At 45.1% G+C, this 72,089-nt stretch overlaps 1 protein-coding gene and 1 pseudogene across 2 annotated transcripts; both read left to right on the top strand.

Moving 5' to 3' along the window:
- The first annotated feature begins 46,381 nt into the window (after positions 1 to 46,381).
- Positions 46,382 to 53,099, top strand: LOC123169688 (U-box domain-containing protein 70-like; annotated as a pseudogene).
- A 6,381-nt stretch (positions 53,100 to 59,480) lies between these two features.
- Positions 59,481 to 63,172, top strand: LOC123165530 (sulfite exporter TauE/SafE family protein 3). 2 transcript variants are annotated; one of them, XM_044583195.1, is made up of 13 exons: positions 59,481 to 59,612; positions 59,719 to 59,933; positions 60,145 to 60,304; positions 60,789 to 60,989; positions 61,080 to 61,144; positions 61,241 to 61,268; positions 61,364 to 61,467; positions 61,559 to 61,645; positions 61,987 to 62,037; positions 62,132 to 62,353; positions 62,455 to 62,548; positions 62,637 to 62,777; positions 62,869 to 63,172. In XM_044583195.1, the coding sequence occupies exons 2-13, from the start codon at positions 59,748 to 59,750 to the stop codon at positions 62,952 to 62,954; spliced, it is 1,425 nt and encodes a 474-aa protein (XP_044439130.1). In that variant the 5' UTR covers positions 59,481 to 59,612; positions 59,719 to 59,747; the 3' UTR covers positions 62,955 to 63,172. The 2 variants fall into 2 exon arrangements, with proteins under 2 accessions (XP_044439130.1, XP_044439132.1); XM_044583197.1 differs by lacking the exon at positions 59,481 to 59,612 and having other exon boundaries at positions 59,709 to 59,933; positions 61,080 to 61,132.
- Positions 63,173 to 72,089: the final 8,917 nt, after the last annotated feature.

Here is a 72,089-nt window from a genome sequence, read left to right as displayed (position 1 = left end):
ACAACCACAGCCTGAATACGACTAGAAACCCATCCATGGGCCAGGATTCAGGCCCGCAGAAGGCCCAGTAGGCCCATCAGGCATAGCAGTGACAATTAGGCTCGTAAGCCTGCAATGGAGAGGAGCTCGAGAGGGGTGCGGCAGTGGGGCTTATAAACCACTGGGCGCCCCTCTCAGCTAGCGAGGTGGGACTAAAAATTTGGGTACGGGCAGCACGAGGCCTTTGGTCCCGGTTGGTGCCACCAACCGGGACTAAAGGGTGGCATTGGTACCGGTTCATAGAACCAACCGACACGAATGCCCCCCTTTGGTACCGGTTGGTGCCACCAACCGGAACCAAAGGCCGCCGCTTCCCGCCCTTTGGGCTGCCGAAAACTGACCTTTGGTTCCGGTTCGTGGCACCAACCGGGACTAAAGGTGGCATTGGTCCCGGTTGGTGCAACGAACCGGAACCAATGCTCTTGGTATATAAGCTGGACTTGTGAAAATTTCACACTTTCATCGTCAGTTGCCCCCCGCCCCCGAGCTCGACGCCGCCAGGCTGCCCCGCCGCCGTCGCCGTCGCCCGTGCCCCCGAGCCCACGCCGTCGCCCGTCGCCGTCGCCTTCCACCCTCCGCCGCCGTCGCCCTCCGCTACCCCCCGTCACCGTCGTCGTCGTCCCCTGCCGCCGTCACCCTCCGCTGCCCCCCATCACCGTCGTCGTCGTCCCCCGCCGCCGTCGCCGTCGCCCTCCGCTGCCCCCGCCGTCGCCCTCGCCGGCCGCCCCCGATGTGAGCCCCTTTTTTCATATATGTATTAATTTTTTATTTAGATTGTTAGTAGATATCGATTTTAGGTTAGTGCATTTTAGGTTAGTTTAGAGGAAAAAGTAAAATAAGGAAAAGGAAGAAAAGATGAAGAAGGAAAGAAGGAAGAAGAAGAAGAAAAGGAAGGAGAGGAAGAAGGAGAAGAAGAAGGAGAAGAAGTGGAGATGAAGAAGAGGAAAAAAGAGTATTCTATTTTTTCTTCTTCTCCTCTATTCCTTTCTTCTTCTCCTCTTTTTTTTCTTCGATCTTCTCCTCTATTAATCCTTTCTTCTTCTCCTCTTTTTTTTCTTCTCCCGGACACCGCGGAGGTGGTTAATTAGTAGTTGAACTAGTTAAACTAGTTTATTTATAGTAAATGCTTAATTAGTAGTTGAACTAGTTGATTTAATAAAACTACTTTATTTATAGTAAGTGCTTAATTAGTAGTTAAACTAGTTGATTTAATAAAACTACTTTATTTTACTATATATAGAAGTAGTTTATTTTTAGTAAGTACTACTTTATTCTATTTATAGTAACTGCTTAGTAGTTGAACTACTTGATTTAATAAAACTAGTTTATTTTACTATTGAAGTAGTTTATTTTTAGCAAGAAAATTAATAGAACTAGTTTATTTTTTTAGTTAAAGCAATTATTCCCGCATTGACGTCGACGATGCCTATTGATACGTCCATTTTGCATCATGCTTTTATATCGATATTTATCGCATTATGGGCTGTTATTACACGTTATGTCACAATACTTATGCCTATTCTCTCTTATTTTACAAGGTTTACATAAGGAGGGAGAATGCCGGCAGCTGGAATTCTGGGCTGGAAAAGGAGCAAATATTAGAGACCTATTCTGCACAACTCCAAAAGTCCTGAAACTCCACGAAAGTTATTTTTGGAAATAATAAAAAATACTGAGCGGAAGAAATACGTCAGGGGGGGGCACCACCTGTCCACGAGGGTGGCGCCCCCCTGCCTCGTGGGCCCTCTGTTGGCTCTCCGGTGGCCATCTTCTGCTATATGAAGTCTTTCGTCAAGGAAAAAATCATAAGCAACCTTTCGAGACGAGACTTCGCCGCCACGAGGCGGAACCAATCTAGGGCTCCGGCAGAGTTGTTCTGCCGGGGCCACTCCCCTCCGGGAGGGGGAAATCATCGCTATCGTGATCACCAACGCTCCTCTCATCGGGAGAGGGCAATCTCCATCAACATCTTCACCAGCACCATCTCCTCTCAAAACCCTAGTTCATGTCTTGTATCCAATTCTTGTCTACAAGTCCGGGATTGGTACTAGTAGGTTGCTAGTAGTGTTGATTACTCCTTGTAGTTGATGCTAGTTGGTTTATTTGGTGGAAGATCATATGTTCAGATCCTATATGTATATTAATACCCCTCTGATTATGAACATGAGTATGCTTTGTGAGTAGTCACGTTTGTTCCTGAGGACATGGGAGAAGTCTTGCTATTAGTAGTCATGTGAATTTGTTATTCGTTTGATATTTTGATGAGATGTATGTTGTCTAGCCTCTAGTGGTGTTATGTGAACGTCGACTACATAACACTTCACCATTATTTGGGATTAGAGGAAGGCATTGGGAAGTAATAAGTAGATGATGGGTTGCTAGAGTGACAGAAGCTTAAACCCTAGTTTATGCGTTGCTTCGTAAGGGGCTGATTTGGATCCATATGTTTCATGCTATGGTTAGGTTTACCTTAATACTTTTGTTGTAGTTGCGGATGCTTGCAATAGAGGTTAATCATAAGTGGGATTCTTGTTCAAGTAAGAACAGCACCCAAGCACTGGTCCACCCACATATGAAATTATCAAAGTACCGAACGCGAATCATATGAACGTGATGAAAACTAGCTTGACGATAATTCCCATGTGTCCTCGGGAGCGCTTTTCTCTATATAAGAGTTTGTCCAGGCTTGTCCTTTGCTACAAAAAGGATTGGGCCACCTTGCTGCACTTTATCTACTTTTGTTACTTGTTGCTCGTTACAAATTATCCTATCACAAAACTATCTGTTACCACTTATTTCAGTACTTGCAAAGAATACCTTGCTGAAAACCGCTTATCATTTCCTTCTGCTCCTCGTTGGGTTCGACACTCTTACTTATCGAAAGGACTATGATAGATCCCCTATACTTGTGGGTCATCAAGACTCTTTTCTGGCGCCGTTGCCGGGGAGTGAAGCGCCTTTGGTAGGTGGAATTTGGTAAGGAAAAATTTATATAGTGTGCTGAAATTTACTGTCGCTTGTTACTATGGAAAGTAATCCTCTGAGGGGCTTGTTTGGGGTATCTTCACCCCGACCAGTAGAGCAAAGAGTTGCTCCTCAACCTACTGAACCTACTGAAAATGAAAATGTTCCCTTTGAAGTTCCTTCGGGTATGTTAGAAAAACTGCTAGCTAATCCTTTTGCAGGAGATGGAATAAAGCATCCTGATGAGCACCTAATCTATGTAGATGAAGTTTGTGGATTATTTAAGCTTGCAGGTATACCCGGTGATGTTGTTAATAAGAAGGTCTTCCCTTTATCTTTGGAGGGAGATGCATCGACATGGTATAGGCTATGTGATGATACGGGGTCATGGAACTACAAACGATTGAAATTAGAATTTCATCAGAAATTTTATCCTATGCATCTTGTTCATCGTGATCACAATTATATATATAATTTTTGGTCTCGCGAAGGAGAAAGCATCGCTCAAGCTTGGGGGAGGCTTAAATCAATGTTATATTCATGCCCCAATCATGAGCTCCCAAGATAAATAATTATTCGGAGTTTTTATGCTCGGCTTTCTGATAACAATCGCACCATGCTCGATACTTCTTGTGCTGGCTCTTTTATGATGAAGACTATTGAATTCAAATGGAATTTATTGAATAGAATTAAACGCAACTCTGAAGATTGGGATCTCGACGAAGGTAAGGAGTCAGGTATGATACCTAAGTTTGATTGTGTTAAGTCCTTTATGGATACCGATGTTTTCCGTAAATTTAGCACTAAATATGGACTTGACTCTGAGATAGTAGCTTCTTTCTATTAATCTTTTGCTACGTATGTTGATCTCCCCAAGGAGAAGTGGTTTAAATATCATCCTCCCATAGAAGTAAAAGTAGCTGCACCCATTAAAGTTGAAGAAAAGACTATCACTTATAATGATCCTGTTGTTCCTACTTCTTATGTTGAGAAACCACATTTCCCTGTTAGGATAAAGGATCATGCTAAAGCTTCAACTGTGGTTCGTAAGACCAATATTAGAACTTATACACCTCCTGAGCAAATCAAAGTTGAACCTAATATTGCTATTGTTAAAGATCTCTTGGCTGATAATATTGATGGGCATGTTATTTATTTCTGCGGTGAAACTGCTAGAATTGCCAAACCTTGTGCTAAAGATAAACATAGATCTGTGGTAGGCATGCAGGTTATTTCTGTTAAAATAGGAGATCATTGTTATCATGGCTTATGTGATATGGGTGCTAGTGCTATACCTCATGACTTATACAAAGAAATTATGCATGAAATTGCACCTGCTGAGATAGAAGGTATTGATGTTACCATCAAACTTGCTAATAGAGATACAATATCACCCATTGGAATTGTTAGAGATGTTGAAGTCTTGTGTGGGAAAACTAAATATCCTGCTGATTTTCTTGTTCTTGGTTCCCCACAAGATAGCTTTTGTCCCATTATATTTGGTAGACCCTTCTTGAACACAGTTAATGCTAGGATAGACTGTGAAAAGAGTGTTGTTACTATTGGCTTGGGTGATATGTCTCATGAGTTTAATTTCTCCAAATTTAGTAGACAACACCGTGAAGAAGAATTACCTAGTAAGGATGAAATCATTGGTCTTGCTCCTATTGCCGTACCTCCTAGTGATCCTTTAGAACAATATTTGCTAGACCATGAAAATGATATGTTTATGAATGAAAGAAGGGAAATAGATGAAGTATTCTTTAAACAGGAACCTATCCTGAAACACAATTTGCCTGTTGAAATCCTAGGGGATCCTCCTCCACCCAAGGGTGATACCGTGTTTGAGCTTAAACAGTTGCCTGATACTCTTAAATATGCTTATCTTGATGAGAAAAAGATATATCCTGTTATTATTAGTGCTAAACTTTCAGAGCATGAAGAAGAGAGATTATTGAAAACTCTGAAGAAGCACCGTGCTGCTATTGGATATACTCTTGATGATCTTAAGGGCATTAGTCCCACTCTATGTCAACATAAAATAAATTTGGAAGAAGATGCCAAACCAGTTCGTGATCATCAACGAAGGCTGAATCCTAAGATGAAAGAAGTGGTAAGAAAGGAAATACTAAAGCTCCTTGAGGCAGGTATAACTTATCCCGTTGCTGATAGTCAGTGGGTAAGTCCTGTCCATTGTGTCCCTAAGAAGGGAGGTATTACTGTCGTTCCTAATGATAAAGATTAATTGATTCCGCAAAGAATTATTACAGGTTATAGGATGGTAATTGATTTCCGCAAATTAAATAAGGCTACTAAAAAGGATCATTACCCCTTACCTTTTATCGATCAAATGCTAGAAAGATTATGCAAACATACACACTTTTGCTTTCTAGATGGTTATTCTGGTTTCTCTCAAATACTTGTGTCAGCCAATGATCAATCAAAGACTACTTTTACTTGCCCTTTTGGTACCTTTGCCTATAGACATATGCCTTTTGGTTTATGTAATGCACCTGCTACCTTTCAAAGATGCATGATGGCTATATTCTCTGACTTTTGTGAAAAGATTTGTGAGGTTTTCATGGACGATTTTTCCGTCTATGGTTCCTCTTTTGATGATTGCTTGAGCAACCTTGATCGAGTTTTGTAGAGATGTAAAGAAACTAATCTTTTCTTGAATTGGGAAAAGTGCCACTTTATGGTTAATGAAGGTATTGTCTTGGGGCATAAAGTTTCTGAAAGAGGTATTGAAGTTGATAAAGCCAAAGTTGATGCTATTGAAAAGATGCCATGTCCCAAGGACATCAAATGTATAAGAAGTTTCCTTGGTCATGCCGGGTTTTATAGGAGGTTCATTAAGGACTTCTCAAAAATTTATCGGCCTCTGACTAATTTATTACAAAAAGATATACCATTTGTCTTTGATGATGATTGTGTAGAAGCATTTGAAATACTTAAGAAAGCATTGATCTCTGCACCTATTGCTCAGCCACCTGATTGGAATTTACCCTTTGAAATTATGTGTGATGCCAGTGATTATGCTGTAGGTGTTGTTCTAGGGCCAAGAGTTGATAAGAAATTAAATGTTATTCAATATGCTAGTAAAACTCTAGATAATGCTCAGAGAAATTATGCTACTACTGAAAAAGAATTCTTAGCAGTCTTATTTGCTTGTGATAAGTTCAGACCTTATATTGTTGATTCTAAAATAACTATTCACACTGATCATGCTGCTATTAAATATCTTATGGAAAAGAAAGATGCTAAACCTAGACTTATTAGATGGGTTCTCTTGCTACAAGAATTTGACTTGCATATTATTGATAGAAAGGGAGCTGAGAACCCCGTTGCAGACAACTTGTCTAGGTTAGAAAATGTTCTTGATGACCCACTACCTATTGATGATAGCTTTCCTGATGAGCAATTAAATGTCATAAATGCTTCTCGTACTACTCCGTGGTATGCTGATTATGCTAATTACATCGTTGCTAAATTCATACCACCTAGTTTCACATACCAGCAAAAGAAAAAGTTCTTCTATGATTTGAGACATTACTTTTGGGATGACCCACATCTTTATAAAGAAGGAGTAGATGGTGTTATTAGACGTTGTGTACCTGAGCATGAACAGGAAAAGATCCTACGCAAGTGTCACTCCGAAGCTTATGGAGGACATCACGCTGGAGATAGAACTACACATAAGGTATTGCAATCCGGTTTTTATTGGCCTACTCTCTTCAAGGATGCCGTAAGTTTGTCTTATCTTGTGATGAATGTCAAAGAATTGGTAATATTAGTAGACGTCAAGAAATGCCTATGAATTATTCACTTGTTATTGAACCATTTGATGTTTGGGGCTTTGATTATATGGGACCTTTTCCTGCCTCTAATGGTTATACACATATTTTAGTTGCTGTTGATTACGTTACTAAGTGGGTAGAAGCTATTCCAACTAGTAGTGCTGATCATAACACCTCTATTAAGATGCTTAAAGAAGTTATTTTTACGAGGTTTGGAGTCCCTAGATATTTAATGACTGATGGTGGTTCACATTTTATTCATGGTGCTTTCTGTAAAATGCTTGCTAAGTATGATGTTAATCATAGAATTGCATCTCCTTATCACCCACAGTCTAGCGGTCAAGTAGAATTGAGCAACAAAGAGCTCAAATTAATTTTGCAAAAGACTGTCAATAGATCTAGAAAGAATTGGTCCAAGAAACTTCATGATGCATTATGGGCCTATAGAACTGCATATAAAAATCCTATGGGTATGTCTCCGTATAAAATGGTTTATGGAAAAGCATGTCACTTACCTCTCGAACTAGAACATAAGTCTTATTGGGCTATTAAAGAGCTCAATTATGATTTCAAACTTGTCGGTGAGAAGAGGTTATTTGATATTAGCTCACTTGATGAATGGAGAACCCAAGCTTATGAAAATGCCAAGTTGTTTAAAGAAAAAGTTAAAAGATGGCATGACAAAAGAATACAAAAGCATGAGTTTAATGTAGGTGACTATGTATTGCTATACAACTCTCGTTTAAGATTTTTTGCATGAAAACTTCTCTCTAAATGGGAAGGCCCTTACGTTATCGAGGAGGTCTATCGTTCCGGTGCCATAAAAATCAACAACTTCAAAGGCACAAATCCGAAGGTGGTGAACAGTCAAAGGATGAAACATTATATCTCAGGTAATCCTATAAATGTTGAAACCAATGTTACTGAAACCGTAACCCCGGAGGAATACATAAGGGACACTTTCCGGAACGTTTCAGACTCTGAAAAGGAATAGGTATGTGGTACGGTAAGTAAACCGACTCCAAAATAGTTTTTAAGGCAATATTTCTCCGTTTTGGAATATTTAGAAAAATAGAAAAATAAGAAGCAGTCCGGGAAGGACACGAGGCCTCCACGAGGGTGGAGGGCGCGCCCCTACCTCGTGGGCACCTCGTGTGCTCTCCGGACTCCGTTTTCTTGCACAATACGTATTTTGGTCGGTAAAAATTCATTATATATTCTCCCGAAGGTTTTGACCCCTGTATCACGCAAATATCCTATGTTCTTGTTTTGAGCTGTTTTTCTGACAGATCTAGATTATCATTACGTCTCCAAGTGCCCCCAAGGACAAGTTCCTCGAGAAGGTCATCAACCCTTACCTCGCGGAGGTGCTGCGACACCCTCAAACCATTGAGATGCGTGATGGGTTGCTGCCATCCGCGATGTTGAGGGACCGAGGGGGACCGGAAGCGTGGAGACGAGGCTCGAAGCAGTGGAGCAACAAGTTTTCAAGTGCCAGGGGATGGTGGAACATGGACTCAACTCCAACCACATGATGATCGCGGAGTTCACCAACAACCACAAGCTGGATGCCGACAACATCGGGGAGACCATCTTCAAGCTTCACGAGAAGATCGAGCACCTTCAAGCCCAAATCTATGACCTGCAAAACCAAAACTGTGAGTATGAATATAGATTCAAAAGGATGAGTTTGGCTGCAGATTTGAGGATCCCGGAGACTCGATCATCCTTCTATGATGGTGAGCCTATGCCTTGGAAGATGGACGACAAGCCCGCATCATCAACAACACCGCCACCTTCTTCACCAACAAAGAAGGAGATATAATCACATGGGTATGGGCACTCCCCTTGGCAACTGCCAAGCTTGGGGGAGATGCCCCGGTATCGTATCACCATCACACTCCTATCTTTACTGTTTTTCTTAGTTCGATCCTATTAGTAGTATATTGATCTAGTAGAATAAAGTCTTGGCATGATCTAGTTTTGAGTTTTGCTTTATGATCTCTCTTTGTAATCGAGTCCGTGAGCTATATAGTAAAGATTAGTGTTGAGTCAAGGGCTTGATTATTTTGCCATGATCTTGAGTGAATAAAAGAAAAGAGAAAAAGAATAAAAAGAAATAAAGAGATCATATTGATCTTATTGAGAGTAATGACTTCACATAGAAAGAGTATGATGATTAAAAGTTGTTGAGAGTTGGCAAACATAGCTTTGGTCATCGTTGCAATTAATAGGAAGACATGCTAAAGAGTTGATGTTGGACAAGGAAGACAACGTAATGGGTTATGTTTTCTTATATCTGAGATAAAGTATATTGTCATGGATCATCCAACATGTTGAGCTTGCCTTTCCCCCTCATGCTAGCCAAATTCTTTGCACCAAGTAGAGATACTACTTGTGCTTCCAAAAACCCTTAAATCAGTTTTGCCATGAGAGTCCACCATATCTACCTATGGATTGAGTAAGATCCTTCAAGTAAGTTGTCATCGGTGCAAGTAATAAAAATTGCTCTCTAAATATGTATGATTGATTGGTGTGGAGGAAATAAGCTTTATATGATCTTGTGATGTGGAAGAAATAAAAGCGACGGACTGCATAATAAAGGTTCATATCACAAGTGGCAATATAAAGTGACGTTCTTTCGCATTAAGATTTTGTGCATCCAACCCTGAAAGCGCATGGCAACCTCTGCTTCCCTCTGCGAAGGGCCTATCTTTTATTATTATCTTCTACCTTATGCAAGAGTCATGGTGATCTTCACCTTTCCTTTTTACATTTTATCCTTTGGCAAGCACAGGGTGTTGGAAAGATCCTGATAGATATATCTAATTGGACGTAAGTCAGCATGAGTTATTATTGTTGACATTACCCTTGAGGTAAAAGGTTGGGAGGCGAAACTATAAGCCCCTATCTTTCTCTGTGTCCGATTAGAACTCCATAACCACAAGTATTGCGTGAGTGTTAGCAATTATGAAAGACTAAATGATAGTTGAGTATGTGGACTTGCTAGAAAGCTCTGACATAGACTCTTTCTGATGTTATGATAAATTGCAATTGCTTCAATGACTGAGATTATAGTTTGTTAGTTCTCAATAAAGTTTCTGATTCATACTTTTGCATTGTGAATGGATTATTACTTGAGCATAAGAAATCATATGACAATATCCATATATGTTGATGTTATGAAAATAATCATGATGCCCTCATGTCCGTGTTTTATTTGGTCGACACCTCTACCTCTAAACATGTGGACATATTTATCGTTATCGGCTTCCGCTTGAGGACAAGCGAGGTCTAAGCTTGGGGGAGTTGATACGTCCATTCTGCATCATGCTTTTATATCGATATTTATCGCATTATGGGTTGTTATTACACGTTATGTCACAATACTTATGCCTATTCTCTCTTATTTTACAAGGTTTACATAAGGAGGGAGAATGCCGGTAGCTGGAATTCTGGGCTAGAAAAGGAGCAAATATTAGAAACCTATTCTGCACAACTCCAAAAGTCCTGAAACTCCATGAAAGTTATTTTTGGAAATAATAAAAAATACTAAGCGGAAGAAATACGTCAGGGGGGCCACCACCTGTCCACGAGGGTGGAGGCGCGCCCCCTGCCTCGTGGGCCCCCTGTTGGCTCTCCGGTGGCCATCTTCTGCTATATGAAGTCTTTAGTCGAGGAAAAAATCATAAGCAACCTTTCGAGACGAGACTCCGCCGCCACGAGGCGGAACCTTGGCAGGACCAATCTAGGGCTCCGGCAGAGTTGTTCTGCCGGGGCCACTCCCCTCCGGGAGGGGGAAATCATCGCTATCGTGATCACCAACGCTCCTCTCATCGGGAGAGGGCAATCTCCATCAACATCTTCACCAGCACCATCTCCTCTCAAAACCCTAGTTCATGTCTTGTATCCAATTCTTGTCTCCAAGTCCGGGATTGGTACTAGTAGGTTGCTAGTAGTGTTGATTACTCCTTGTAGTTGATGCTAGTTGGTTTATTTGGTGGAAGATCATATGTTCAGATCCTATATGTATATTAATACCCCTCTGATTATGAACATGAGTATGCTTTGTGAGTAGTCACGTTTGTTCCTGAGGACATGGGAGAAGTCTTGCTATTAGTAGTCATGTGAATTTGTTATTCGTTTGATATTTTGATGAGATGTATGTTGTCTAGCCTCTAGTGGTGTTATGTGAACGTCGACTACATAACACTTCACCATTATTTGGGCTTAGAGGAAGGCATTGGGAAGTAATAAGTAGATGATGGGTTGCTAGAGTGACAGAAGCTTAAACTTCATGCTATGGTTAGGTTTACCTTAATACTTTTGTTGTAGTTGCGGATGCTTGCAATAGAGGTTAATCATAAGTGGGATTCTTGTTCAAGTAATAACAGCACCCAAGCACCGGTCCACCCACATATCAAATTATCAAAGTACCGAACGTGAATCATATGAACGTGATGAAAACTAGCTTGACGATAATTCCCATGTGTCCTCGGGAGCGCTTTTCTCTATATAAGAGTTTATCCAGGCTTGTCCTTTGCTACAAAAAGGATTGGGCCACCTTGCTGCACTTTATCTACTTTTGTTACTTGTTGCTCGTTACAAATTATCCTATCACAAAACTATCTGTTACCACTTATTTCAGTACTTGCAGAGAATACCTTGCTGAAAACCGCTTATCATTTCGTTCTGCTCCTCGTTGGGTTCGACACTCTTATCGAAAGGACTATGATAGATCCCCTATACTTGTGGGTCATCACCTATCCCGCATCCTCGTCGTTGACTCGGCGGACGAGGCAGGCTTGATCAGAGGGGCCATGTCCGGGACTGGGCTCCGCCGGGCTGGTTTTGGGAGGTGCTACCTTCCGGGGGGGCGTAGGTTGGTGAGGAGCCAGCCCGTCGTTGACACGATCCTTGTTTGGTGGCGGTCGCGTGGGCCATTGACGGTGGCGAGGCTTCCGGACACCACGAAGGTGGTACGTCACCGTGTCAGCGAGGAGGACGAGCACGTCTGTCGCTACATGGTTGCGTTGGAGGGCAGGTTCGACAATACCTGGCAGGTTCTTCAAGATGTCACTAGAGCTATGATCCTGTGATGGTTCCTTCTCTTTGGGTGTCCACCGCCCGTGCCGACACCTGTCGGGCGCTACGGTTCTAGTTGTACTAGAGATGTTATATGTATGATAGTATTCGAGGTGTATTAGTGATAATATTCGACGGTGTACGACGGACGCAAGAGATGATGTAGTTTTGCTTATAATTGAATGCATCCTTATTTGAATACTACTTTATTTTGCCATTTGATTTTGCTTATTGAATGCTCAAATTGGAAAACTACTACTACTTTTAATGCTAAAATTGGAGAGCACTATGCAAGGCGTATGCATATGATTAGTTGATAGCTTATAGGGTTTTTGTTTTCACAGAAATCTAGGAGCCCCCCTACATCATCCCCGCCGTCGTCCCCGTCACCGACCCCCTCCGACCTCGAGGTGAGACCAGCCAAATCCTTTTTTAGAAAGATAATTAAACGATATTTCGGGTTGACTTTAAGTCTGTCGAGTCTCCACCATATATGAGAGGACGAAGAAGCCCGACTGTTGTCGTGGGGGTCGTTTCTCCTTCTTCTCCGGGTGCTAGACCTTTGTTATGCACTAGGGGAAGAAGGAGTAATGACCATCACCGACGGTCGCAAATGTCAGAGAGGAATCGGTGAGGGAGAGTTCCACCATATATATATGAGAGGACGAAGAATCCCGACTGTTGTCGTGGGGGTTGCTTCTCCTTCGTTCCCGTGTGCTAGACATTTTGGTGTAATGCACTCGGGGACGAAGGGAGGAGCGACCATCACCGAGAGTCGAATATATACACCACGTGAGCTGAGAGTTTTCAATAAAAGACTCGACAGACCGATAGTCAACCCGTGTTGAATAATAATGATCTAATTTAGTTTTTGTAGTACATATATTTAATTGTACAAGTTTAATCTTTGAATTATGAACGTAGGAAATGTCGTCATCGGACGACGAAAGTCTCCCGGGGGAGTGCAGCTGGTGCCACGACGATCGAGGTTTGTGCGAACTTGTATATTGTTATCATAGTTATCTAAATACTAGTTTCAAACTTGTATATTGTTTTCATAGTCAAACTTGCGAATCAGTGTTGTTCTCTACTATTATTTAGAGGATGATTTGGCTGAGATGATTTATTTTATAATATGATGATTGAATTTATAATATGATTAGGCTGTCAAATACATTTTGTAGCAGTGGGATAGTCTAGTTGGTGCTGACATGCCATCAAGTCAGTGACATTGCTTCGTCACTGAATATGGTAGATTATGCCATACTTGATCCTAACATGTGACATTAATCGACCGTCACAGGAATAGCAAGTTGTTGACGTTCTACAAAACGTCACCGAAGGTCCCATTTTCAATGACATTCTTTTGTGCGGGCCGTCACTAGGAGTAATCCGTGATGGGGATTCCATGACGATGCTTGTGACGCCCATAAAACGTCATCAGGGGTAATTTGTGACGTTATTAGCTATTCGATGACATTTTTTGGCTCATCACAGTAGGCCTCATCTCTTGTAGTGGACGATCGAGGTCTGTGCGACAGGCCTCACCTGGACGATGATAGGCGCTTCAGCATTAAGCTCGAGGAGACCTTCGATGTTGAAACGGTACGCAACGACGATAAGTGTTTTTTCGTAATTAAGCATGACTTCAACTATTTCAACGTGTAATTTTCATCTTTTACAATTCGAGTAACTTATCCCATGCCATGCAATACGCTATGTCTTGGAGAGGATGGATTTTGAAGACCATGAAAATTATGAAACAAAGAAAATTCACCTAAGGACTCATCATGATGTGGATTTTGAAGTAAATCTGTATAATTCTGAGAGCGTAACCCATTTTGGTTGCAAAAATTGGGAAGCACTTTGCAAGATGTATGGTTTTCATGAGGGTATGCTTATCACCATGGATCTTGGTGATCCTGACATCGACCAAGACAATATGGACATTTGGGTCCTTGTTGATACGCTTCCAGTTCTACCGCTATGTGAGTTTCTCAAACATAGTTATTAACTAATTTATATTGTTTATTTCAAAATAGTTGACAGCTTATTTCCACTGACAGCTTATTTCATTCTTCAAAGAATGTGCGGAAGATGGTAGACAAAACCCACTACACCGATGCCTCCGAATTAACTTATCAGGAGAAAAATCATCTGGTCGAATTTTGTACTGATATTGAGAATTACAATATCTACAATCAAACTCCTCAACATTATGGTCAATACGTGCCACTAGTGCACGTGTTGAACTACAGTAACTACCATGGAGATACCCTGGTAAGATTTTGTACTATAACGACATCCGTACATCTTTTGCATACTTCTAAAACTAGTACATCATTGCTAACTATGAAGTTATTACTATGTTTTTCAACAGAGAATCCCGACAGATTGTGTGCCTCATTTGATGTATCAGAATGCCAGCCTTCGTGTTTTGAACATACATCCAGGTCATCCTACGAATCTCAACTGTCCATACCGGATTTCTCAAAGAAGTAGAGACATGCTAATCAAAGGATGGGAAAATGTATGGACAGTCGTAAGGAGGTTCTTGGAAGCAAAAGGAAGCGAAGCGCAAGAATTGGAGACAGGATGATCTCCATTCTCCATAATGGAGAGTCGGGGTCTATATTGTTTTATGCTATTTTACCTTAAAGAGGGTATTTAGGTCCTACCTAATACTGATGATCATATGCTAAGAACAATTAAGTAGGGTTGGTTCGATGACTATGAGGATGATGATCGTATGACTTGTTATTAATAACGAGTAGAAGTTGTATGATGATGATTAGTAGGACTTGTTATTATATATGATGATGCATGATGTGAGCATGAAGAGTTATTATATATCAGCGGGTGAAATGAACATGGATTGGATTGAAGTGAAGGCAACATGCATGTGGTGCATGTCGAAAGTAGTACAATCCAAACTTGATCAAGTTAGGATTAGTATTACTTTCGACATGCACCACATGTTGCCTGATCACTTCAATCTAAGCCATGTTTAGGCATAGCAGTAGCATTGGAAAAACAAGCACGAAGATATAAGACAGAGGACACTTCTCTCTATTAGCTAGCTAATAACAACCTAAATTAACCCCCAAAACCCCTAAACCAGCCCCTTTAAAAAAAACAAAAACCTCAGCTCCAGCCAGCTGCTGACGCGTGGATGCACTAGTAGGAAAAGGGGCTTTTACCCCGGTTTGTAAGGGCCTTTTGTCCCGGTTCTCGAACCGGGACTAAAGGGTCGTTACTAAAGCCCTAACCCTTTAGTCCCGGTACTTACACGAACCGGGACAGAAGGTCCTCCATGTGGCCGCTGCTGCCAGCCCAGGCAGGGGGGCCTTTGGTCCCGGTTGGTGCCACCAACCGGGACCAATAGGTAGGGCCATTTGTCCCGGTTGGCGTCACCAACCGGGACCAATAGGCATCCACGCGTCAGCAGCTGGCAGGAGCTGAGGTTTTTGTTTTTTTGAAAGGGGGTGGTTTAGGGGTTTTGGGGGGTTAATTTAGGTGTTTCATATATTGTGTTAGCTAGCTAATTAATAGAGAGAAGTGTCCTCTCTTATCTCCGTGCTTGGTCGACGCTACGTACTATATACGTATGGAGAGGAGTAGACACGCTAGCTAGTAATCAAATGAAGGAAACAGAAGATCGTCATGAACATATGCATACAGAGAGAAGTGATATCGACCACCTCTCCTTCTCCGAGATATTGGTCGAACAACAAGTTCTCGTATATCTATCCGACACTACCGGCTACATATATACAATAATTATCTCTTACAATACAATCTCCTAATTAAATTGTAGGAACACAGGGTCCACATAGTATTCTCCGTTTTCAGCGATCACGTGGTCAAGGAAGAATGCCGCCAATTCCTCTTGAATTCCTCGCATACGATCTGGTGCTAGGAGTTCATCCCGCTTCCGAAACATCTAATTTGAAGAAGGGGGTCAATACATATATATATGAATAAATGAAACTCAACACAAATGATGGTAATAAAATAAAATTGTGAATATTATTGCTTACGCACTTCATATTGTTCTTCAGTGTAGCCCCGCTCACAGGTCGTGTAGCGGATGGACTCGCAAACGTAGTATCCACAGTAATTATTCCCGGGTTCCTGCCACAACCACTTTACAAGAAATAGAGGTCAATCAAACTGATAAGCAAGCATGCTAAATGGTATTGATGAAACTAGCGCTTGAATCACTAGGAGATGCGCGGAACATGCTACTATAGTACTTACTTTCGGGTGATTAAATTGCAGCTTCTTCGGCAGTCCCGGAGCTTTTGAGGTGAATTTTCTCCAAACCCTGCCAGACAAAGAAAACAATTACTTGATATCAGGAAATGAACAAAGTTGCTGATATGGTGGATAATGATCGATTTAACTTACTTCTCGAGCATTTGAGTCATGTTCGCATAGTCCTGGGGATCTTTTCGTCTCGAGTCTAAGACGGTTACTACTCCCTGCTCAAGCTTAATCTCTAGGAGAATATAGTGGAAGCTGCGCATGCATGCATAAGTCATCAATTACATTACCATAACCTGGACTAATAAGGGAAACCGAATATGCACAAGACAGTAACACTCACTTGAAGTTGTAAGGAAAGAGTATTATATCTTTGTTTTGATTTAATACCAACGATTGTAGCAAGTTGGCCTCGGCTTCTTTGGGATGTTTTTCAACCGTATATGCATCTATGAGATTTGTGTTAATGAACCCAATATCACCGATTTGTCTTTTCTTCAATTCGGCGATCTTCAATCTGCATAATATAGTGAGGATAATTATAAATACATGCAATGAAAGAGCTGACCTATATAGAGAGACTTAATGACAGAAGTAGTACTACTTACAGACAGTAGCAAGTGATCGTTGTTTTATCGAGGGCCTTTTGATTGTAAAACTGGAAGAAATCCTCAAATGGAACATTCAGCAGATCAATTCCAACGAGGTCATGCTCCGGTTTAACTCTCAGCGTCAAAGTATCCATCCCATCAGACTCTCTGCAGGTTTTCATGTACCAATCATGTAGTCTTCGCATCATCGTTGTTAGAGATCTTTCATCTTTGACGAGAGGCTTCCCGTAATGGTATTTGTGTTCGTCCACCTCCATGATTTCATAATGTACATCGTCGGGCAGGTAATCTCCAAGATTGCTATAACCGGGCACCATACTCGGATCATTAGCGACGATGTCTTTTGACACCTTGAGCGGGGGGCACGATTGGTTCGCTTGTTCGCCGAGCTGGGCAATTTTTTCCCAGCTCGTCGTTCTTTTAACCTTTGATCACTGACAGTACTTCCCGACCGCTCCGCTTCGGCATATGTCTTTGCAAGAATGCGCTCATAGTTGCCTCTCGGCGGAGACTTTGGTGGTTTTGTCAGGGCAGCCAGAGTGCGCTTTGCTTTCACCGGATCTACCTTCTCCTCCGGAGGTGGATGTTTCTTTGCTTTCACCCCTTCAAAGAAGTTTGTCACTTCGGCTCGCACGATCTTCCTGGTTTCCTCCTCGGTCCTCTCGTATGGTAACTTCTCTGGAGTCTTCAGAGAAGGACCGAATCTGTATTGCCTCCCGCCTCTGGCAGCTGTACTGCTAGACGCCGGCAGAGCAGACGGAGCGGCTGCGGCTGTCTTCTTTCCTTGCTTACGAGGCGGAGGAGAAGGACTACGACGCGCCGGAGCAGCCGCAGCGGCGGCGGGTCTCTTCCGCCCTTGCTGACGAGGCGGAGAAGGAGGAGGCTGGCTGCTCTGGCGCGCCGGCGCTGGCGGAGAAGGTGGCGGAGTGCCGCCACGCGCCGGAGAAGGAGGCTGAGTGCCCTGATCACTCGCCGGAGGAGGAGGCGGAGGAGGAGGCGGAGTGCCCTTACTCGCCGGAGCCGTCCAGTTCGGAAGCTTGATGAGCTCCTTCCGCCATAGGCATGGAGTCTTCAGAGCAGAACCCAGCCGAGTCTCCCCTTCACCGGTAGGGTGGTCAAGCTGGAGCTCCTCAAATCCCTCCGTTATTTCATCCACCATCACCCTAGCATATCCTTCTGGAATCGGCCGGCAGTGGTAGGTTGCGCCGGGTTCAGGAGGTAAAACAGAGCCAACAGCCGCCTTGACTTTGAAGTTCTGCCATTCCGCCATAAGGTGGCAATGTTGAGACTCCGTGATAGCATCCACGGGGTAGCTAGCAGGAGCCGCATGCTCCAGCTGAAGCAGCTCGGTGGAAGCCACGCTGCTTCTCCGCTGAGATGGCGGTGTAGCTTCGGGGGCAGTTTCGGCATGTCGATTGCCGTCTCGTTCCTCTAGCGCTTGAACCCTTTCGTGCAGCTTCTGAATTTGGATCTGCTCCACTTTTTTCCTCCTCTCCTGGCTTTTGTAACCGCCCGCGTCCGGAAAACCAGCCTTCCACGGAACGGAGCCTGGCGTGCCTCGTGTCCGTCCAGGGTGCTCAGGATTCCCGAGGGCCATTGTGAGCTCGTCGTTCTCTCTGTCTGGAACGAACGTCCCTTCCTGCGCTGCATCGATATATTGCTGAATCTTCTTGACTGGTATTCTCAAAAGCTCGTTCGTCCAAACGCACCTCCCTGATACAGGGTCCAAGGTTCCGCCAGCCCCGAAGAACCAAGTCCGGCAACGGTCTGTCCAGTTCATTGTCTGTGGTTCGATCCCTTTTTCAAGCAGATCATTCTCAGCCTTGGCCCACTTAGGTCGGGCTTTGAGGTAGCCACCTGACCCCGTGCGATGGTGAAGCTTCTTCTTTGCAGCATTCTTCTTGTTTGTCGCTGACATCTTCTTACTCTTTTCCGATGTCTTGTGGGCCACAAATGCGGGCCAGTGATCTCTGATCTTCTCATACCGGCCGATGAATTCTGGTGTCTCTTCTTTGTCGACAAACGTTTTCAGCTCATTCTTCCACCTCCTGAATAGGTCTGCCATCTTCTTAAGAGCATGAGACTTGATTAATTGCTCTATAACTGGCTTCTCCGGATCCTCCTCTGGCGGTAGGGTGAAATTTGCCTTCAGCTCAGTCCAAAGATCATCTTTCTGCATATCATTGACATAAGACACCTCAGGGTCTTCCTTCTTAGGCTTATACCATTGGTGGATGCTGATCGGGATCTTGTCCCTAACTAGAACCCCGCACTGAGCAGCAAATGCATCCTTTGTCCGGATGGGTTCAATCGGTTGGCCGTCGCGCGCGATTGCTGTGATCTCAAACCTTTCATCCGAGCGCAACTTTCTCTTCGGGCCTCGTCTCTTTACCGCAGTTGTGCTCGATCCGGAGGGCTAGAAAAAAGAAGAAAGACGAGTGTTAATTAATATGTGTACATACCAAAACAATGAATGCATCAATTAGCTAGTCAGCACAGGCTTAACTAATATATTTACCTGGCCGGACTCTGTTCGGTCACCGGAGCCGTCACCACGGGCTCCTTCTTGCACCAGCATTGGGTCACCGGAGCCATCATAATCATGTCTTTCCTCCTCCACTCTTCGATCACCGTAGCCTGCTTCTTCACCCTGTTCTTCCAGACCATCATTGTCGTTAAGATACGACAAGATATCACCTCCGGCTAAGATTATGTCCCCCAACACCTCTTCTGCTTGCTCGTCTCGTCCGTGCTCCATTGTTTCTGCAAATATTACAACATGGCAATTATTACACAAACATGACAGCAGGTGGATATATTAGTGCAAACGTAGACCTAGCTTATTCCGGGTTTGGGGTGGCCTAGGCAACGCTTCAAGGGTAGGGGCGCGGCGGGAGGGGGTAGGAGACCGACATCGTTTTTTCTAGGGTTTGGGTGTCCTCGAGAGTTTTGGTCGAGCGAGAGGGCCGGGGGGTGCTCCCGTGGTATAAGTTATCACGGTCGAGAGGGGGTATAAATATCGACCGTCCATCATGTCGAAGTTATCTGGGAGGGAGTTATATATATCGACAACGACGACATACATACATGGGAAAATAATGTTATCGGGGAGGGGGTATATCGACCCCCCCCCACGTGTTGAAGTTATCGGGAGGGGGTTATATCGACAACGACGACATACGTACATGGGAAAATAATATTATCGGCGGGGAGGGGGTATATCGACCCCCCCTCGTGTTGAAGTTATCGGGAGAGGGGTATATCGACGACGACAGACCCGATAAAACATAAGAAAACGAAGAAGAAATAAAAAGAGGAGAAGAAGAAAAGGAATAGAGGAGAAGATCGAAGAAAAAAAGAAGAAAAAAAAGAGGAGAAGAAGAAAGGAATAGAGGAGAGAAGAAGAAAAAATAGAATTTTTCTATTTTTTCTTCTTCTCTTCTATTCCTTTCTTCTTCTCCTCTTCTTTTTTCCTCTTCTTATTTATTTCTCCTCTTCTTCCTCTCCTCTTCTTCTCCTTTCTTCCTCTTCTTATTTTCCTTTTTATATGAACATATCATCATATATATGAACATACATTTTCTTTGCATATGCATATGAACATACATTTTCTTTGCATATGCATATGAACATACATACATACATTTTTCTTTCATATGAACATACATACATACATTTTCTTTGCATATGACCATACATACATTTTTCTTTGCATATGACCATTCATACATTTTCTTTGCATATGCTTTGCATATAAACATACATACATATGAACATACATACATACATATAAACATAACATACATACACAAAAAATTCTAAAAATCTGCCTAAAAAAATTATATGAAAAAAGCATACATCATCCATCCATCCATATAATGAACATATACATCATCCATCCATCCATATAATCAACATATGCATATGAAAAAAATTATATGAAAAAAATTATATGAAGAGGATCGAGGGGACAGGGAGGAAAGGGGGTCGCCGGAGCCGGACCGAACGGGGAGGAGGGGCGGCGTCGAGGCAGGGGCGGCAGTGGGGGGCGGGCGCCGGCGACGACGACAATGGTGGGGGCGGGCCGGGGCGCAGGGGCGCGGCCGTGCGTGCTCGGGGACGGGGCAGGGGCACGGGGCGGCGGCCGGCGTGGGCTCGGGCGCGGGGCAGGGGCACGGGGAGACGGGGATGGCGGCCGGCGGCGGCGACGGCGACGAGGAGCGCGCGAGCGATTTGGGCAGCCTGGCGGCGGGGGCAACTGGCGAGGGAGGCGAGGGAGATGTGAAATTTTCACAAGTCCTGGTTATATAGCAAGGGCATTGGTCCCGGTTCGTGGCACCAACCGGGACCAATGCCACCCTTTAGTCCCGGTTGGTGCCACCAACCGGGACCAAAGGTCCCTTTTCAGCAGCGCAAAGGGCGGGAAGCGGCGGCCTTTGGTCCCGGTTGGTGGCACCAACCGGGACAAAAGGGGGGCGTTGGTCCCGGTTGGTGCCACGAACCGGGACCAATGCCCCCCTTTAGTCTCGGTTGGTGGCACCAACCGGGACCAAAGGCCTCTTGCTGCCCGCATCGCGGCCAAAAGTTTAGGAGTGGTTTATAAGCCCCGCCGCGGCTGCTGTCTCGAACTCCTCTCTATAGCAGGCTTCTGGGCCTAACTTTGGCGCGCTGCCCGTTGAGCCCTCTAGCCCTTCTGGGCCTGTATTTGCAAACCCGAGGGTTGGAGGGCCCAGCGGCAGCGCCCCAACAATTTTTTGCGGCGCAAAGGGCGGGAAGCGGCGGCCTTTGGTCCCGGTTGGTGGCACCAACCGGGACTAACGGGGGGGGGGCATTGGTCACGGTTGGTGTCACGAACCGGGACCAAAGGCCTCTTGCTGCCCGCATCGCGGCCAAAAGTTTAGTCCCACCTCGCTAGCCGAGGGGCGCCCGCACCAGTTTAAAAGCCGCGGCGCGGCTGCTGTTTCGAACTCCTCTCTATAGCAGGCTTCTGGGCCTAACTTTGGCGCGCTGCCCGTTTAGCCTCCTAGCCCTTCTGGGCCTGTATTTGCAAACCTGAGGGTTGGAAGGCCAAGCGGGCAGCGCCCCAACAATTTTTTTGCTGTATTTAGTTTTTTGTTTTCTTTTTTGCTTTATTTATTTTGTTTTGTTTCTACTTACAACAAAAAACTTATTTATTTATTTTATTTTGTTTCTAATTACTTATTTATTTTACTTTATGATAATTCTTTTTGCTATTAAAGTTTCTATCAAAAAAGTTCTTTATGAATTTTTTTGCTGTATTTAGTTTTTTTGTTTTCTTTTTTGCTTTATTTATTTTGTTTTGTTTCTACTTACAACAAAAAACTTATTTATTTTATTTTATTTTGTTTCTAATTACTTATTTATTTTACTTTATGATAATTCTTTTTGCTATTAAAGTTTCTATCAAAAAAAGTTCTTTATGAAAATTCTTTTTGCTTTTAATGATTTTGAACAGAAAATACTTCGATAATTTTAGTTGCATCAATTTTATATGATTTTAGTTTCAATAATAATAGAGGTTTCTTATAATGTTTTGAACAGAAAATACTTTGTTAATTTTAGTTTCATAAATTTTATAAGGTGCGGTGCGCCTGAGCTGTCGAGCTCCTCTCTAAAGCAGGCTTACGGGCCTAACCTCTCTGTACATGCCTGTGGGCCTACTGGGCCTTCTGCGGGCCTGAATCCTGGCCCATGGATGGGTTTCTAATCGTATTCAGGCCGTGGTGGCCCAGTAGGTGGCATAATTTTTAGCTATAAGACCCTAAAATTGAAAAGCATTTCAAATGAACTCTGAAAAGGTTGAAAGTTGGCATGGTATCATCATTTCATCCACATAGCATGTGCAAGAAAGTTGAGAGGGTTACGGCAAAAACTAGATGCACTTCTTGTACAAAACGGACAATGGTATCATACTCGTCTATTACAAAGTTGGCATGGTATCATCATAATAGTTGCGGGAGAAAGTCTTCACTTTTTCTTCGCTTGTGTCATTTGCTTATTGCGCCGTAACCATGGATAATCTTCATCGTTTATCAGGATGCTTGGGTCAGCCTTGACTTTGAAGGGAGGAATTTCATGAAACTTTTCATAATCTTCAGACATGTCTGTCTTGCCCTCCACTCCCACAATGTCCCTTTTTCCTGAAAGAACTATGTGGCGCTTTGGCTCATCGTATGATGTATTCGCTTCCTTATCTTTTCTTTTCCTCGGTCTGGTAGACATGTCCTTCACATAGATAACCTGTGCCACATCATTGGCTAGGACGAACGGTTCGTCAGTGTACCCAAGATTGTTCAGATCCACTGTTGTCATTCCGTACTGTGGGTCTACCTGTACCCCGCCTCCTGACAGATTGACCCATTTGCACTTAAACAAAGGGACCTTAAAATCATGTCCGTAGTCAAGTTCCCATATGTCCATTATGTAACCATAATATGTGTCCTTTCCCCTCTCGGTTGCTGCATCAAAGCGGACACCGCTGTTTTGGTTGGTGCTCTTTTGATCTTGGGCGATCGTGTAAAATGTATTCCCATTTATCTCGTATCCTTTGTAAGTCAATACAGTCGAAGATGGTCCCCTGGACAACGAGTACAACTCATCACAAACAGTGGTGTCACCTCTGAGACGTGTTTCCAACCAACTGCTGAAAGTCCTGATGTGTTCACATGTAATCCAGTCGTCACACTGCTCCGGGTGTTTGGAGCGCAGACTGTTCTTGTGTTCATCGACATACGGGGTCACCAAGGTAGAGTTCTGTAGAACTGTGTAGTGTGCTTGAGACCAAGAATATCCGTCCCTGCATATTATTGAGTCCCCCCCTCCAAGCGTGCCTTTTCCAGTCAGTCTCCCCTCATACCGCGATTTAGGGAGACCTATCTTCTTAAGGCCAGGAATGAAGTCAACACAAAACCCAATGACATCCTCTGTTTGATGGCCCATGGAGATGCTTCCTTCTGGCCTAGCGCGGTTACGGACATATTTCTTTAGGACTCCCATGAACCTCTCAAAGGGGAACATATTGTGTAGAAATACGGGCCCCAGAATGACAATCTCGTCGACTAGATGAACTAGGACGTGCGTCATGATATTGAAGAAGGATGGTGGGAACACCAGCTCGAAACTGACAAGACATTGCGCCACATCACTCCTTAGCCTTGGTATGATTTCTGGATCGATCACCTTCTGAGAGATTGCATTGAGGAATGCACATAGCTTCACAATGGCTAATCGGACGTTTTCCGGTAGAAGCCCCCTCAATGCAACCGGAAGCAGTTGCGTCATAATCACGTGGCAGTCATGAGACTTTAGGTTCCGGAACTTTTTCTCTGGCATATTTATTATTCCCTTTATATTCGACGAGAAGCCAGTCGGGACCTTCATACTGAGCAGGCATTCAAAGAAGATTTCTTTCTCTTCTTTCGTAAGAGCGTAGCTGGCAGGACCTTCATACTGCTTCGGAGGCATGCCGTCTTTTTCGTGCAAATGTTGCAGGTCCTCCCGTGCCTCAGGTGTATCTTTTGTCTTCCCATACACGCCCAAGAAGCCTAGCAGGTTCACGCAAAGGTTCTTCGTCACGTGCATCACATCGATTGAAGAGCGGACCTCTAGCTCTTTCCAGTACGGTAGGTCCCAAAATATAGATTTCTTCTTCCACATGGGTGCGTGTCCCTCAGCGTCATTCGGAATAGCTACTCCATCGGGACCCTTTCCAAAGATTACGTGTAAATCATTGACCATAACAAGTACGTGATCACCGGTACGCATGGCGGGATTCTTCCGGTGATCTGCCTCGCCTTTGAAATGCTTGCCTTTCTTTCGACATTGATGGTTGGTCGGAAGAAATCGATGATGGCCCAGGTACACATTCTTCCTGCTTTTGTCCAGGTATATACTTTCAGTGTCATCTAAACAGTGCGTGCATGCGTGGTATCCCTTGTTTGTCTGTCCTGAAAGGTTACTGAGAGCGGGCCAATCGTTGATGGTTACAAGCAGCAACGCGTGCAGGTTAAATTCCTCCTATTTGTGCTCATCCCACGTACGTACACCGTTTCCATTCCACAGCTGTAAAAGTTCTTCAACTAATGGCCTTAGGTACACATCAATGTCGTTGCCGGGTTGCTTAGGGCCTTGGATGAGAACTGGCATCATAATGAACTTCCGCTTCATGCACATCCAAGGAGGAAGGTTATACATACATAGAGTCACGGGCCAGGTGCTGTGGTTGTTGCTCTGCTCCCCGAAAGGTTTAATGCCATCCGCGCTTAAACCAAACCATACGTTCCTTGGGTCAGCTGCAAACTCAGCCCAGTACTTTCTCTCGATTTTTCTCCACTGCGACCCGTCAGCGGGTGCTCTCAACTTCCCGTCTTTCTTACGGTCCTCACTGTGCCATCGCATCAACTTGGCATGCTCTTCGTTTCTGAACAGATGTTTCAACCATGGTATTATAGGAGCATACCACATCACCTTCGCAGGAACCCTCTTCCTGGGGGGCTCGCCGTCAACATCACCAGGGTCATCTCGTCTGATCTTATACCGCAATGCACCGCATACCGGGCATGCGTTCAGATCCTTGTACCCACCGCGGTAGAGGCTGCAGTCATTAGGGCATGCATGTATCTTCTGCACCTCCAATCCTAGAGGGCATACGACCTTCTTTGCTGCGTATGTACTGTCGCGCAATTCGTTATCCTTTGGAAGCTTCTTCTTCAATATTTTCAATAGCTTCTCAAATCCTTTGTCAGGCACAGCATTCTCTGCCTTCCACTGCAGCAATTCCAGTACGGTACCGAGCTTTGTGTTGCCATCTTTGCAATTGGGGTACAACCCTTTTTTGTGATCCTCTAACATGCGATCGAACTTCAGCTTCTCCTTTTGACTTTCGCATTGCGTCCTTGCATCGACTATGACCCGGCGGAGATCATCATCATCGGGCACTGGTTCCTCTTGATCTTCAGCAGCTTCCCCCCTTGCAGCATCATTGGGCACATCGTCTGGTTCCTCTTGATCTTCAGCAGCTTCCCCCGTTGCAGCATCACCGTATTCAGGGGGCACATAGTTGTCATCATCCTCTTCTTCTTCGCCGTCTTCCATCATAACCCCTATTTCTCCGTGCCTCATCCAAACATTATAGTGTGGCATGAAACCCTTGTAAAGCAGGTGGGTGTGAAGGATTTTCCGGTCAGAGTAAGACTTCGTAATTCCCACATATAGGGCATGGACAACACATAAAACCATTCTGCTTGTTTGCCTCAGCCACTTCGAGAAAATCATGCACGCTCTTAATGTACTCGGAGGTGTGTCTGTCACCGTACATCCATTGCCGGTTCATCTGCGTGTATTATATATAATTAAGTGTGTCAAAAACCATTACAGAACATCATGAATAGATAATTAAGTGACCAAATTAATAGAAGTTCATCATCACATTAGAACCAAAGTACATACATAGTTCTCATCTAACAACATATATATAGCTCTCCAGAGCATCTAATTAATTAAACCATACATTGAAACTATGTAAAACATTTCAATGTGAAAACAAATGCGATCATAATCGCAACCAAGGTAACAATTGATCCAACAGCATAATGATACTAAGCCTCGGTATGAATGGCATATTTTCTAATCTTTCTAATCTTCAAGCGCATTGCATCCATCTTGATCTTGTGATCATCGACGACATCCGCAACATGCAACTCCAATATCATCTTCTCCTCCTCAATTTTTTTTATTTTTTCCTTCAAGTAATTGTTTTCTTCTTCAACTAAATTTAACCTCTCGACAATAGGGTCGGTTAGAATTTCCGGTTCAACCACCTCCTAGATAAATAAAATCTACGTCACGTTGGTTGGTATATTTGTCATAAACAATGAATGAACCAAATAGTTATAAAAAGATAATATATACCACATCCGAATCATAGACAGGACGAGGGCCGACGGGGGCGGATACCAAAACCATCACACTATGTAATAAGAAGGAATAATAAAAGTAACAAAATTAGACAAGTAACTATCTAAAGTAAGAATTTTTTTTCCTTTCAGAAAGAAGATAAGAACAAGAGGCTCACCACGGTGGTGCTGGCGACGAGATCGGCGCGGGCGATCAACGGCGGTGAAGACGGGGACGGGACGTGACGGACCGCTAAACCTAGACAAATCTTGGGGAAAATGGAGCTCGGAGGTCGAGTTTCGAGAGGACAAAGATTAACTAGTGTGGCTCAGACATTTCATCGAACACCTCATGTGCATAGGAGGTGAGCTAGAGCACCCAAATGCCCTCCCCTCGCCGGCCAGAAAAAACAGAGCACTGTGGAGTGCTCTGCTGTGGCGATGGGGTATATATAGGGAACTCTTTGGTCCCGGTTCGTGGCACCAACCGGGACTAAAGGCCTTTGGTCCCGGTTGGTGCCACGAACCGGGACCAATGCCCCTTTAGTCCCGGTTGGTGGCACCAACCGGGACCAAAGGCCTTGTGCTACCCCGCGTCAAAAGTTTAGTCCCACCCCGCTAGTTGAGAGAGCTCGAGAGTGGTTTATAAGCGCTGCTGCGCCCACCCTCTCGAACTCCTCTCAACTGCAGGCTTTCGGGCCTAACTGTTCTCTTTGCCTGTGGGGCCTACTGGGCCTTCTGCGGGCCTGAATCCTGGCCCATGGATGGGTTTCTAGTCCTATTCAAGCCGTTGTGGCCCAGTAGGTGGCATAATTTTTTTCCTCTATTTTTTTCTCTTTTGCTTTATTTGTTTTGTTTTGTTTCTACTTACAACAAAAAACTTATTTATTTTATTTCTAATTACTTTTGTATTTTACTTTAATTATTTTATTTTTATTTATTTTACTGCTGCTATTTTTATTTGTTTTACTGCTGCTATTTTTACTTAATTTATTAAGGTTTATTTATTGTAGTTACTATAGTTTATTTTATTTTATTTTATTAAGGTTTATTTAGTTTTATTTATTTTATTAAGGTTTATTTATTTTATAAATATAAAAAATGAACATAGATGCGCTTATAGAGAAAATTAAACCTAAATTCATAGTAAATTTCATAGAAATTTACTATGAATTTAGGTCAAATTCCCTGTATAAGGGCATCTATTTTCACTTTAAGAGAAGCTCAACAAGGCATAGAGGGACGGGCTTATAAACTGGTGTGAGCGCCCTTCGGTTGGCGAGGTGGGACTAAACACTGGCCGCAACTAGGACCAGCCCTTTAGCCCCGGTTTGTGGTAGGAACCGGGACTAAAGGATGGTGGGCCAGGAGCGTGGCCCATTGGTCCTGGTTTGTCCCACCAACCGGGACCAATGCCCCCACGAGGCCCGGCAGGCCCCTGGCCGCACGAACCGGGACCAATGCTCACATTAGTCCCGGTTCGTGACTGAACCGGGACTAATGTGGATATTGCCCTCTGACCAAAGCCCAGTTTTCTACTAGTGATGCCTTTTGGTCCCGGTTGGTGTCACCAACCGGGACCAAAGGCCCCCCTGCCTGGGCTGGCCGCAGCGGCCACGTGGAGGCCCATCTGTCCCGGTTCGTGTAAGAACAGGGACTAAAGGCCAAGGGTATTAGTAACAACCTTTTAGTCCCGGTTCCAAAACCGGGATAGAAGGCCCTTACGAACCGGAACAGATGGGCCTTTTTCTACTAGTGCTTGTTTATCTGTATTTGGTTGTTAGGTTGCTTTTTTAGCATTTCTCCAGTTATCAAGCAGATGCCTTATTTATCTTTATCTGCATGTTAGGTTGGTTGCAGTGAGCATTTGTCCAGTTTTCAAGCATATGCCCTGTTTATCTGTATTTGCTTGTTAGGTTGGTTGACACGCAATGAAGGTTAAAGTATTTCATCCAGACTTCAATGAGCATCGAGAAGTCTTAATGAAGACAGTGAAGGATGGACGGGCAGCCATCACAAGGGGTTGGCCTGGAGTCATGCGCGCCTTACGCATGGAGGAGGGCACAATATGGGCATTTCGCTTCACCTTCTCCAGCAACCAGAATGTCTTTCGCCTCTCTCTTTACAGTCTTTAGTACAACTGTGGTTCATCATTCTTTATTTGGTGCTTCAGTAATTCTTCAGTATATGTACATGTGCATTGAATTATGGATTCGTGGTTGAACCTATATTTGTAATAAACATGGTTGGGTATGAAATAAGTGTTTGCCTACTTTTAAATTCATAACATGTGATTTTTAAATTAGAAATTAATTGGATTAATTATGAATTAATTATGGATTAAATAGGGATTACACTGCACACGGTTTGCGAAAGCGAAACGTCTGAGATATACGTGAAGATCAGAAATGTTTCTAGGATCCACTACGTGTGCGATCAATCTCCACTGCACACACAACTTTCTCTTAAAAACTGTTTGCGTTAGGCCACCTTGTGCAAACGTTTATCACATAAAAAGTGTGTGTGATGGACAGCCTTTGCCACACAGTTTCTTTCTACACAAATGATTTAATGGGAAAAATTGTGTGTGATGTACCTGTGAACGGAAACGTTTTTCTTGGAGCGACTGTGTGGGATGTACATACAAACGGAAACATTTAGCGGGGACTGACTGTGGGATGTACTTGCGACCGGAAACAATTTCGCTATATAATTGTATTTTTTTAGCTCTACTGTACGTATTTCCGTATTTGAGCACTCGCCGATCGCACACGACCTCATTTTGCCGAACGTGTGTACCAGGAGGGCATATCCCCGACGGTTTCTGGGTCGTGTGGGAAGGATCCCCCTATTGCCCACACTCACTTGGCGACGGTTCCAGATGTCGTCGCGGAAAGGGATTTTAAACCGTTTATTTAGGACCAACGCGCACCAGTGCTCATAAACTAACAAATACTACTAAACCAAGTGCACGGATCCATACATCCTAGTAGGCCATCGTGCTTGCGATACATAATGCAACTTTCATCTAGGGTGGTCCGCTTGTTCGCCCTGCTTGCTTGCCCGCTACCTTTTTGAAAGAACATGCGGTGCCCCCATGTTTGGTTTTGGTAATTGATGACAATCTCTATGGACTAATGGTTGCCTTGAGTTATATTTGAAGGATTTGTCCATAGGCATTTCTTGAAGTCCATGTGTTGGTTTCAAGGAGTTTATGTGGTGACCAAGGTGTTATTAAGGAATTATCCAAAGATTGGTCATGTGAGAGTTGAGCTTATTGCCAGCATGTCTTGGAGAAGAAGATTGTGTGATCATTCATGTATATCCTCAAGACATCATCCAAATGAAGAGAGTTGAAAAGATTCAAGGTTGATCAAGACTAAGTCAAGAGTGAATCAACTTGATCAACTCACAAAGCGTAGAAGATGTACCGAGAGGGATCAAGCGATCCCATGGTGTGGTAAGCATTGTCAATTACGCTTTGTGTACTAACCCATGATCTTCGTGAGAGTTCTTTGTGGGGTTAGGTTGCGGTGTGCAAGTTCAAGTGAAGCATCATGAAGAGATCAAATGCTTGAAGCTTGTTGTCCATTGTGGTGACAATGGACTTTTGAAGATGTTGCGGTGTGCAAGTTCAAGTGAAGCATCATGAAGAGATCAAATGCTTGAAGCTTGCCGTCCATTGTGGTGACAATGGACTTGTGAAGATGTGTGGAAGAGTGGCTCACCCATAGTGGAGTATGGGGGAGCAATCAACTAGTCTTCATCGAGCCAACACAACCAAGAAAGGTGGTCCAACTTGAGGGAGTCAAGATCGTCATCATCTAGCTCAAGTGGACCATGTGCAAGGCAAAGGTTTGCTCTTGATAGGTTTTCTATTTTACCGGTCTCATGATGGTAGTTGGGAGACCGGGTTATAGGATCGATTGCCGTACTATCAAGGGGGGCTCTCGATGAGTAGCTTGATCGTATCGTCCATAGAGAGCTCAAACCATTGCATCCTTGCATCATCTTTGTTGGTTCTTGTTTGGTTCTTCTCTTTGTGAGTTTTGGAGCTTATGGTCATCTTGATGACAAGCTCGAGTTCATCGAAAACGGAGTTCACTCGCATCTTCTATGATGTTTTCGATGTTGGAGGTTATGCCGGTTCTTCTCGGTTGGAGGTTTCACTCCTCTATTTTTTTGGCATACCTCCCCTGCCTCTTCTTACTATAACCTTAAACCCTGGCGATGCCTATGGCGTGTTGATGGGTGTTCCCTAAACCTTAAACCCTCGGCGATGCCTATGAAAAACTCTGCCAAGAAAATGAGCTAGCTATGACATACCGGAAGTAGTGATCACTGGAGTAGCTTACATTCTTGTAATATTTTCTACTGTTAAATCTGGCCAAGCTAATTTTTTCTTAACATTTGGATCAACTCTGAACTATCCATTTCAATCCATACATGTGCCATGACATGTATGCACAGTCATCCCTAATGTGTGCTTAATTAATCAGTACGTGTACAGGGATTGCATGGAGTAGCTTAATGATTATAGTAGTATGTAGGCAAATATTAATGTAGATGTGTTAAGATTATGCAGGGGTTTAGTACTGCACTTATTACAGGTGCACATCAGGAGGTATGAAGCTTTGCACACATTGAAGCAGAATGGTTAGGTAGTGGTGCTCTCATCTGTAGAAATGCTTGCCGGTGTTTTCTTGCTTTTGGACACCCAGACTTTTGAGTTTCAAGTGGACTTGTTAATTGAAAAGATGATTTAAATCTTGAGAGCTACTGTAAATGATAGCCAGAGAAAACACGAAGGGAGAGGAAGTAGTACATGTTTCGTACGTTGTTGTCTGGTAGTGAATCGACACAAACCTGTTGGCACAAGTTGTAAGGTTGGCGGTTGAGCATGGTACATGAGTTAGCTAGATCCTGGTCTAAGGATGCAAGTCGTATTCAACGATATCAACCGATTTGCATCCTAAATATCAGTTTTAAAATCTTTACGAAGGCCGCAACTAACCGGTTAAATGGGGTGGCTGGCCATGCGGTACACCCCACTCAAAATTCCTTTATGCAAGGTCGTAACATACTGAATGTGAGAGACTGAAAAAGAGAGGGCTGATTGGAAGAAAAAAACACCGATAGGATAGAGATCCCGTGACACACCCCACGTGCACCACGGGAGAGCCAGCGCCGCCGCCGCCCCCGCCCCTAGGCTCCTCTCTGCCTCCTCCTCTCCCCGCTGCCGCCTGAGGGAGCAGCCGGGCGAAGTCTGTGCGGCGCTGGCGGCGGTGGGGCGTTTCCCCCTCCTGCAGGGTGCTTTGGGTGGCACGGGGCGGCTCGTCCTTGCGGGGGCGCTGGGCGGAGGCGCGGGGCTCTGGCAGCGGCGTTGTAGGGAGGTGGTGGTGTGGATCTGCTTGCGGGGACTGCATCGGTGCGGTGGTGTCCTGCACGGCAGATCCAGGCCAGCGGCGGTGGATGGTGGGTGTAGGACGGCGGGGATGGTTGGCCGTCGGTGGCGTTGGTCCTCGCGGCACAACATTCTCTTCCTAGGCCTGTTGTAGCTTCATCGGTCCGAGTTGGCTGGGGCGAGGGCTGCGCGGTGGCTAGTGTGCTTGTGGCGGCGGCGGCTCCTGGATTGGGATCTGGCGCAGATGGGCGGCGCGGGGGCGGGCCGCAACTGCTGCAGGGCGGCGCGGGGGCGGGCCGCAACTGCTGCAGGGCGGCTCGGGGCTGCCCCTCGGGGTCTCGGCGTGGATGTGGGCTACCACAACGTAGTGGCTCATGGCAGTGGTCTGGGTCGTTTTCACGGCGGCGGCTGGACATCTCCGGCGTCGGCCCGTTGGTGAGCGGCCTGTGTCGGCCATCGATCCCTCTCCTCGTTGTCCGGGAGCTACCTTTGTTGAAGGGTTGACCCTCTCCCAGCTGCAGTCCATCGCTCGCCTTGCGCCCGGTGTTGCGGGACCAAACGCGTCTCGCGCCCGGCAGCAGGACTGAGCTCGTCTCGTGCACAGTGCAGCAGGACGGGTCGATGGAGGCCAGCTTTGGCCGGCCTATTGGGTCTCGGTGCTGGGGCCGCCCAGGGGTGCGAAAGGCGTGGGCCTTTCAACTCGTCTTTTCGGTTGGGGTAGCAGCGGGTCTCGGGTGAGGTGATGTCAAGGTCTTGGATGCCGAGGCGGCGGCCCTGGTGGTGGTAGTGCGGTGCTCGGCTCGGTGCTTCCCGGTGGCCATGGCCGTGTGGGCGGCGTGGTCGCCGGGGTGTGATGTTCGGTGGCGGAGAGTGTTGGCCGGGGTGAAAACTTGTTCGATCTTCAGACGGACCGGCGGCGACGAAGCTCGTTCCCTTCCTGAAGGTGTCGTTGCGGCTCTCATTGCCCATCGTGTTGCTCCAGGGGAAACACTGATCCTCGGGTCGGGCGGTGGCGGCGTTCTGGTATCGTAACCTTCCTGAAGGCGCCGCGTTGGAGCCCACGGTTCGTCATATGCGGCTTCATCTCTTCGTGGTGGCATGTTCACGGTTGAGGACCCTGGTTGCTCTTATAGTGCTAGGGGTGGTGTTGCTACGCTCAACACCTATGTATCCTACCTTAGGGTGTGTACGTATGTTGTGGTGGCGTGCGTTTGTACCGGGTTATGGATGATCGTTGCTTTATATATAAAGCGGGGCAAAAACCTTTTTAGGTAACATACTGGATGTAGTTGTTGTGCTACATGCAACAGTGCATGAGTTTCGGCGGAAGAGTTGAGCAGAGTCATCTTCAAAATTAACTTCTAAAAACCTATGATAAAGTCAAGTGGTCCTTTCTTCTACAAACTTTTTGCATGAAGGGTTCTTGCCAATGTGGTGCCGATGGATAGACTTTGTCTAGTGTTGTCATCTAATTCATGATGATGTTGGTATTTATTTCCAGGCCTGACCCGGAAGGGTCTTTGCTAAGGAGACCCCTGTCCCTATTCTGTTCAACATTATGTCAGACATGTTAATTATTCTTGTTGAATTGGCTAAAGTGGATGGTTAGATTAGCGGGATAATATGTCATTTAGTTAGATGGCTTGTCTATTTCACAGTATGCGGATGATACCATACTTTTTTATGGATCATGGATCATGACACCTAGATAAAGAAAGAACCTCAAGCTCTTATTATGTGCTTTTGAGGAGCTTTAAGGTCTTAAAATTAATTTTCGTAGGAGTGAACTTTTCTGCTTCGGTGAGGCCACATATTCGCTAGCCGAGTATGCTAAAAAACTTTGGCTGCTAGGTCAGGCAATTCCCTAATCGATACATGGGCATCCCGATTCCGTCTAACCATCTTTGAGTGAAGAGAGACTAGAGAAATGAGTTTCCAGTTGGAAATTCAAACTCTTGTCCTATGCAAGGTGATTGGTTTTAATTGATTCTGTCCTAAGAAATATTGTTTTATACATCATGTCCTTCCACTTACTAAAAGGTGTATGTACGGATTGGACTACATTAGATCAACTTTTTTCAATAGTGTGATAATGAATTAAAGAAATATCGGCTACCTAGCTGGAATGTGTTATGTCGGCCTAAAAAATAGGGGGGGGGTCTTGGAATCCAAGATATTAAGATTAAAAACATTGCCCTGCTCAATATATGGGTATATAAACTACTCGTTGCTAAACGCTTCGCTCCCTTATCCACGAAAAAAGCGACCAGGGAGGCAACCAACTCCTCCTGTGCTCTGCCAGCAAAGCCGTGGGTTCTCTTGCCCTCTGATCGCCGCTCTGGAGATGAATGGGTGGGGAAACCCGGACTCTCTGCCTCACTATAGTTAGGGTTAGGTTTAGTGTGTTCCACGGAGGCATTTGGATGGAGGTCGCACTAGCGTTTGGAATAAAATTTCCTTGACCTCAGCCCCATCTCGATGACATCCTCGGTGGTGAAGTCGTTTCCTCCGTGTGATGGATTTGGTGGTGTTTGTTGTGTCTATGGAGGATCTCATCTCGTGTGGTGCTATCTTTGTTTGGGGGAAGATAAAGGTCCAAGAACAAGGTTGGAGGCTCGTGGGTGGCGGTTCCGGCGTTCTGCCTCGATGACATTGAAGACGTGCAATGGATCTGGGTTTCGAGGAGCACAGGAATGATCCCCGGTTGGCGCGCCACAACGAGAATGTCCTTGCCGATGGCAGGCCTCTTCTACATACTCTAGCCCACGCTGAATCAATTTTAAAATAACCATCGTAAAGATAGATTTTTTTAATAAAGAGAATATATTAATATGGCGAAGATACCAATTACACCCAGGCTCTGCAACAACAAAATGTCGTAAGAACATAGCGGATGCACACAACCCAAAAACTTAAAGAAGAAAAAAAAAGATCCCGCTAGGGTGATCAATTCCTTGTAGCTGCAGCACAAATCACCACCAAGACAACACCCGAAGTTCAAATTCTCCAAAAATGATGCCTCCAAGAAGGAAACAGTGCACAAGCGCCGTCATCGCCCGGTCAGAGATCTTAGGTTTTCACCCTAGAGAAATCCGCGCTCTCATAACAATGCCTTCAACAAGGCCATTATCAGGCACAACCAATTAAGGCCAGACCTTAGGTTTTCACCATGAATGAGCAGACTTTGTACTTATTTTGTGTCGCCGCCCCCACTTGCCAACGCCGCTGCTACAGGTCACGAAACACCAAGCAAAGTTATCATCGCCTCGAAGACTCGGTCCGCCATTACTAGGCATGAGATCTCAGCCGCCATGGCATTCTCTGCCAATGTCTTCACCATAGAAATTGAAAACCGACATGTCCCATAATATCAACAAACAACGAAGCTTCGCGTCACGCCCCACCTGAAGCCACACGGGCTGAAATGGGGGCGCACACGACCGAATCCCATTCGATCCAGCAATCTACAGGCATTAGGAGCCTTCCGGAATTCGTCAATGGCCAGATCAATGAGGGTCGCCATTGAGCAGAACACAGTCTTGATCCCCTTACACTGAATGTACTCCTGATCTAGATCGCCGCCAATAGCAGAGGGAAGGAGACAACCGGATCAGGCCCCTCGGAGCCATGGACCAGCCTTCCACCGATCCTCATCTTGTCACGGACAGAACAGAGCAAGGACGAGCCTCCCCGCCATCGCGCGGGAGGGCGACGTCCTTGGCCCTCCTAGCCGCGGCCACCTACTAGGGGCAACTTGATGCAGAGCATCCCTCGACCATCACCATGGACGTCACACCACCACCGCAAGGACGGAGAAGACCGATGACAAGTGCACACACACGTGCCACCGAAACCGAGGTTAACTCCTTCCTCTTCGAACTCCATTTGATTTCACAGGTGAACCGGGTCCTACCTCAAATGGAGATATATTGCACTCTCAGGTACCGAGGAGATGACCGTGTGGAGGCGAGGACGAAGACCCGGACACACAAGAAGAAGGAGAAGGAGAGAAGCGAGAAGAGCGAGAGGACCGGAGGCCCCTGGACTCCGGGTGCCCGGTCCCCTAGCAGCCGGCCGGCCCTGTTGGAAATATGCCCTAGAGGCAATAATAAATTGGTTATTATTATATTTCCTTGTTCATGATAATCGTTTATTGTCCATGCTAGAATTGTATTGATAGGAAACTCAGATACATGTGTGGATACATAGACAACACCATGTCCCTAGTAAGCCTCTAGTTGACTAGCTCGTTGATCAATAGATGGTTACGGTTTCCTGACCATGGACATTGGATGTCGTTGATAACGGGATCACATCATTAGGAGAATGATGTGATGGACAAGACCCAATCCTAAGCATAGCATAAAAGACCGTGTAGTTCGTTTGCTAGAGCTTTTCCAATGTCAAGTATCATTTCCTTAGACCATGAGATCGTGCAACTCCCGGATACCGTAGGAGTGCTTTGGGTGTACCAAACGTCACAACGTAACTGGGTGACTATAAAGGTGCATTACGGGTATCTCCGAAAGTGTCTGTTGGGTTGGCACGGATCGAGACTGGGATTTGTCACTCCGTATGACGGAGAGGTATCTCTGGGCCCACTCGGTAATGCATCATCATAATGAGCTCAATGTGACTAAGGAGTTAGCCACGGGATCATGCATTACGGTACGAGTAAAGTGACTTGCCGGTAACGAGATTGAACAAGGTATTGGGATACCGACGATCGAATCTCGGGCAAGTAACGTACCGATTGACAAAGGGAATTGTATACGGGATTGATTGAATCCTCGACATCGTGGTTCATCCGATGAGATCATCGTGGAACATGTGGGAGCCAACATGGGTATCCAGATCCCGATGTTGGTTATTGACCGGAGAGGCGTCTCGGTCATGTCTGCATGTCTCCCGAACCCGTAGGGTCTACACACTTAAGGTTCGGTGACGCTAGGGTTGTAGAGATATTAGTATGCGGAAACCCGAAAGTTGTTCGGAGTCCCGGATGAGATCCCGGATGTCACGAGGAGTTCCGGAATGGTCCGGAGGTGAAGAATTATATATAGGAAGTCAAGTTTCGGCCACCGGGAAAGTTTCGGGGGCCACCGGTATTGTACCGGGACCACCGGAAGGGTCCCGGGGGTCCACCGGGTGGGGGCACCTATCCCGGAGGGCCCCATGGGCTGAAGTGGGAAGGGAACCATCCCCTAGTGGGCTGGGGCGCCCCCCATGGGCCTCCCCCTGCGCCTAGGGTTGGAAACCCTAGGGGTGGGGGGCGCCCCACCTGACTTGGGGGGCAAGTTTCCCCCCTGGCCGCCGCCCCCCTTGTAGATGGGATCCAGGGCCGCCCCCCCCCCCCCAGGGGGCCTATATATAGTGGGGGGGAGGGAGGGAAGCAGCATGACAGCCCCTGGCGCCTCCCTCTCCCCCTGCAACACCTCTCCCTCTCGCAGAAGCTTGGCGAAGCCCTGCCGAGACCCCGCTACTTCCACCACCACGCCGTCGTGCTGCTGGATCTCCATCAACCTCTCCTTCCCCCTTGCTGGATCAAGAAGGAGGAGACGTCGCTGCTCCGTACGTGTGTTGAACGCGGAGGTGACGTCCGTTCGGCACTCGGTCATCGGTGATTTGGATCACGGCGAGTACGACTCCATCAACCCCGTTCATTGGAACGCTTCCGCTCGTGATCTACAAAGGTATGTAGATGCACTCCTTTCTCCTCGTTGCTAGTATACTCCATAGATGGATCTTGGTGATGCGTAGAAAATTTTTAAATTCTGCTACGATCCCCAACAGTGGCATCATGAGCCAGGCCTATGCGTAGTTACTATGCACGAGTAGAACACAAAGCAGTTGTGGGCGTAGATGTTGTCAATTTTCTTGCCACTACTAGTCTTATCTTGTTTCGGCGGTATTGTGGGATGAAGCGGCCCGGACCGACCTTACACGTACGCTTACGTGAGACAGGTTCCACCGACTGACATGCACTAGTTGCATAAGGTGGCTAGCGGGTGTCTGTCTCTCCCACTTTAGTCGGAACGGATTCGATGAAAAGGGTCCTTATGAAGGGTAAATAGAAATTGGCATATCATGTTGTGGTTTTACGTAGGTAAGAAACGTTCTTGCTAGAAACCTATACAAGCCACGTAAAAACTTGCAACAACAATTAGAGGACGTCTAACTTGTTTTTGCAGCATGTGCTATGTGATGTGATATGGCCAGAAGATGTGATGAATGATATATGTGATGTATGAGATTGATCATATTCTTGTAATAGGAATCACGACTTGCATGTCGATGAGTATGACAACCGGCAGGAGCCATAGGAGTTGTCTTTATTTTTTGTATGACCTGCGTGTCATTGAATAACGCCATGTAAATTACTTTACTTTATTGCTAAGCGCGTTAGCCATAGAAGTAGAAGTAATCGTTGGCGTGACAACTTCATGAAGACACAATGATGGAGATCATGGTGTCATGCCGGTGACGAAGATGATCATGGTGCCCCGAAGATGGAGATCAAAGGAGCAAAATGATATTGGCCATATCATGTCACTATTTGATTGCATGTGATGTTTATCATGTTTTGCATCTTATTTGCTTAGAACGACGGTAGTAAGTAAGATGATCCCTTATAATAATTTCAAGAAAGTGTTCCCCCTAACTGTGCACCGTTGCGAAGGTTCGTTGTTTCGAAGCACCACGTGATGATCGGGTGTGATAGATTCTAACGTTCGCATACAACGGGTGTTGACGAGCCTAGCATGTACAGACATGGCCTCGGAACACACGCAATACACTTAGGTTGACTTGACGAGCCTAGCATGTACAGACATGGCCTCGGAACACGGAGGACCGAAAGGTCGAGCATGAGTCGTATAGAAGATACGATCAACATGGAGATGTTCACCGATGATGACTAGTCCATCTCACGTGATGATCGGACACGGCCTAGTTTGACTCGGATCATGTATCACTTAGATGACTAGAGGGATGTCTATCTGAGTGGGAGTTCATTAAATAATCAGATGAACTTCATTATCATGAACATAGTCAAAAGGTCTTTGCAAATTATGTCATAGCTTACGCTTTAGCTCTACTGTTTAGGATATGTTCCTAGAGAAATTTTAGTTGAAAGTTGGTAGTAGCAATTATGCGGACTGGGTCCGTAAACTGAGGATTGTCCTCATTGCTGCATAGAAGGCTTATGTCCTTAATGCACCGCTCGGTGTGCTGAACCTCAGTGTTGTCTGTAGATGTTGCGAAACATCTGACATACACGTTTTGATGACTACGTGATAGTTCAGTGCGTAATGCTAACGGTTTAGAATTGTGGCACCAAAGACGTTTTGAGATGTCGCAGAACATATGAGATGTTCCGAAGACTGAAATTGGGATTTCAGACTAGTGCCCACGTCAAGAGGTATGAGACCTCTGACAAGTTTCTTAAGCCTTCAAACTAAGGGAGAAAAGCTCAATCGTTGAGCATGTGCTCAGATTGTCTGAGTGCCACAATCGCTTGAATCGAGTGGGAGTTAATCTTCCAGATGAGATAGTGATGGTTCTCCATAGTCACTGCCACCAAGCTATTAGAGCTTCGTGATGAACTATAAATATCAAGGATAGATGATGATCCTTGAGCAACTCGCGATGTTTGACACCGCGAAAGTAGAAATCAAGAAGGAGCATCAATTGTTGATGGTTAGTAAAACCACTAGTTTCTAGAAGGGCAAGGGCAAAAGGGATACTTCATGAAACAGCAAATCATTTGCTGCTCTAGTGAAGAATCCCAAGGTTGAACCCAAACCCGAGACTAAGTGCTTCTGTAATGAGGGGAACGGTCACTGAAGCGGAACTACCCTAGATACTTGGTAGATGAGAAGGCAGGCAAGGTCGACAGAAGTATATTGGATATACATTATATGAATGTGTACTTTACTAGTACTCCTAGCAGCACCAGGGTATTAGATACCGGTTCGGTTGCTAAGTGTTAGTAACTCGAAATAAAAGCTGCGGAATAAATGGAGACTGGCTAAAGGTGAGATGACGATGTGTGTTGGAAGTGTTTCCAAGGTTGATGTGATCAAGCATCGCATGCTCCCTCTACCATCGAGATTTTGGTGTTTGCGTTGAGCATGATTGGATTATGTTTATCGCAATACGGTTATTCATTTAAGGAGAATAATGGTTACTCTGTTTATTTGAATAATACCTTCAATGGTCTTGCACCTAAAATGAATCTCGATCGCAGTGATACACATGTTCGTGCCAAAAGATATAAAATAGTAATGATAGTACCACATACTTGTGGCACTGCCATTTGAGTCATATTGGTATAGAACGCATGAAGAAGCTCCATGTAGATGGATCTTTGGACTCACTCGTTTTTGAAAAGATTGAGACATGCGAACCATGTCTATTGGTATATATGCATGAAGAAACTCCATGCAGATGGATCGTTTGGACTCACTTGATTTTGAATCACTTGAGACATGCAAATCATACCACATGGGCAAGATGACTGAAAAGCCTCGTTTTCAGTAAGATGGAACAAGAGAGCAACTTGTTGGGAGTAATACATTTTGATGTGTGCAGTCCAATGAGTGCTGAGGCATGCAGTGGATATCGTTATGTTCTTACTTCACAGATGATTTGAGTAGATGCTGAGTGTATTTACTTGATGAAACACAAGTCTGAATTATTGAAAGGTTCAAGTAATTTCAGAGTGAAGCTGAAGATCGTCGTGACAAGAGGATAAAATGTCTATGATATGATCATAGAGATATCTGAGTTACGAGTTTGGCACACAATTAAGACATTGTGGAAAGTGTTTCACAATTAATACCGCCTGGAACACCACAGTGTGATGGTGTGTCCGAACATCATAACTGCACCCTATTGGATATGGTGCATACCATGATGTCTCTTATCGAATTACCACTATCGTTTATGGGTTAGGCATTAGAGACAACCGTATTCACTTTAAAAGGGGCACCATGCAATGCCGTTGTGACGACATCGTTTAGAGAAACCTAAGTTGTCGTTTCTTAAAAGTTTGGGGCTGCGATGCTTATGTGAAAAAAGTTTCAGGCTGATAAGCTCGAACCCAAAGCGGATAAATGCATCTTCATAGAATACCCAAAACAGTTGGGTATACCTCCTATTTCAGATCCGGAAGCAAGGTGATTGTTTCTAGAAACAGGTTCTTTCTCGAGGAAAAGTTTCTCTCGAAAGAATTGAGTGGGAGGATGGTGGAGACTTGATGAGGTTATTGAACCATAACTTCAACTAGCGTGTAGCAGGGCACAGGAAGTTGTTCTTGTGGCACCTACACCAATTGAAGTGGAAGCTTATGATAGTGATCATGAAACTTCGGATCAAGTCACTACCAAACCTCGTAGGTCGACAAGGATATGTACTACTCCTGAGTGGTACGGTAATCCTGTCTTAGATATCATGTTGTTAGACAACAATGAACCTACGAGCGATGGAGAAGCGATGGTGGGCCCATATTCCGACAAATGGTTAGAAACCATGAAATCCGAGATAGAATCCATGTATCAGAACAAAGCATGGACTTTGGTGAACTTGCCCGATGATCGGCAAGCCATTGAGATAAATGGATCTTTAAGAAGAAGACGGACGTGGACGGTAATGTTACCGTCTATGAAGCTCGACTTGTGGCAAAGAGTATTTTCACAAGTTCAAGGAGTTGACTACGATGAGATTTTCTCATCCGTAGCGATGCTTAAGTCCGTCGGAATCATGTTAGCATTAGCTGCATTTATGAAATCTGGCAGATGGATGTCAAAACAAGTTTCCTTACCAGTTTTCGTAAGGAAAGGTTGTATGTGATACAATCAGAAAGGTTTTGTCGATCCTAAGGATGCTAAAAGGTATGCTAGCTCCAGCGATCCTTCCATGGACTAGAGCAAGCATCTCGGAGTCAGAATATACGCTTTGATGGAGTGATCAAAGTTTTTGGGTTTGTACAAAGTTTGTTAGAAACTTGTATTTACAATAAAGTGAGTGGGAGCACTACAACATTTCTGATAAGTATATGTGAATGACATATTGTTGATCCGAAATGATGTAAAATTTCTGGAAAGCATAAAGGGTTGTTTGAAAGGAGTTTTTCAAAGGAAGACCTGGATAAAGCTGCTTACATATTGGGCATCAAGATCTATAGAGATAGATCAAGACGTCTGATGATACTTTCAAAGAACGCACACCTTGACATGATTTTGAAAGAGTTCAAAATAGATCAGCAAAGAAGGAGTTCTTGGCTGTGTTACAAGGTGTGAGTATTGAGTAAGACTCAAGACCTGACCACAGCAGAAGAGAGAGAAAGGACGAAGGTCGTCCCCTATGCTTTAGACGTAGGCTCTACAGTATGCTATGCTGTGTACCGCACATGAAGTGTGCCTTGCCATGAGTTGGTCAAGGGGTACAATAGTGATCCGGGAATGGATCACATGACAGCGGTCGAACTTGTCCTTAGTATCTAGTGGACTAAGGAATTTTCTCGATTATGGAGGTGAAAAGGAGTTCGTCGTAAAGGGTTACGTCGATGCGAACTTTGACACTAATCCGGATGACTCTGAGTAGTAAACCGGATTCGTATAGTAGAGCAGTTATTTGAAATGGCTCCAAGTAGCGCGTGGTAGCATCCACAAGATGACATAGATATTCGTAAAGCACACACGGATCTGAAAGGTTCAGACCCGTTGACTAATAACCTCTCTCACAAGCATGACATGATCAAACCAGAACTCATTGAGTGTTAATCACATAATGATGTGAACTAGATTGTTGACTCTAGTGAACTCTTTGGATGTTGGTCACATGGTGATGTGACCTGTGAGTGTTAATCACATGGTGATGTGAACTAGATTATTGACTCTAGTGCAAGTGGGAGACTGTTGGAAATATGCCCTAGAGGCAATAATAAATTGGTTATTATTATATTTCCTTGTTCATGATAATCGTTTATTGTCCATTCTAGAATTGTATTGATAGGAAACTCAGATACATGTGTGGATACATAGACAACACTATGTCCCTAGTAAGCCTCTAGTTGACTAGCTCGTTGATCAATAGATGGTTACGGTTTCCTGACCATGGACATTGGATGTCGTTGATAACGGGATCACATCATTAGGAGAATGATGTGATGGACAAGACCCAATCCTAAGCATAGCATAAAAGATCGTGTAGTTCGTTTGCTAGAGCTTTTCCAATGTCAAGTATCATTTCCTTAGACCATGAGATCGTGCAACTCCCGGATACCGTAGGAGTGCTTTGGGTGTACCAAACGTCCGTAACTGGGTGACTATAAAGGTGCATTACGGGTATCTCCGAAAGTGTCTGTTGGGTTGGCACGGATCGAGACTGGGATTTGTCACTCCGTATGACGGAGAGGTATCTCTGGGCCCACTCGGTAATGCATCATCATAATGAGCTCAATGTGACTAAGGAGTTAGCCACGGGATGATGCATTACGGTGCGAGTAAAGTGACTTGCCGGTAACGAGATTGAACAAGGTATTGGGATACCGACGATCGAATCTCGGGCAAGTAACGTACCGATTGACAAAGGGAATTGTATACGGGATTGATTGAATCCTCGACATCGTGGTTCATCCGATGAGATCATCGTGGAACATGTGGGAGCCAACATGGGTATCCAGATCCCGCTGTTGGTTATTGACCGGAGAGGCGTCTCGGTCATGTCTGCATGTCTCCCGAACCCGTAGGGTCTACACACTTAAGGTTCGGTGACGCTAGGGTTGTAGAGATATTAGTATGCGGAAACCCGAAAGTTGTTCGGAGTCCCGGATGAGATCCCGGACGTCACGAGGAGTTCCAGAATGGTCCGGAGGTGAAGAATTATATATAGGAAGTCAAGTTTCGGCCACCGGGAAAGTTTCGGGGGTCACCGGTATTGTACCGGGACCACCGGAAGGATCCCGGGGGTCCACCGGGTGGGGCCACCTATCCCGGAGGGCCCCATGGGCTGAAGTGGGAAGGGAACCAGCCCCTAGTGGGCTGGGGCGCCCCCCATGGGCCTCCTCCTGCGCCTAGGGTTGGAAACCCTAGGGGTGGGGGGTGCCCCACCTGACTTGGGGGGCAAGTTTCCCCCCTGGCTGCCGCCGCCCCTTGTAGATGGGATCCAGGGCCGGCGCCCCGCCCCCCAGGGGGCCTATATATAGTGGGGGGGAGGGAGGGCAGCAGCATGACAGCCCCTGGCGCCTCCCTCTCCCCCTGCAACACCTCTCCCTCTCGCAGAAGCTTGGCGAAGCCCTGCCGAGACCCTGCTACTTCCACCACCACGCCGTCGTGCTGCTGGATCTCCATCAACCTCTCCTTCCCCCTTGCTGGATCAAGAAGGAGGAGACGTCGCTGCTCCGTACGTGTGTTGAACGTGGAGGTGCCGTCTGTTCGGCACTCGGTCATCGGTGATTTGGATCACGGCGAGTACGACTCCATCAACCCCGTTCATTGGAACGCTTCCGCTCGCGATCTACAAGGGTATGTAGATGCACTCCTTTCCCCTCGTTGCTAGTATACTCCATAGATGGTTCTTGGTGCTGCGTAGATAAATTTTAAATTCTGCTACGATCCCCAACAGGCCCCCCTCCCTGGACACCCCGGGTGCATGGCCTGGTTGGCCCCGGGTGCCCGGCCCTGCTGCTGGGCGCTGCAGCCGCCGCCCCGGGTGCCCGGCCCTTGCGCTGGAGCTGCTGCCTCCCCCCGGGTGCCCGGGCTTGGCAGCCGGGTGCCCGGCCCCTCTCCAGCCGACCCTCGGCCCAGTCCGGGTGCCCGGCCCTTGCCGCCCCGGGGTGCACGGCCCCGCCTGTGCGCGCCTCTGCCCGGTCCGGGTGCCCGGACCCCTTTGCCCCGGGTGCCCGGACCCATCCGAGTGTGTGTGGGTTTTGAGGGTCATTTTGGACCTTTGTATCCCCTCTCCCTCTATTTCGTCCCTAGACTATAAGTACCTCCCACCTAGCTCATTTAGAGGGTAGCTAAGAATAGACACAAATCATAGAGCTTAGCTCATGTACCCCCCCTTGTGGGATTCCTCTTGAGAGAGAAGACTCCATTGGAGTACAAGACCTCCATTGGAGAAGAACCCTAGGGATTCAAGCCCCCCTTGAGGGAAGGATCTACCTAGATCATCAAGCCCTCATCTCCTTCATAGGATTTGGGATGAACTCTACCATGTATCTTGTTTCCCTTTGATTGTTCATGTACCTTGTGGATCTTGTGTGTTTGTTGGTCTAGTGGATGTGTGATTGGACTTGTTCTTGAGTGTTCCTCTTGTTTTCTCTCTTGTGTTCATCTTGTTCTTGGGGATTCCCCCTCCAATTCGTGAAAGATCTTCACTTAGGGTTCCACCCTACAACACAACCTCTCCTCGTCCTACTCCAGATCTAGGCGAGGACGAACTCCCTGCAAGCCGGCTAGTCCAAGGCGAGACGAGGCCACATGCCCACCTAGCCGCGATCCCCTATCCCAGGGCGGCGGTGGCTACTCCACGCGGTGACGACGAGGCCCAGCTGGCGGTGGCCCGGATCTTGACCGAAGGCGAGAAGAGAGGGGAGAGGGAGGATCTCCCCGCAGCCCGGGGCTTTGCACGACGCGGGGCTGACCGGCGGCGGCGAGGGGAGGGTTCGGGCGGCGGCAGCACCAGGCGCCAGCCGTGTCGCCCAAGGTGGACGACGCAGGAGTTGTTCCTTTTTTTTGTTCTCGCTTCCCCCGATCCCGATCTGATCATAAAGATAGATACATAGTTTCATAGATAACTCATATATTCAAGACACGTTAATAAATAAATTTATAAACCGTCATAAAAATAGATACAAAGTTTCCTGTAGACAAGTCTCGTATTTAAGGCAAGACATTAATAAATAAAATTATGAGCAATATCAAGATTGCCCTGAGACATCTTGAGCGTGGAGGCTTGGATTGCCGGTCCGGTATGCACAGACTTCTAGGCTAATATTCTTTCATGATTGGGGTATAAAAACTAGCCATACTTGTCTCCTTTTGATTGTGATCGGGGATTGATGTGATCCGGCGCCCGTGTTGTGACCGAATGGATTTGAGTTTCAAATTGCCCGTACTAACAAATGTTTAGGGAATAGCGTTGGACGACCGGTTTCTGCATCCATGTCCATGAATTAATCCGAGATGCGTTAGATAAAAATGGAGGGAGTAGGTAGCATTCACTTTCCGAGCTACCCATCGGCCAGTGGTCAAATCAGCGTTGAAGTCGCTCCTTCCCGTTCTGTTCTCCAGCGGCAGCAATAACTGGTCTCCCTTGGAGCGGCAAACACTAGCAGAGGCAGAGCCAAAAGGGGTCGGTTTGAAATTCAAAAAAACCGGCACCACCACCGCCCGCCAGCCGAAGCGGGAGAAGGAGCCTCTTCCCCGAGACGTCCACCACACCCGCGCCCGTCCTCCATCCTCCCCAGCCGCGCCGCCTCATGTTCAGCGTCCAGTCCCCCCGCCCCCTGAGGGCTCGCGGCGGCGATGCGGCGGTGGAACGGGGCAGGGAGCTCCGCCGTGAGAGCAAGGTCGGGGCGCGGACGCGCGCCAAGCTGCGGGAGGCGGAGAGCTCGAGGAAGGAGATTGAGGAGCGGGAGCGGCTAGAAGCGGAGGAGGCCGACTACCGCCGTGTTTGGGCGAAAGGTTCGGGCACTATTACTATCTGTGAAGTTGATTAGTCTCTACTGATTACTACTAATAAACAAATAGATAGATTTAGGGCGCATCGTCTCGCCTACATGGTGCTTGTTCTTATCCCTCGCAGGATCCGTTGCCCTTATTTTAACAAGAAATTTCTCTAAATAAAAGCATGGTCATCAAGTGTACACCGAGTGTAAACGTTCTTGGGAATTTCAGAATCTTAAGGCCTTGTTTGGTACTAGGGTTTTTGAGGGGATTGGTGGGGATAAACCCCACAGGGATTGGGTCCCAATCCCTTCAAATCCCCATTTATCCCCAATCCACTAGGTAGGGGTAGTGCATTGGGTATTGAGAAAAATGCAGTAGAGTTTGGGGATTTGTGAGGAAATGTGGGGATGAAATGTGGAGTACACTAGAATCAAACGGTGTTTTGGGATATGTGTGGATTTAGGGGTTTGACCGGGATAATCCCCACCAATTCCCTAAAATACACTAGTACCAAACAAGGCCTAACTGCAAACAGAAATACTAGTAAAAGGTACTCCCTCCGGTTCATTGACTACAAACACTTTTCCTATTTCGTTCCAACAATAGCAAGTCAATAATTAGGGGAGAAATCAATCAGGAGCTAAATTGGTACTACTACTCAATCTATCATTGGTTCACCAAAAGAAGTGGACAGCTGCTAGCAATCTATGTTCTTTCTTCAAGCATGATACAGCCAGATCCGTTTAGTGGTGTGCCTCTTGCTATTGTGACGTTCAACTTCTGCTTCTGGAATCTGAATATACACTGCTATACATGTTGCAGGCAATGAACTCTTCTACACCAGAAGATATCAGGAAGCAGCAGCTCGCTATACCGAAGCTGTGAACAAGAATCCAAATGAACCTGCAGTAAGGATTTGGCTTACAGTGATTAAACTTTATATTCTATCTGAAGGCACCTTTAGCTCATTCGTTAAATTTGGTTCTCCGTTCAAGTTAGATGAGCCTCTGAATATTACAAATTCAGTCACATAACATATCATTTATGAGCTGTCTTGTTTGTTTTACATTTTACATCATTGACTGGAAGGCATGCTCCGGAGGGCATAATTTTTTATTGGCTCCCTGGTTACTGTAGTATTTTACTTTGATGATAGTGATACTTTTATGATTGGCCATCCAGGTGTTTAGAAACAGAGCTCAATGTCACATCTTTCTGGGAGCTCTGCCCCAAGGTCTGGAAGATGCAGAAAAATGTATTGAGCTGGATCCTACTTATTTGATGGGTTATCTCTGTAAAGCGAAGGTTCAAGCCCTGATGCAGAATTATCAAAGTGCTATGGCAACATACATAGAGGGTTTGAAGCGTGATCCAAACAGTACTATCATAATTGATGGCTTTAAGAGGTAGCATTCCAGTCCTCCGTTTGCCTTGTTGACATTATAACATGAACTGACATTTGTTTTTGTTGGACTAGATGTGTGACATGCATTGAGAAGTCTAAAGGCGGTGACGTTGGGATTGTGGATTTAGAAGACATTTTGGTCAGTCTCTTCCATCATTATTTGTTTCTGTTTAATTTTTCCACACATATTTCTTGCATGGATGGTTCACCGTGACTGTGGTAATCCTTGTGCAACAGGAAACAAAGAAACTGTACCTTGACTGGCAATGAGAACCTTCTAATTAGTAGTTAAACTTTAAAAGGACCACTTAGAAATCTTAAACCATACTTATGGTGTACATGAAGCACAGCGCATTGAAAACCTGCTAATTAGTAGTTAAACTTTACCCCTTCCAAACAATCTGGTTGAGTTTTATTACCCCAAGTCACTAATTCTTTGCTCTCAATGATCCTAACAGAGAGATTGGCATTCAGACATTTATTTGTCTAATGAACTTCAAAAGTACATGGAAGAAGTTGCGGTATTGAAGAAAGAAGCTTCTGATGAGCGCTTGAGGCGGATGGAATCTGAACAAACAGTAAGTTCGTACCATGATGTCCTAAAAAATTTATAAATGATAAGCATTTATTTTTCAAAAAAGCTATCTTATCTAACTGGAGGGCCGCATTTGCAAAGTAGCCCTATTGGTTATGCGTGCACTCTCTAGCCATTCTTACTACTACAACTTATCTGGACTCGATGATATTTATGTCAAATGAAACCATATTAATCAAGCCATCTATCACAGATAAATATGAATGAAAGTGTGTGAATTCTGCAGGCCAGGACATCAGAGGCAAACCACGTGCAACGACAGAAAGAAACCGAGGAGCATCTTTCCAAAATACAACAAGAGTTGCAACAGGTTAAAGCACGACAGGATGAGGTTGCTAATGAGCTACAGAAAGCTAATAAGCATAATGAACATGCTCAAAATCAGCTTTTGGAATCGAAAAAGTTCCATAGTGAGGAACTTCAGAAGGCCAGTGAGCATAGTTTGAATCTGCAACATCAGCTCACTGAATCCAAAGAGCGGTATAATCAGCTTCAGTCCAAGCATGACGTCTTGCTAAAGGAACGAGATGCTGCACTCGAAGAGGTAGAAAAGTTACGCCGGAGAAGTGCAGCGATGCCCTGCCAGTTTTCATTAGCTGAACTAGAACGTGCAACAGAAAATTTCAGTACTTCAACGAAGTTCAGAGAATGTGGGGTTGCCTCTGTGTACCGAGGTGTCCTCCGGAACATGACAGTTGCAATAAAGGTGCTGAGACACGATGGTCAAGGACGCTCACAGTTTGAACAAGGGGTAGTTCTACTGAACTTGCTCTGAAGTTTATTTTGCCTATGTCATACTAGAAAAAGTTGGTGATGTCTTGCTTCTTTTCAGTCAAAACTGGAACTTGAATAAATTAGTGTTTCCAAAACGACTAGTTGTAAATAATTTATTTTGGATTTATGTTGCAGGTTGCTATCCATAGTAGAGTGAGACACCCCAACCTAGTAACTCTGCTAGGAGCATGCACAGAGTTATTGACGCTTGTCTATGAGTTCTTACCAAATGGTAGTCTTGAAGATTTTCTTTCATGTGAGGATAAGAGGCGAACTCTGACGTGGCAGATCCGCATCCGTATTATTGCTGAGATATGTTCAGCTCTGATCTTTCTTCACGAGAACAGACCTGAACCAATTGTACATGGCGATCTTCATCCTGCCAATATTCTTCTTGATGCCAACTTAGTCACTAAGCTTAGTGACTTTGGCATTTTTCATTTGCTAATCCAGTCCAACAGCAATAGCACCAACCATCCTGTGGAGGCCCCTATATACGTGGACCCAGAATGTCTTGCCACTCGCAAGATGACACCTCACTCCGATGTTTATTCTTTTGGAATGGTAGTCCTGCGCCTTTTAACTGGAAAGCCTCCTCTTGGTATAAAGAAGATTGTGGAGGATGCTATGGAGCAAGGTGACCTCAATTCTGTAGTTGATACCTCAGCCGGAGAGTGGCCTGATGTGCACATCCAGCAGTTAGCACACATTGCTCTCAGTTGCACTGAGCAAAACAGCAGGTACCGTCCTGTTCTTTCAGGCCAGCTCTGGACAGCAGTTGAGACCATGAGGGATGTTGCAATGTTATCTTCACAGTCATCTTCAAGTTTGGTGCAAGAGGAAAGCATCATACCGTCACACTTCACCTGTTCTATATCTCATGTGAGTAGAAAGGAACTCTATGCTTTTTCCCTGTTCAGGAGCACATAAATACCCCCTCTGTCCCATAATATAAGATCGTTTTGCAAGCTAAAAATGACTTGAATGTGTCTTTTGATTCGTCTATTTCTAGGCACTCGTGTGATGTTAGTAGCTCTCTTAACTTGTGACTAATCATCTTTTGTCATCATTTCAGGAAATCATGAAGGATCCTCAGTTGACAGCGGATGGAATCACCTACGAAGGTAATTCTATCCGGGAATGGTTTGGTAGAGGCAAAATCACATCGCCGTTCACCAACTTGCCACTTCAACACCAGGAGCTCATCCCCAATATCGCTCTCCGTTCTGCCATTCAGGAATGGCTCCAACAGCACAGCATGGTGCTGTAATAATCTGCCTAATTTGCAAAGCTTTGTCCCAGCCGCCACAAGTATCAACACGGTGTGTCGGTGCCTGCTCCCTACCAAAAGCTTGAACCTGGGAGACAGAAGAGCAAGCGTCCGTCAACTGCGTAGTACTAACTAGTGGTATGACCTTCTGTAGGTAAAATGCAGGGATTTTGCAAAAGGATCATTAGATATGTAGGCGATGCCTATGAAAAACTCTGCCAAAAAAGGACTGCGTGAACTAGTGGTCAGTGGAGTAGTTGCCATTCTTGTAGAACTACGGTTAAGTCTGGCCAAGCTAAGCTTCCAGCTACATGTACAAGTACTCAGGACGTGTATTGGAGTTTTAAAGCAGTCATGTTTTCTTAATCCATACATAGAGATTTTTCATTCCATTCATAAGTTGCTTGATTTTTTCCTTTAAATCCAAGTGACATTTCCGAGTCTTTTGGATCAACACCCGACAATCGTCAACTTGGCGTCGCAACCTATATAACTTAACCTATAAAGTAATGAGCCATCATTTTCCTAAAATCACACGTCTTCGTAAAGTGCACTTTTGGGCTTGGTATTCTGCAATTGTAGGTGACTGAGATTCTAAAAAGATTCAAGCGACCGATAATTAAGGTAAAAAATTGTAACCATTTTGCTATTTCTTGGTTGCCTAAAATTGCACACATTCGGCACAAATTTGCACTCCATTAAAGTGTATGGCCTTTTTAGTGACAACTTGTAATTTTTAGTCTCAGACAGAACTATATGTTTGACTTAGTTCAGGCTTTGCTCTCTAAACCTTGGTGTGATTTCGCCGTGGCCCTGAGACTGCAATGCTGTTTGAAATGAACAATATATGATCAAGGTTGGGGCCTAAATTAGCTAGGTGTTTTTGGTGCCGTAATGTTACTTATGCAAAGCAGAACAGAGAGCTGGGGCTGTCGTTGGATGTGATATGGTATGAGCCTATGCTGAACTCCACGGCTGATGTTGAGGCTGAGGTGGTGATTCGAGCCTCACTCACCCTACTCCATTAACTGTAAACTTACTGATCTGATCAAGAATTGCCAAGAACAGAGTTAGCCTGTCAGTCTTTTCAAATTACAGTGACAGTGAACAGAGCTAGCAGTAGGTTCCAAATTGCAAGGTTCTAAACTACAGATTGCAACTGCTGATCTGGTGTCAAAAGATTTAATTTGCCTTCTTCTTTGGCGATGACCCGGAAACGACGAGATTGAGGGCCGGAGAAAGGCCGCCGAGGTTCACGCTGAAGCTGGCTGATCTGGTGAAGGGGGTCGCTGGACTTTGTGGGCTACAACCCCGTTCCACACAAAGGATGGCAATTCCACAGCCATCAGATATTTGCTGAATGATACCTTCGCAGACAGTGGATCCATGGGGTTCAGTAACTGTCAGTTCCCCTCCCGTATCTTGAAATTCAGACTCTTACGTTCTGCTGATGCGCCATTTGTGTATCTATTCTACATGCATTTCCAGCCTTCAGAAATGGGAGTCCGACTGGAGATCAGGTAGTTGAAATGATACAGGAACATTTAGACCAACAATTTTCTGCAGTAATGTTGCATTTGGGTTTCTGGAGTTTACCCGCATGCATCATGAGTTCATGACTGAACGATGCTCTTGTTCGCCAAGGTGAGCCCAGGTCAATTCAATATGGTTGTACATCGTTCCTCGCAGCATGAGCTGCAGGCAAAACCGCGGCCATGGCAGCGAAACCAGTGACGCCTCCAGGAAACGCTGCCATGGCACATGGCAGCCAAAGGCGCTAGGGCCCACGGGGGCCCACCAGAGAGAAGATTGTGTCATTCGAAGGCCAGCTAGGATTCCACCACCAAACCGCAGGTTTGTGGGGCCCGAGTGGGTGTGCACTACTTTAGGAAGAGGAGGGAAATGGAGAGAACCATCCGGGCTTGGATCAGGCAACGACACGGCGGCTTTCCTTTTACCTTTATGTATCTAAACTTGTAGTATTTGAGAGAGAGAACCACCCCTGTAACACACTGTCTAGAAAGTGAGATTGAGAATCTAACATCATGGTATCAGAGACCACTTACCACCCTTTCCCTTGCCGTCGTCAAGCTAGATACATGTTGTCGGAAGCACGTGACGAAGCCCTACTCGCCACCATGGATCCCGAGCTCCGCGCCTACCTCGATAGGGTGAACAACGACGTCGACTTCATCTTGAAGGCGCTAGCGGCACAAATCGCGCGTATCAACGCTCTCAATGCCTGCAAATTGGATCTCGAAGTCCGCTTTGCCAAGCTCGAGCTCTCGGTCTCATAGCTGCAAACCACGCCGCCCCGACTCCGATTACAAGTGGACCGCCACCTTTCTGTGCCTTCCTCATCGGCACACGACGAGCTCCACGTGCAATTCTGCCATGGCGTGCAGATCTAAATTGAGGGGTCTCCCTCAGTGACCTTAGAGTCACCACGACACCCCCAATCACGGGTATGACCATCATCCCTTCCCAAATTCCGACCGCACTGTCCTCACAAGTTATGGCCACTTTGGGTCAGCCACCACCATCGATGACCTTCCCTGTCTTCACTATCGAGAAGCCCCAACTCTAGAAGACGCTCTGTGAGCAGTACTTCCAGATGTTCACCTTGCAGGAATCGTACTAGGTGCCGATGGCGATTCTGAATTTCTCGGGTACGGTAGGAATTTGGCATCAGTCAGTACAGAGAAATTGACTTGGCTTAACTAGGAATCGTTCATAGCTCTGTTGTGCACTAGATTTGGCTGGGATAAACACCAATTGCTTCACCGCCACTTCTATGATATCTGCCACCTCACTTCAGTTGTAGATTTTTGCAAGTGATCATGATCCAGCGATTTTTTTCCCACCATTCATCTTATGGCCAGACTCGTCGTCTTCTACTACTCTATGTAGGTGGCATGACCATCACCGGCGATGACTGTACATTGACTTTGTGAAGGGTTGTATTAGTGAGTTGTTTCTTATGTCTGATTTTGGTCCTCTTTGGTACTTTCTTGAGATTGAGGTTTCTTCACCAAATGTCTTCTTTATTTCCCAAGAGAAGTAGCTCCATGATCTTCTTGCTCTTACTGATGAGCACACCATTGAGACTCCGATGGAGCTATGTGTTCTCCTCTGCACTTCTGACGGTGAACCTCTATCTTATTCAATAATATCATCATTGCGTTGTGAGTCTTGTCTATCTTGATGTCACGATCCAGTTATCTCATATTGTATTCTCATTATGAGTCAGTTTGTCTCTACTCCCACTTCAGTTCACTAAAGTCACCTCCTTACATCTTTTTGGGACTCTCTCTCACCGTCTTTTATTTTTCCACTCTGGTTTATATAGCCTCATGTCTATTCAGATGCTATTTGGCATAACGATCCTTAGGGCCGCCGACCACTTTTTGCTTATCTTCTTTTTTTCTTGATGGTTCTCTCATTGTCTAGAAGATGAAAAAACATACGCAGTTTTCCATTTGAATGTAGAGGGGGGGGGGGAGTTATGAGGTATGCTTTTTTCAAAACATATGTGACTTAACTATATGGTGGGGATTTTGGTGTTTGACACTCCTCTTTTATAAAACAATACTGGAGTTATCAGCATTGCACACGGTCCTGTGAAGTATGAGCGCATCAAGCATATTGATAAGGATGATTCCTTTATGCACTTTCATTTGCATGATCAGGTCCTTTGTATCTACCTTCAGAGTTACTGTTCGTGGGTTTCTTCACGAAGGCCCACACTAAAGCACATCAGGACTCCTATTTCACCATGCTCAGTATTGTTTTCCCCGTTGTATCACGGGCTTGACATTTTCTCCCATATATGTGTATATATAATTATATACTAGCCTTTGGCCTCATAAAAATGCAATATGCATATTTTCTAAGAAATTTCATCACTCCAACCTATCATTTTAAATATTACTATAAGAATTCCAAATTGCCGCTATATATAGCACACTATTTAAAACTTTACTTCATGTGTTAGCACCAAAGTCTCTTAGCACAAGCGCTACAACGCCGCTATATATAGCACACTATTTAAACAGTGAGTAGAAGCAAGTTAAAAGATAGCTGGCTTGGTGACTCGGGAAGAAAATGGAAAATATATCTGCTTCTGAAATACTGCTTGGAAGAACATCCCTTGCTGCTTCATAATAAAACTCGTGTAAAGGAAATTAGAGAGATCCTACAATGCATCAACAATATGTATATTCTTCTACCTTCTCAAATGTATGTGGTCCTACAATGCATTTATTAGGAAGAAGAGAGATCTACCTTCTGAAATGTATTGCGCAATAAGTGGAACCACCTTTCGGGCGTATGAATCTCCTCCGATGTAGAAAGGGCTCGAAAGGTACTGCGGGCGATCAGTGAACCACCTTTGGCGTAGGAGAAGCCCGAGCAGACGGGCGAGTCCGAGAAGGCGATCGTCGTCGCCGTCAGTAAAGCAGGAAGAGAGACATACTCGGCACAGCAGTGAGGCCGTCGATCATTCTCGCTCACCTTGGTCCATGACAAGGGGTTGTATACCAGCTGCGGCTAGGCGCCAGCACGTACTTCAAGGGGCCGACTTCGAAGACGAGGCCGCTGAAGCCGGAGCAGCGAGGCCCGCCGGTGAGCCAGAGGAGCACGGGGTCCGCGCCGGGGCTCCGCTCCGACTCCACCAAGTAGTAGAAGAGCTCCGCCCCGGTCTCCTCCGATTTCATTTTCATTTTCAAGATCGAACCAGCAACGACGACGCATTAATTAGAGACAGCACTGTTGCGTGGGTGGTTACCCGGTTTCGAGGTGGAAGGGGAGAGGGCCATCGAATCCCGGCAGGTGGGTGACCACCGTCGACGCCGGCGCCGGCGCCGACGCTGAGGCCGATCAGTGCTGCTCACGTATCTCTGTTGCTTGTTTCTGTGGTGATCAGTGCTGCTCGCGCCGATTTGGATCCCCATCTGAAACTCTAGTACTGCAAGTTGACCACGTGTACCACGTGGTAAGCAACCAATGATAAACAACAAACAGGTTGTTTTCCTTATAATAATAATAAAGTAAATGTACTGCTAGTTTACGGTGATTCGACCTGTTGGCTCTGCCAGAAAGAAAAAAACATGTCCAGATGGGTCACCAATCACTGCCACGTGAAGAGCTCACGGAGGACCATGCTGCAAGGAGAAAGGCATGCATGCATCATCAGGTCATCTTCAACGAAAGTCTTGTTGCTGTTGGTAAAATGTCTAGTTTATCAACCAAAAAGCTATGATACAAGTATCTTGCAAATATTGGTGTATCAAGAGGGGGGGGGGGGGGGGGGGGGGCAGTTGAGGATGCAGTACTACTCCCTCCAATCCATAATAATTGTCATAGATTTAGTATAAAATTGTACTAAATCGGAGATAATTAATATGAATTAGAGGGAGTACATGTTAGTACTAGCACGTTGGTGTCGGATCGAGAGTGGCCTTAAGTGTTGCTACAAGTTTTTTTTTTTTGACAAAAATGTTGCCACAAGTTGTATGCTTGGCGACTAAGAACAGCACACAAGTTTGTTGGATTGTGGGCGTGACAACAGGAGAAGAGAAAATGACATGTATGCAACGAATGCACTGTGATCCTGAGGTACAATCAAAGGAGCGAATTCCTCACACGTGCTTTTATTTTTGGTTTCTGATTTCTAAACCTTTATCTTTTAAGTGAAAAATTCAAATTAAGTTTTGTTTTCGTATTTGTATTTCTCGTTACGCGGGCTTTCAAATAAGATTCATTTTAAATATGTTTTAACAAATTTTAAAAATAAATGTTAAATTTTAACTACTAGAACTTAGTACGAGCGATTGATAAAATCATGATTTTCTTGGTTACGTCTGACAGAAAAAATGTCTTAAAATTTTATCTACGAAACTTGGTAAAAATGAGCAAGAAAATCGCAAGCTCCAGTTAAAAACTCGTAAGTTTCAATGATCGAAACTTCAAATTTACTATGCTCTCGTGTGTGATCTAACTATTTCGCGAATCGCAAGGCAATCGAGCGGCCCGGCAGGGCTTGGTTGGTGTGTGCCCCCCGGACGTCTCAAAGCGATCTCAAACGCCCGGACGGACAGACTTGTCACTGGCCAGACAATAAATTTGACCCACCTGGGCGCCTCAAATCAGCCTCAAACACCCGGGCTGTCCAGCACCTCTCATATCCAGCCAAGCTGCGCGACCACGTCAACGGACGCGTTCACGAACACCATATAGGGTGCCTGATTTGACAAGTCCAGTTGTAAATGCTCCAAGGCTCGGGTCTCTCGGCACTTCAGAAGCAAGCAATAATGGGCAGCGTAGTAGTATCCAATGGACAACTGAAACGAAACAATCGATTGGTCATAGAACTTCACACGCACGCATGCTGCCGCCGTGTTTGGCCAGTGTTAATGTGCAGTGCAATTTGTCGATACACAACCGGCGGTAGGGATGTTTGCAGCCTGGAAGTACCAGCTTCAGCTGAGTCGCCTGCGTTGATGCGTGCGCAAGGGTGCTGCTGCTGCTGCTGACGGTGATCCGGTGCTCCAACTCCATGGCCAAACTGAAGCTGCGTGTCCACGCCAACGTGCTGAAATCCGCTACGACGTCTCAACTGTAATCAGTCGTAGAGGCAGGCCGCGCCTCTTGGCATATACTTCCTCCGTTCCGTTTCACAACGTAGTACGCATTTGATTTTTCATCAAAAGTCAAACAGGTCTATGTTTGAACAAGTTTATAGAATAAACTGTCGATAGTCCTAAAAGCCTGTCGATAGCTAAAACACAAAATAAGTAAAATATAGAAATACCCTCCATAGCGAGTCTAGTGATACATGATTTTATATTGTACTCTCTCTGTAAACTGATATAAGATCTTTTAGATCACTAAATATAAGATCTTTTAGATCACTAAATATAAGATCTTTTAGATCACTACTTTAGTGATCTAAAAAAATCATATATTAGGTTACAAGGGAAGTATTGTGGATGTTAATACATTTTTCTTTAAACTTGGTCAGATGTAGACATGTTTAACTCTCAGACAACAAAATATGCACGACATTTTGAAATAGAGGGAGTACTTCTTTTATATAGATACTTGAACCACAACAGTATAAAACAGCATTCACGCAACAACTTGACCATTTTATACATGAATAATCAACCAGAGGAAGTTTCTACGGGAAAGAATCATCATCTATTAACTTCAGACATTTCATGTCGTTTTGGCTTTGACAATTTTTTTGCAAAAACTCTTCTGATTTTTAGTAGTATGTAACAATAGTACAAAGATCCTGATGAGTAAATCGCCAAAAAAATTTCTCATAAGCAAAAAAAATTACAAGCAGGTCCATGAACCACTTAACAACGACTATAAGAACTGGTACGAGCTAAAGGCGCGCCACCGTCATTATCCTCTTTCACCAGAACCAGACACCCTTGTTGAAGTTGACAGTCGGGGAGTAGTTGTGCTAAACCCACAAAGATCCAGCTAGCATCGTCACCGACAAAGGAAAACGTAGATTAGAAGGACCATGCTTGCAAACACACCAATGATAATGAGCGTCGGCCAAATCTAGACAGATATACCGGAGACCAACGTTGACCGAATACAAACAGATCCCTCGAAAACACAACCCCACATGCCCTCTGACAGCTCTAGGTGCACTGTCATGGCAGGGATAGGGAGGGCAGGGCATTATTCTACATCTGAGATGTCACCACTGCCTCGTCGGCCCGACTAGTGCACTAAAATTACCAAATGAAAAGATTAATTCGACCCCCCCCCCCCCCCAGGCAAGGGACTACGGTCCGTCGCACCTCAAGACCCTTAGAGACAATGTGGGCAGGGAGGATCGACATCGCGCTGGTTAGAGGGGCGAAAACCCTAGTCACCTTTTAGAAAGGGTGTGGGGGGGGGGGGGAGGGGCTATTTGTGAGTAGTAATACTGTACAAACTAAAAGGAAACTAGAACATATGGCAGTCCACCAATTGGACTTTGATAGGTAGGTTGAAATTAGTGGCAAAATTAAAATAAGTCTCATTCGACAGTGCTTATATGCAATCTCCTTGTATGATTTTTTTCTAGAACCTACTGAATTTATTCCGTGTCATGAACATTGATTAAATCCTAGATAGTTTAACGAATTTGAACAACAACTTTGCTTTGGTACCCCCCCCCCCCCCCCCCCCCCCCCCCCGCGGAAATGTTTACGATTTTCAATGCATATTAAAGGTGAAGATTAGAAGGTACCCCTTCAATAAAAAAAGAGAATAGAGTATTTTCCATCAAATCAATTTATTCAATACATTTAATCAGCAAACTAATATGATGCTCCCTTCATCTCAAAATAAATAGTAAGTTGCACTAAATCAGCGACACTTATTTTGTTGTAAAATGTACTAAAACTAAATCGGCGACATTTATTTTGAAACAAAGGGAGTAATAGCCTTTTACGCAACTTTAAGATTTGTGCAAACTTTAAAGGGGTGTATCGAAGCAAAATTCGGATATGTCAAAATAGAATAATTAACGTGCATCGTACGAACACAATTACTAGTGACACAAGTAACCGCATTTTGTATGATTGATTGGTGGGTCAAATCAATAGTACGTACTATTCAATTATTTTGCATCCGCGTTGTCGGATGATCTCCATATAGGGTCGTTGGACCGCTCCGTCGCCACCGGAAGTCATTAATAATCTCCACCCGTCCTCTCCTCCTACTTCCGCTCGGCGGCTCTTGCAGCTCGCTCACCCTCAAATCTCCTTAATAAATCGCTCATTGACCCTGCTCCTGCACAGGTACGCAAAGATTTCTGAGAAGATCACTGAATTTCGTCGTGATCTCTCTGCTTTTTTCGCGGTCAAAAACAGTATACATTGACTGTGCGCCCAAAGAATTTTGCAGATTTGCAGGGGAGGGGAGGGGGGCAAGAAATGGGGATGAAATGGCACGTCGTCGCGGTGCTGGGCGTGGCCTGCACTGTGGCCGCCGCCGTCGCCGCCGACAGGGGGCTGTCGTTCGCCGGCGCCGTGGCGCCGCCGGAGGAAGCGAGCTACCTGCGCAAGCTGGCCAGCTCCCTGTGGCAGAGTGACGGAACCGCCTACCACCACGTGTGGCCGGTAATAACTGAAGCCTCTCTTGTGTGTTAATTTCGAGCTGTATTCATCCAGTTTTCAGAGAGTATACCTGTAGGCTAGTTTCAGTTGAGCTGACTCCTTTGATGGTTATGAGTTCTGACCCATTCTGCACTTATCATTTTCACACATGAGTCGCTATTAATTGAGATGGCTTGTTAATTTTGTTGATTCTTATCTGGTCCTTTTTATGTAGCCCATGAAACTTGGGTGGAAAATTGTGTTGGGGTCATTCATTGGATTCTTCGGGGCAGCGTTCGGCAGCATCGGCGGCGTAGGTGGCGGTGGGATCTTCGTGCCGATGCTGACCCTGATCATCGGCTTTGATCCCAAGTCGTCCGCGGCGATGTCAAAATGTGAGGATTCAGTTCATCTTCATGCTATTATTTTTCTTATTATTTATCCATGTATTCTTATTCTTGATTTAGCTTCAGACTGTATTATTTGCAATGAAGCCCTGCATATCTTACTAAGGAATTCGGTGGAAATATCTGGAGTCATTCATTTCTCCTCGTTTGCTATGCATGGATTTATACGTGCATACATGGGCCACTTAGGCTAAAACACTTATTCTGCGCATTATGTCACTATAAACCAGCTTGTAATAAAAAAAATAGTTACATGTCCTTTTCTTCGACACTATAAACAGAAAAAAAATGTCCTAAAGAATTCTATAATTTAAAGTGCAAGGTATATCTCAAATGTATTCCTTTGATTGAGCACTATATCTATCATAATATAAAAGGTGAAAATAGAAAATTCATCATGAGAGAACGTACCTTTGGAAGATTTATTAGGTTCACGATTGTTTCAGAGAATTGATAATGTACTCTGCCACAGGTATGATCATGGGCGCTGCCGTGTCAACTGTGTACTGTAACCTCAAGCTGAAGCACCCAACATTGGACATGCCAGTGATAGATTATGATCTAGTCCTGCTCATACAGCCCATGCTGATGCTAGGGGTCAGCATTGGGGTTATCTGCAATGTGATATTCCCTGACTGGCTCGTCACCGTCCTCTTGATCATTCTCTTCATAGGTGCTCAGACATTGCCCTGAAACTGCAGCAAACGTCAATCCTGGCTGTGATTGTAGCTGACCTCAGAATAATTTCCGAAATATATTTCAGTTACTTCAACTAAAGCTTTTCTGAAGGCTATCGAAACATGGAAGAAAGAGACGGTAATCATAACGGTAAAAAAAAAATCCTGGATAGCTGTACTTTTTGTTTTGACATCACATTAGGCATTAGGGATACCGATAACCCCTTTCATCTGGTTATTGGTTCAGGAGGCAGCAAAACAATCGGAACAAACCAGTAAGTGACCAATAAACCCAACAATTCATCATTTATTAAGCGCGGAAAAATGTTGCTTCGTTTTCCGCGTGATCTAATGCTGCAGCTGTCTGCAGGTGAAGAACAGGAGTACATGCCCCTGTCTGCAGGACTTGACGCCGCATCTCCGTCTGAAATTCTGTCAGATCATGATCGAAATGAAACCCCATCTGACAAAGAGGTGAAATAAAAACCAATGAACATTACATTCCCTGGCCTTAGAAGCAATCATCTTAAGGACTCATAAGACTAGAGCTGGTCTGATACTGCAGGTATCCATTTGGAAGAATGTTTACTGGAAGGAGGTTGGCCTTCTTGCCTTCGTTTGGGTAGCATTCCTCGTGCTTCAGGTCGCTAAGGTGTGAAACTCAACTGCGATATGAAATTATAATAACATGAATTCCAGGATAATTATGAAGTGCTTTTAGTTTTCAGTGATCAGTTGCTTTATTGAAGATCGATCCTTCCTTTTTACAGTACCAAGCTGTGCACTTGTGTGTTCAGTTTCCCTGTTGCCTATGGCATCCATAATAGTATTCAATAATCTAGTTCAGGTTGAACAGAAAGATATCTAAATGGAAAACTACTACATGCAACTCATGTTATTACAAAAAAATAGATGTTGTATATGAAATTACATCCGGAGAAATGGTAATATCGACAGTAACAACTGGCTTATGTTAATTCTTCATGTTTGCAGAACTACATGGCAACTTGCTCCATCTGGTACTGGGTTCTGAACTTACTCCAGGTACTGACTGTACCGATTTTCTTCACCTCGGTATTCAACAATAGCGCATACAAAATGGATCCGTAGTTCATTTACATGTTGGATACGTGTGCAGATCCCTGTGTCTGTTGGGGTGGCCATGTACGAAGCAGTAGGTTTGGTGCAGGGGAGGAGGGTGATATCATCAAAGAGGAATGAGCAGAACAGCCTGAGAGCCCATCAGCTTTTCGTATACTGCTTCTTGGGCGTTACCGCTGGTGTCGTCGCCGGTCTGCTTGGCGTCGGTGGGGGCTCCATCATGGGGCCTCTCTTCCTGGAGCTCGGCGTCCCTCCGCAAGTAAATCGATCTTTTGTTTGCTCATTTTAAGAACTTTATGGTTTCTACTATCTATTTATCACATGTTTTCGAAATGTTTGTATTCTGTTGAACGTCCCCAGGTCGCAAGTGCCACCGCCACCTTCGCGATGATGTTCTCATCTTCCATGTCCGTCGTAGAGTACTACCTCCTGAACCGGTTCCCTGTGCCATATGGTACTAGTACTACCTCTATTTTTTCTGATATATCTTCCCATGATTATCTAGCACTTGTTACTTATTCTCTGAAATGAAACCTGTGCAGCTGTCTACTTGACCATCCTGGCATTTTTCGCTGCGATCGTCGGCCAGAGGGTTGTGAGGAAGCTAATTGATCTGCTAGGGCGGGCGTCGATCATCGTCTTCATACTGTCCTTCATGATCTTCATCAGCGCGCTCTCTCTAGGTACCAGGTTTCCCTCCCCTCACTCTCAGTGCAAGTGTGCAACCCTCACATGGTTTCGAACCGAACATCAGGCCATGAAATTTTTGTGCAGGCGGAGTCGGCATCTCCAACACGATCCACAAGATCGAGCGGCATGAGTACATGGGATTCGAGAACATCTGCAAATACGAGGCATAGGAAGTCGTAGCCTGTGGGCGTGCATGAACAGCGTGATGTATTGTGCAGTATCAGTGGACATGTCAAGGTGAACAAGGCTGGAGCTCAGGATTCCACGGGTGGTTTAACAAGGTGAACAAGGCTTGGAGTATTCCAAAGTCCATGCAAATTGCAAATTGTAAGAGCTAAACTATAAATTGTAAATTGTTACAAGTAAAGTGTTCGAATTTAGAGTTTAATCTCGCCCCCTTCCTCCTTCTCTGCATTGCTTTTTTTCCTTTCATGAAATCACTCAATTTTCTTTTGCGTAGAGCAACCATTCTTTAGTGTAGTCCAAACCCCCCTTTTTTGGGAATCAAAAAAACAATTTAGCGATAAATTCATACAAGAGGGGGGGGGGGGGGGGGGGGGACGCGTGTACAAAGCCTTTGCGTCTTGCAAAATATTATCGAGCAAGCAATCGTACAAGCATCAACATAACTTCTGTTTTCTATGGTGAAGGGAATGATCGGGCGAAACGTCATTTCCAGTAACTTACTGTAGCATTTACGTTTATTGTGATTGCTATGTCTAAAATTTCATGAAGTTAAACACCCTTTGTAACATTTCCAATTTACTACTAAATAGTCTTGTTTATCTTTTTTTAGAGGATTGTTTAGCTTTTTTTTAGGGGAAGGGGATTGTTTAGCAAAAACCATGAGAAAACAACATCAATAAATGGAAAAGCTCAACTATTTAAGGATCCCAACACGAGGGGGTGCCGACCACGCTAGGCCAGACCTTTTTTTTAGGGGTTAAGCCAAGTTTTATTACTCAAAGGCCACATGGTGTAGGATACAAAACGGATCATGGGGAGTGCCAAACCAGACGTGGCGTCCCTGATCTAAAGATTGAGCAAACTTGGCTAACCTATTGGCATCCCTATTCGCGGCTCTGCCTTCAAAAGTTATATTACAATTAAGCAATAAAAGACGTTGTCTAACCTCACTAATTATGGCTCCATGATCTCCTCGGCTTGCTTTCTGGATATCTTCAACCACCTGCTTGGAATCAGAAGCGAGCACCAAATTTTGCAGCATCAAATCTTGTGCAAGAGACAGACCTTCTCGGCATGCAATAGTCTCCAAGGCCGCCGGGTCTGTTATTTCATGTATGACTAGCGCAGAGCTACCAACATAGTTGTGTGAGCTATCCCTACATACTGCCGCTGCTGCACCCCGTTTGTGAAGTTTGGAGACCACTACATCTACATGAATCTTTGAAAAACCAGAAGGTGGTGCCTTGGGGCGACCTGTGGCTCCTCTTGACGGAGGAATAGTCCTTTCGAGTCTCTTCGGCAATAGCTCAAGGTCAACCAGAAACCTGTTAATGAATTGATGTGTCGAAGACGGGCTCTGGTAGATTTCTTTGTAAATTGCCTAACGACGAGCCCACCATATAGCCCAAAGAGTGACTGCTAGGCGAACAAAAGCGGCATGAGATAATGTATCGATCATCGAAAATAACCATTGTTTCGCGCTAGGCTCCGTGGTTTCACATAAATGTTCCGCCAATTCTCCATCCACCAAGGCCCATATGCACCTTGACATCAAACACTCAAGCAAAGAATGCCTCCATGAGTTCTCTGCACCACACATGTGCTAGATGGTGCCATCTTCCTATGGGCTCGTACATCCTCTGTGGGCAATGAGTGTTTAGCAAGTCTCCATAGGAGCATCCGTATCTTTCCTGGAACTGGAGTTTTCCATGGCATTTTACATGAGTCCGCGTCTCGCTCATTGCTCGAGGAACCAGCAGCTCCATCAAGCCAGGCCTCCCTTCTGAATTTCTTGTCCAACAACATTCTGTAGGCTGATCTTACTGAAAAACAGCCATTTTTCTCAAAGAACCAGGACCATGTATCATGTATGTTTGTAGTACACAGAGGTATACTTAATATGGATGGAATATCAATTGGGAGGCAAATTTCCTCAAGTCTGTCCATGTCCCAAACCGCCGCTGCTTGATCAATAAGTTCGGAAACATTAGCCGGCGGATTGTTCTCACGGCTCCCGTATGGTCTCAACATCTCCTTCCTCGATATCCAGTTGTCTGACCAGATGTTGGTACTTTCTCCATTGTCAATTCTCCTTATTAGGCCCTCTTTCAGTATGTCACGACCTTCAATAATCGCACGTCAAATTTGGCTCGGATGACTACCCAACTTTGCATTAAGAATACAATCATTGGAAAAATAAACACTCTTGAGGATTCTTGCACTCAGCGAATCTGGGCATTGAAGAAGCCTCCATGCTTGCTTCGCTAGTAGTGCCAAGTTGAATAACTCAAAATCTTTAAAGCCCAAGCTACCCATACTTTTAGGTTGGGTCATTGATTCCAAGGACACCCAATTTGGTTTGCGACGTCCATCTTTGCTGCCCCACCAAAATTTACGGATTAACATATTCAAGTGCTCACACAATCCCCTAGGCAACTTAAAATAGGACATAGAAAAAACTGGTATTGCTTGGGCTATCGATTTGACCAACACTTCCTTGCCTGCCGATGATAAAGTTTTCTCAATCCATCCCTGAACTTTGCTCCATAAATAATCCTTTAAATATTTGAAAGCCCCATTCTTTGAAGCCCCCACTTATGTCGGCATACCAAGATATTTGGCACTCAATGCCTCACTTGGCACTTGCAGCAAGGTCTTTATCTCCTGTCTCACACTATCAGGACAACCCTTACTAAAAAATATTGAAGACTTCTCATTGTTTATCCCTTGCCCCGATGCTTGGCAATAAGTGTTCAACACCTGGTTTACCTCATTAGCCCCATTTGTGTTAGCCTTGAAGAACAACAGGATGTCATCAGCGGATAGTAAATGGTTTACTGGTGGAGCTGTAGTAGCAACCTATATCCCATTCAGATTGGAGGACTCATCAATAGATTTTAAAAGGCACTAAAGGCCCTCTGCTGCTATCAAGAATAAATATGGGGAAATTGGGTCCCCGTGACGTATTCCACATGAAGGTTGGAACTCTTGTAACTTCTTACCATTAAATAACACGGAAAATTTGACTGTCCTTACCAGGCCCATAACAATCTCAACCCACCTTTCTGTGAATCCTAGCTTCAACATTATTGCTTGGAGGTAATCCCATTCGACTCTATCATAGGCTTTCATCATATCAAGCTTCAGTGCATAGTACCTGTTTTCTAGCTGCTTTATTCCTCTTCATAAAATGTAAGCACTCATATGCAGTTATTATGTTGTCTGTGATAAGTCTGCCTGGGACAAAAGCAGATTGTTCCTCTGAGATGATGTCAGGTAGCACCACCTTCAATCTGTTGGATATAACCTTGGATGCAATTTTATATAAATCATTGCAGAGAGATATGGGCCTGAACTGCGTTAAAGACGATGGTTTTTTTAAGGAAATATGCCCTAGAGGCAATAATAAAGTTGTTATTTATATTTCCTTATATCATGATAAATGTTTGTTATTCATGCTAGAATTGTATTAACCGGAAACTTAGTACATGTGTGAATACATAGACAAATAGAGTGTCACTAGTATGCCTCTACTTGACTAGCTTGTTCATCAAAGATGGTTATGTTTCCTAGCCATAGACATGTGTTGTCATTTGATGAACGGGATCACATCATTAGGAGAATGATGTGATGGACAAGACCCATTCATTAGCTTAGCATTGTGATCATTACAGTTTTATTGCTACTACTTTCTTCATGACTTATACATGTTCCTCGGACTATGAGATTGTGCAACTCCCGAATATCCGGAGGAACACTTTGTGTGCAATCAAATGTCACAACGTAAATGGGTGATTATAAAGATGCTCTACAGGTGTTTCCGAAGGTGTTTGTTGGGTTCGCATGAATCAAGATTAGGATTTGTCACTCCGTGTATCGGAGAGGTATCTCTGGGCCCTCTCGGTAATGCACATCACTATAAGCCTTGCAAGCAATGTGACTAATGAGTTAGTTGCGGGATGATCCATTACGGAACGAGTAAAGAGACATGCCGGTAACGAGATTGAACTAGGTGTTGAGATACCGACGATCGAATCTCGGGCAAGTAACATACCGATGACAAAGGGAACAATGTATGTTGTTATGCGGTTTGACCGATAAAGATCTTTGTAGAATATGTAGGAACCAATATGAGCATCTAGGTTCTGCTATTTGTTATTGGCCGGAGATGAGTCTCGGTCATGTCTACATAGTTCTCGAACCCGTAGGGTCCGCACGCTTAACGTTCTGTGACGATTTGTATTATGAGTTATGTGATTTGATGACCGAAGTTTGTTCGGAGTCCCGGATGAGATCGGGGACATGACGAGGAGTCTCAAAATAGTCGAGACATAAAGATCGATATATTGGACGACTATATTCGGGCATCGGAAAGGTTCCGAGTGATTTGGGTATTTTTCGGAGTACCGGAGAGTTACGGGAATTCGTATTGGGCCTTAATGGGTCATACGGGAAAGGAGAGAAAGGCCTCAAAGGGTGGCCGCACCCCTCCCCATGGACTGGTCCGAATTGGACTAGGGAGGGGGGGCGCCTGTTGGGGATCGTTGCAGAAATTAAAAAAATTCTACGCATCACCAAGATCAATCTATGGAGTTTACTAGCAACGAGAGGGGAGTGCATCATCATACCTTTGAAGATCGCGATGCGGAAGCGTTGCAAGAACGCGGATGAGGGAGTCGTACTCGTAGCGATTCAGATCGCGGTGGATTCCGATCCTAGCGCCGAACAACGGCACCTCCGCGTTCAACACACGTGCAGCCCGGTGACGTCTCCCGCACCTTGATCCAGCAAGGAGGAGGGAGAGGTTGAGGAAGAGGGCTCCAATAGCAGCACGACGGCGTGGTGGTGATGGAGTAGTGGCAGTTCTCCGGCAGGGCTTCGCCAAGCTCATGCGGAGGAGGAGAGGTGTTGGGGAGGGGAGGGGCTGCGCCTTGGATGTGGTGCTGCAGCTCTCCCTCCACCCCTCTATTTATAGGGAGAAGGGGAAAGGGGGCCGGCCCCTCTAGATGAGATCTAGAGGGGGGGCGGCGGCCAAGGGGGAGGGGGCTTGCCCCCCAAGCAAGGGGGCGCCCCCTTTAGGGTTCCCCCCAACCCTAGGCGCATGGGCCCTAGGGGGGATGGCGCCCAGCCCACTTAGGGGCTGGTTCCCTTCCACATACAGCCCATAGGGCCCTCCGGGGCAGGTGGACCCTCCCGGTGGACCCCCGGAACCCCTTCGGTGGCCCTGGTACAATACCGGCATACCCCCGAACACTTCCAGTGACCGTATGATGACTTTCCATATATAAATCTTCACCTCCGGACCATTCCGGAACTCCTCGTGACGTCCGGGATCTCATTCGGGACTCTGAACAACATTCGGTAATCACATATAAATCTTCCTTATAACCCTAGCGTCATCGAACCTTAAGTGTGTAGACCCTACGGGTTCGGGAATCATGCAGACATGACCGAGACAGCTCTCTAGCCAATAACCAACAGCGGGATCTGGATACCCATGTTGGCTCCCACATGTTCCACGATGATCTCATCGGATGAACCACGATGTCAAGGATTCAAGCAATCCCGTATACAATTCCCTTTGCCAATCGGTACGTTACTTGACCGAGATTCGATCATCGGTATCCCAATACCTCGTTCAATCTCGTTACCGGCAAGTCACTTTACTCGTTCCATAATGCAAGATCCCGTGACTAACTACTCAGTCACATATTGAGCTCATTATGATGATGCATTACCGAGTGGGCCCAGAGATACCTCTCCGTCATACGGAGTGACAAATCCCAGTCTCCATCCGTGCCAACCCAACAGACACTTTCGGAGATACCTGTAGTGCACCTTCATAACCACCCAGTTACGTTGTGACGTTTGGTACACCCAAAGCATTCCTACAGTATCCGGGAGTTGCACGATCTCATGGTCTAAGGAAATGATTCTTGACATTAGAAAAGCTTTAGCAAACGAACTACACGATCTAGTGCTATGCTTAGGATTGGGTCTTGTTCATCACATCATTCTCCTAATGATGTGATCCCGTTATCAATGACATCCAATGTCCATGATCAGGAAACCGTAACCATCTATTGATCAACGAGCTAGTCAACTAGAGGCTCACTAGGGACATGTTATGGTCTATGTGTTCACACATGTATTATGATTTCCGGATAACACAATTATAGCATGAACAATAGACAATTATCATGAACAAGGAAATATAATAATAACCATTTTATTATTGCCTCTAGGGCATATTTCCAACAGTCTCCCACTTGCACTAGAGTCAATAATCTAGTTACATTGTGATGAATCGTACACCCATAGAGTTCTGGTGTTGATCATGTTTCGCCCGTGGAAGAGGTTTAGTCAACGGATCTGCGACATTCAAATCCGTATGCACTTTACAAATATCTATGTCTCCATTTTGAACATTTTCACGAATGGAGTTGAAGCGACGCTTGATGTGCCTGGTCTTCTTGTGAAACCTGGGCTCCTTGGCAAGGGCAATAGCTCCAGTGTTGTCACAGAAGAGAGTCATCGGCCCCGATGCATTGGGAATAACTCCTAGGTCGGCAATGAACTCCTTCATCCAGATTGCTTCATGTGCTGCCTCCGAGGCTGCCATGTACTCCGCTTCACATGTAGATCCCGCCACGACGCTTTGCTTGCAACTGCACCAGCTGACTGCCCCACCATTCAAAATATACACGTATCCGGTTTGTGACTTAGAGTCATCCAGATCTGTGTCGAAGCTAGCATCGACGTAACCCTTTACGACGAGCTCTTCGTCACCTCCATAAACGAGAAACATATCCTTAGTCCTTTTCAGGTACTTCAGGATGTTCTTGACCGCTGTCCAGTGTTCCATGCCGGGATTACTTTGGTACCTTCCTACCAAACTTACGGCAAGGTTTACATCAGGTCTGGTACACAGCATGGCATACATAATAGACCCTATGGCCGAGGCATAGGGGATGACACTCATCTTTTCTCTATCTTCTGCCGTGGTCGGGCATTGAGCCGTGCTCAATCTCACACCTTGCAATACAGGCAAGAACCCCTTCTTGGACTGATCCATATTGAACTTCTTCAATATCTTGTCAAGGTATGTGCTTTGTGAAAGACCTATGAGGCGTCTCGATCTATCTCTATAGATCTTGATGCCTAATATGTAAGCAGCTTCTCCAAGGTCCTTCATTGAAAAACACTTATTCAAGTAGGCCTTTATGCTTTCCAAGAATTCTATATCATTTCCCATCAATAGTATGTCATCAACATATAATATGAGAAATGCTACGGAGCTCCCACTCACTTTCTTGTAAACACAGGCTTCTCCATAAGTCTGTGTAAACCCAAACGCTTTGATCATCTCATCAAAGCGAATGTTCCAACTCCGAGATGCCTGCACCAGCCCATAGATTGAGCGCTGGAGCTTGCATACCTTGTCAGCATTCTTAGGATCGACAAAACCTTCCGGCTGCATCATATACAATTCTTCCTTAAGGAAGCCGTTAAGGAATGCCGTTTTGACGTCCATTTGCCATATTTCATAATCGTAGAATGCGGCAATTGCTAACATGATTCGGACGGACTTCAGCTTCGCTACGGGTGAGAAGGTCTCATCGTAGTCAACTCCTTGAACTTGTCGATAACCCTTAGCGACAAGTCGAGCTTTATAGATGGTAACATTTCCATCCGCGTCCGTCTTCTTCTTAAAGATCCATTTATTTTCTATCGCTCGCCGATCATCGGGCAAGTCTGTCAAAGTCCATACTTTGTTTTCATACATGGATCCTATCTCGGATTGCATGGCTTCAAGCCATTTGTTGGAATCTGGGCCCGCCATTGCTTCTTCATAGTTCGAAGGTTCACCGTTGTCCAACAACATGATTTCCAGGACAGGGTTGCCGTACCACTCTGGTGCGGAACGTGTCCTTGTGGACCTACGAAGTTCAGTGGTAACTTGATCATGATCGTCATCATTAACTTCCTCTCTAGTCGGTGCAGGCACCACAGAAACATTTTCTTGTGCTGCGCTACTTTCTGGTTCGAGAGGGGTCATCTCATCAAGTTCCACTTTCCTCCCACTTACTTCTTTCGAGAGAAACTCTTTCTCCAGAAAGGACCCGTTCTTGGCAACGAAGATCTTGCCTTCGGATCTGAGGTAGAAGGTATACCCAATGGTTTCCTTAGGGTATCCTATGAAGACGCATTTTTCCGACTTGGGTTCGAGCTTTTCAGGTTGAAGTTTCTTGACATAAGCATCGCATCCCCAAACTTTAAGAAACGACAGCTTAGGTTTCTTTCCAAACCATAATTCATACGGTGTCGTCTCAACGGATTTCGACGGAGCCCTATTTAAAGTGAATGCGGCAGTCTCTAAAGCATAACCCCAAAATGATAGCGGTAGATCGGTAAGAGACATCATAGATCGCACCATATCCAATAGAGTGCGATTACGACGTTCGGACACACCATTACGCTGAGGTGTTCCAGGCGGCGTGAGTTGTGAAACAATTCCACATTTCCTTAAGTGTGTGCCAAATTCGTGACTCAAATATTCCCCTCCACGATCTGATCGTAAGAACTTTATTTTCCTGTCACGTTGATTCTCAACCTCACTCTGAAATTCCTTGAACTTTTCAAAGGTCTCAGACTTGTGTTTCATTAAGTAGACATACCCATATCTACTTAAGTCATCAGTGAGGGTGAGAACATAACGATAGCCACCGCGAGCCTCAACGCTCATTGGACCGCACACATCAGTATGTATGATTTCCAATAAGTTGGTTGCTCGCTCCATTGTTCCGGAGAACGGAGTCTTGGTCATTTTGCCCATGAGGCATGGTTCGCACGTGTCAAATGATTCATAATCAAGAGACTCCAAAAGTCCATCTGCATGGAGTTTCTTCATGCGTTTGACACCAATGTGACCAAGGCGGCAGTGCCACAAGTATGTGGGACTATCATTATCAACCTTACATTTCTTGGCATTCACACTATGAATATGTGTAACATCACGTTCGAGATTCATTAAGAATAAACCATTGACCAGCGGGGCATGACCATAAAACATATCCCTCATATAAATAGAACAACCATTATTCTCGGATTTAAATGAG

Source organism: Triticum aestivum, chromosome 7D (genome assembly GCF_018294505.1).
Source record: "Triticum aestivum cultivar Chinese Spring chromosome 7D, IWGSC CS RefSeq v2.1, whole genome shotgun sequence".
NCBI lineage: Eukaryota > Viridiplantae > Streptophyta > Magnoliopsida > Poales > Poaceae > Triticum > Triticum aestivum.
The sequence above is the reverse complement of the archived record's forward strand: the minus strand, read 5'-3'. Positions and strand labels throughout refer to the sequence as shown.

Excerpts from the sequence above, each read along its gene's own strand:
- LOC123165530 (XM_044583195.1), top strand. The coding sequence starts at position 59,748 with ATGGGGATGAAATGGCACGTCGTCGCGGTGCTGGGCGTGGCCTGCACT. Across the intron at positions 60,990-61,079 it reads CTTGATCATTCTCTTCATAG|TTACTTCAACTAAAGCTTTT; the intron begins GTGCTCAGACAT and ends AATATATTTCAG. Across the intron at positions 62,354-62,454 it reads AGCTCGGCGTCCCTCCGCAA|GTCGCAAGTGCCACCGCCAC; the intron begins GTAAATCGATCT and ends GAACGTCCCCAG.